The 72,089-nt window shown below is 42.8% G+C and overlaps 2 protein-coding genes across 2 annotated transcripts; one reads left to right on the top strand and one right to left on the bottom strand.

Moving 5' to 3' along the window:
* The first annotated feature begins 16,936 nt into the window (after positions 1-16,936).
* SMIM3 (small integral membrane protein 3) lies at positions 16,937-41,889 on the top strand. The gene is made up of 2 exons (XM_080920322.1): positions 16,937-17,127; positions 40,593-41,889. The coding sequence occupies exon 2, from the start codon at positions 40,600-40,602 to the stop codon at positions 40,780-40,782; it is 183 nt and encodes a 60-aa protein (XP_080776448.1). The 5' UTR covers positions 16,937-17,127; positions 40,593-40,599; the 3' UTR covers positions 40,783-41,889.
* Positions 41,890-62,935: 21,046 nt separating this feature from the next.
* On the bottom strand, positions 62,936-64,177 carry LOC308423404 (interferon-inducible GTPase 1-like; the record flags this gene model as incomplete). The annotated part of the gene is made up of 1 exon (XM_080920112.1): positions 62,936-64,177. One exon carries the CDS (start codon positions 64,175-64,177, stop codon positions 62,936-62,938), a length of 1,242 nt encoding a protein of 413 aa, XP_080776238.1.
* Positions 64,178-72,089: the final 7,912 nt, after the last annotated feature.

Below are 72,089 nucleotides of genomic sequence, written 5' to 3'. Positions count from 1 at the left end.
GGCCATCTCTATTCTGCGTATACATCAAAGCTGAGACGTGAAGCCACCAAATACCGCCCAGAGCCAGGTTCACGTTGTCTGCCACCATGTGCCTGTATTGTGTTTTAAGTGTCTGACATTAGAGCCCGTGAGGGGAGCAGAAAGAGAAAGAACCCTTCTATTAACATTGAGAGTGGAAATAGAGGAAATGGAAAACATAACAATGCCTCAATTCTCATGAAACTTCAAAGGTAGATACCAGCATTATTTCTATTTTAATTATTATTTATTATTTCTATTATAGAGCAGGAAACCTGGGCTTAGGGAAGCACAGCCAATCGTATCCCATTTTCTCTTGTATTTATTACAGAGCTTGCACACATTACCCCCCATGTGAAATGCCTTTAGCACATTTTCTAAGAAGGTAATAGCTTACTTTATAAAATGCTTTTTCAGTTATACAACATTTAATGTGTATAAATAATGCCACATTAATAGTATAAACCTAAAATTTATTAAATTACACTTATTCCTTTTCTAAGGTTGGAGGGATTTTATTCAGAAAGCAAAAGTGCAAAAGTACAGAGCGGATATGATGCTTAGTGGGCTACCTGAGCTAGAACGTTCAAAGGCTCTTTACTCTTCTTGTTTGGCAGGAAAACAGCGGTGCACTAGATTAGTTTCATAGATGACTTTTGCTCTTAGGAGAAAGTATATTATTCAAATAATTTGCAGGTTTTTTTTTTAACCTGTTAATAATGAATTCATTGGCCTCATGGATTATTATTATTATGACTTTTATTTTTGTTGTTTTTAGTGAGTTTAAATCCTCTTTCTGGATAGAGAGGTTGTTACGAAAAAGATAAAGAGAGTGGAGATATGTTCTATGGAGGTGAGGTGAGGTACGGGGTAAGGAGGTGCCTCTGGCGGGCTCATGTTGGGCATCCCTTCCCTCTGCCACAGGATGGTATAGAATAGAGCTTATTCAGGACATGGGTAGGGGTTAAGACGGTAGTAGAGGCGAAGAGAAAGAGAGAGCAAGAGAGTGAGGAAGGAGGAGGGGCAAGCTTCCCCCTTAATATTGCATGGCCTATTAATATTGCTATTGCCAGGTAACTGGGGGGCGGAGCATACTGGCTATTGCCAGGTAACTGGGGGCGGAGCATACTGGCTGTTGCCAGGTAACTAACTGTTGGATGGAGTTTAGACAGAATGCTAACAGACACATTCTCCCCTCTCTAGAAAACACTAGAGCTAGTGAGTGTTTCTAAGTTTGGTTCAGCATCACCAGAGGAATTGTCCGAGGGATCTAATATAGGAAATCTGGGTTTATTTATGTAGATTTTGAAAGAATAAGTTGAAATTTTTAGGCAGGAATTTAACTTTACAACAGGTTCCCTTGTGAATTCTACATGTATTACAGTTGAGAAGAACTGGGTTTTGATAATCACTTGGGTTCTTTTTGGTTTTTGGCTTGTTGTTGTTGTTGTTGTTGTTGTTTTTCCTGTCTTTGGGATTGACACTAGGCAGAAAGAGAGAGAGCCTTGTCTCTGCTGTCGTCTGGTTGCACTGTAAATAGAATGTCTAGCATTATGAGGTCATTGTGATATGGAAGAAGGAAAATCTCTCATGGCAGAGAATCAATAGACCTTGATAATTTCTTGATAGGTTCCCATCACAAGGGGTCTGGACCCTGTTCTTGTTAACTTCAGTACTATAGAGTTACAGCTTCCAGGTTGTGAAAGTTGGAATTAACTTCAGAGAACCGTGTTGCAGTGACAGCACCCGTGTCAGTCCCAGGTCATCACTCACCTTATTTTTAACTACAGAGCTGGTTTGTGAATACATTTTGGGAATACTTCTGGGAACCCATTTGGTCAGCCACAAAGTATGAGTTAACATTCTGTGGCAGAACTGAAGTAGGTAAGAGCCTGTGTGAGTGCACCCTCCTCTGCCCATTAGGATTCTTTGCCCTTTAGAGGGTCCTGGCAGGATGAGGTTCTCTGCACATAGTGAGAGCAGTCTGGTAATGTGGCTTCATAGGGCCTTTTCACTCTTCACTAAGGCCACACTTTAATGTTGGGTTCACCTTGAGCTTTGCCTTTTTAGGGTGAGCATAGGCTTAACACAGGGACCCAGAAGTAGCACTGCCAGATAGAGGAAGGCCTAACCACATTCAGATACTGTGTTGTGAAAAGCCAGTTCAATGTGCATTCTCACCCAGACCATAGGAAATGTAACATTCCCTATTGTTTTGCCAATGTAAAATTTCTAATCTCGGTCAATGGTTTTGCCACTCCCTGGCTATGCACTTTTGGAAAAAAAAATGCATTTGTAACTCCCAAGTCTTTTTTGAGGACACATAGATTGGGAAGAATGCTACTTGTCTTGGTGGGGGAAAAAGTTACCAATAAGTATAAAAGCATTTTGTGAACCATGAAGTGCTAGGCACATAAAAAAACATTTCCAAGATCCTATTGTGATTTCTTCTCAGAAAAGTACTTGGGAGATAGGCTTCGGCCCAGTGAGCTCCCAAGCAACTTCTGAGACCCCAGGAACTGTGCCAGCCATGGCTGGCCATTAGTCAAGGTGGCCTTTCCCACTTCGGGCTTCCTGTTTGAAAACCACACTAATCACAGGCTTTGCGTTGTAGAGTCAGTAGTCCCATCAGAACATCACAGCAAGCACATAGAAGGGAAAGTAAAAAGTCATGTCTCAACAGCTAGCAACCCCTGGCCCTTCTGGGAGTCACTTCCAGGAAATGTGGTGCCGTTGCCTAAACTCTGTTTCCCAAATGTAAACATGGCACGCTGCCTTCCTAGCAAACCTTCTCCATATCCTGAACAGAGACTATTTTCCCTCACAGCTTATGTTCCTCACATGCTTGCAACCTCTGAGTGCTACCAAATTTTTACTAGCACCTAACTGCCTTTGCCAAAGCCCTGGGTGCCTCCTTGGGGGGGCTCCTGCTTTCTTGATTTTACTTTCCAAATAGTTCTAACTTTCACCTCTCTTTGTTCTCTCAGTAACTGTCTTAATTCAGAGTGGTTTGTTTTCCTCTCGGGTTCACTGCTTCTTCTCAGCAGCCATCCCCATCTGTCCCCTGCCTTGAGCTACCTTGGGCTGGCATGGTGCTGCAGTGGGGAGGCGGAGACAGCTGGAAATCTTTGAGTGTGGTTAGTATTTCAGTGCCAGGCCCTGCCAGAACGAGATAGTAAGACCTTGCCTCAAAACAAAAACAAAATAAACATTGAGATAGGCTGGTCTTTCTAAAAACCACATTTCAATCCTATTTATTTATCGTTCTATATTGTTTGTTATCCCTTTTTGGCCTTTCTGGCACTTATAAGACAACCTCCCACCCCCAGACTCTTAGGGTAATGGATAAGCGCTTCAGGATCAGAGAGAGTCTGCCTCTTTGGCCCCATATCCACAAACCTCAGCCTGCTTTCAAGTCTATGTTACTCTAACTCTGACCCAGGAATATTCTTGGTCCTTTTATCCCTTTGTGACCCTGTAAGTGCAGTTTCCTCAGCCAGGAGCTTTTTATCTGTTTGTTAGTTCCAGGGTATTTTCCTCTATGAAAACTTCCCAAACACTAAAATAGAAAGGTTGCTCTCCCCTTTTCCTACAACTGTGACCTGTTAGAGCAACTTGCATGTGGCATATTTTTAAAACAAACATGACTCGATCCAGAGTAGTATACAGTAAACTGTATTTGATGACTTTTGCATCTGAACACATTATATGCACATGCTATTAAATTCACTAACATAGTCTGACAGGTATACACAAAACCCCACAAAGCAGAAGGCAGCTTAGCTTTTTTCCCCAGTGCTCTTCTGTTTGCCTATAGTGACTGGATGTTTCCATGTTGACAAGCTGAGTTTCCATAGCAGTTGCCAACACTGGAATTTCCTGAGTTTAGGTGGCAACTACCATGAGCCCTAGGCACTGGTGAAGCCCAGGCTCAGGTAAAGGAGCAGAGGGAGGAACAGACCCAGAAGACAACTGGCTTGGTGTCTGAAGCCCTGCAGGGCCAGCTTCCTCGGGCTGCACAGACCAAGGCACTGACCCTGAAGTTAGAGTTGGTAGGTGCCCTCTCTAGTCTTCTGGCATAGTAGGCCAGATATGACTAAGAATGAACATGAACTAACATGATTCTAATTCTCATTCCTGTGTTTTTCAGATGAAAAAAAATGTTCAGAGCAAAAGGACATTTCCATGGGTTAGTTTGTTTTTTAGATAGAGTTTCTCTCCTTGTAGTCTAGGCTGGCCTCAAACTTATGATCTTTTTTCTGGAGTGCTAATTTAGAGATGTGTGCCATACTTGTTTCCCATAGGTTTTCTTGTTACAGTTCATAGGTTTTCTTGTTACAGTTTCTGTTTTCTAATTCCAAAAGTACAACTTCTCAGTTCATAGCAATTAGCCAATTGATGTCTACAACAGAAGGAAAACCTAGTTCCTCTTTTTTTAAAAAGTGTATTTGCTTATTTAATGTATATAAGAACATAGTTGCTGTCTTCAGACACAGCAGAAGAGGGTATCAGATCCAATTACAGATGGTTGTGAACCACCATGTGGCTGCTGGGAATTAAACTTAGGATCCCTGGAAGAACAGTCAGTGCTCTTAACTGTTAAGCCATCTCTCCAGCCACCTTAGTTTCTCTTTTAACACTTAAAAAGAAAAAGTATTTTTTTTCTTGTTTGTTTTGCCATGGGAGTTTGCTAGGTGACCCCTGAGCACACGAGTTACACATTTCTAGAATGTTCTCTGTCTTCAGCAGGAGTTTCTCAAGCTCCTCCTCCTCCTTCATAAACTAACAGGACCCTAGTATCAATTCTGTAGGACCTGCGGATGCTTCCTCTGTGTTGTCAAGATGTCAGGGATGTGTGCTCAGCATCCTCTTTCAATAGTAGATACACAACATGACCTCAGGCTAAGTGTGGTGATTGCAATCTAACAGCTGTTTAAAGTTAGGGCAGGAACCTGGCTTTTCAGATGATGGCTCTCAAATGACAATCCCATGGACATACAGTCTCTGTTCTGCCAACTCTCTGAGCTCACTATGACTTTGGCTCAGAAAAAATTTCCTTTTATTTTTAAGCAGTTCTTTTCTATAGAAGATGGGGGGGGGGGAAGGAAGGAAGGAACCTCAAAAACTTTACATAAATGACAAGATAAGTTTCCTGAAAAGATTAGATTTGAGCAAAGATGGAGGACAGTAGAGGTTGAGATAAGTGGATAACAGGGAAAGGGTGAGTCAAGTCTCAGGGTCCCAGAGAAGCAATAAGCAGGAGGTCAGAGAACCATTACAGGGGAAATGGGGGAGAGCGCTGGGGAGTGCGGCACAGAAGAACTGATGACAGCATTTGTGGGATCTTGAAAAGCGTTTAAGATACTGTGTCTTTGCTTGCTTTCTGTCGCTATGATAAATTCCACGACGAAGAGCAACTTGGGGAGTAAAGGGTTGTCACAGTCCATCATCGAAGGAGGCCAGGATAGGAACTCAAACAGGGTAGGAGCCTGGAGCCAGGAACTGAAACAGAGAGCCTGTAATGCTGCTTGTGAGCTTGCTCTCTGTGGCTTGCTCATACTGCTTTTTTTAAAAAGATTTATTTATTCTATTTTAAAAATACAACCAAGCACTCACAAAAATGTATTTGTATACTTTTATGCAAAAATACTTAAAATTTGTACATTTATCTTTGTTTTTTTTAATAAAGTTGTTAAAAAAAAGATTTATTTATTCTATATAAGTACACTGTAGCTGTTTTCAGACACACCAGAAGAGGGCATCAAATCTCATTACAGGAGGTTGTGGACCCCCATGTGGCTTCTGGGATTTGAACTCAGGACCTCTGGAAGAACAGTCAGTGCTCTTGACCGCTGAGCCATGTCTCCAGCCCTCAGACTGCTTTGTTACATAAGCCAGGACCACCTGTCCAGGGATGGCACCATTCAGTGTGCTGAGTCCTCTCATATCAACCATCAATCAATAAATGTCCCACTGGCTTCCTACAGGCCAGTGTGCTGGAGGCATTATCTCAGTTAAGCTCCTTTCCTTAGATGGCTCTAGCTTGTGTCAAGCTGACACATTCTACCCAGGACAGTGTGTTTTCAAAAGGAGCAGAGACATCTACATTTTACAAGTGCCTGTCGATTTTAGAATAAAGACACAGAAAAGGAGAGAAGTAGGTTTAAAAAAAAAAAAGAGTTAGTTGATAGATTGCTTCAGTGGTCTAGGGAAGAGGTTAAAAGGATTGGTGTTGGCACAAGACCAAGTTCTCAAAACAAAGGAAATGTTCCAGTGGGGAAAAGGGCAGGGAATAATAGACAAAGACAGGAGCTAGAAGATGGGGGAGAAAGGGAGCCAGGGAGATGGGGAGGGTTATTTTCCTGAAGAGACTAAGGACAGACTTTAGACAGAGAGGAAATAGATGTGACGATAGGCAGATGGCAGTTTATAAAGGAAAAAATTAGATGTGTTGGCTAATTTTGATTGGACATGTTAATTAGGGCAGCCAAAAAAGGGCCTTTGATTTCTGGACTTTTATACTTTGATAGTTGCACCTTGGTGGTCAGCCTCAGGAGGAGGAGGTGGCCAAATAAGGGAATAGACCTTGGTGGTTAGCTTTAGGAATGTAATCTAATGGTTTTTGGCAAGGCAGAGGGAATGAGGGGAAGGGCAAGGCCTGGCAGAGCCATGGTTGCCATGTTCTGCCTGCTAGAGTCCCTCCAGAGGTGACAGCACCAGGGAGAGTTAGTGTGTCTGGTGTATTTTGAAGGTTGAACCTTGGGGTTTCTTGGGTTAGCTTTGTGGAGTGTGCATGTCACTTGAAGGGTGTAGTTTAGAACCATGCAGCAAGGCTCTGGTTAGGCCAGGGGATGATTTGTTTAGTGACTTGCCTGAATTCACTCACTGGGAGTTAATTTCCCCAGAAACCACTATTAATACTGTCTCTCTGTGAGAGGTCCAAATAAAAAGACCAGGAAAGGAAGAGAGTTTTCAGTGTGTAAGAGAATGTCTTAAAACTGATTTACTTGTTCAGTCGCAGGTTTACTTTGTTCTGATTCACAAAGTGTGATGGTTACCAGACAGGAAAACATATTTCACAAGAGGCCCCAGGAAAGAGCCAGTCACTTGCTAAACACATTAACCAGATCATCAGAGCTCCAACTTGAGCTGAAAATTTGCTGCTGCTGTGCGAGAACCCAGTCTGTTTGTAATGGTGCCAAAGGCTCTTCCAAATAAGCTTTGCTCCTTGCTGTGAGAACAAAATGAGTTCAGGCAAGTACACTGGGAAGAACATAGCACACTGTTAGTGCTCCTCTGCCTGCAGAGAAGGGTCTTCAGAGGGAGGAAGTGCTTTGTTGCATCTCCAGCTTACTTCTTGAACATCATGTTGACTTCTTTGGTTACTTTGGATGATTGGCTTTCCCAAGTATCTATTTTCCCATCTATTCGTTTGGGGGTTTCTTAGTGTTCATTTCTAGAAAGTATTTTTTTAAGGACTTTAAACTGCATGTCTGAGGAATTTTCTGCCCTTACAAGGAAGTTCAGCCTGATATTTGGTTACTGTTGAGCCAGTCTGTGAAACCAGTCTCTAAGCTTTCTCTGCTGGTCCATACTCTATGGTATTCATACCTGGTTACTCAGAGCATGTTACAGAAATGCTGAAATGACACTTCTAAATGTGATTATAAATAGTTAATTTGCAGGAAATTGGATGGTCTTAGAATGTTTAATATTAACTGAGATCACACAATCTTAGAAAGAAAACAACTATATGTTTTCTCCCAAGTATAGAATCTAGCCAATAATATAGTACATATATGCAAATATATATATATATATATATATGCAAACATTCATGGGGTATGGTGTAACAAGTTAACAAAAATAACTAAATATTAGGGGGTGCCGAAGGATTGATTCAATAATGAACATGTGTTATGAGAAAGGATAGAACTGTGTGTCTAGTTCTAACTCATAGATTCCCAAGATTTGATGATGGGCAAGTACATAAAAATATATTTGATGGTGAGAGTATCAGGTCTAAGTGAAGGTCCACATCTTCTGTTTCAAAAGGCTACTCTAACTGTGGATGTTCATTGAGTTCTGTAGTTTTCATATCAGGTTAATTTTGGTGTGCGATATATATTTTTAAATAATAAAGTTTGAAATAAGAAAAAATAAAGTTACTTTTGTGGCCTACCCTGTAATCCTAGTACTTGTGAGGCTGAGGCAGGTGAATTGCCTTGAGTTTCAGGCTAGTTTAGTCTATAGAAAATGAAAACAAACACCCAGCAGCAACAACTACAAAACCCAAAACATAAACATAACCTCCATCCCTGTCAGATGAGTTTTAATGACTAGCTAGCTAGTTGATGAAGCCTATTGTGGAAAGAAGCTGATGTCTTTGGCTGATAGCTAGCAAGTAAGCTAAAAATGGAGTTGGCAGCTCTACTCCAATATTGAGTTAATCCAAATGGACTGGTCAATCTCCTGGACAGGGAAACGCCCCATTTGGGAAGCTGTTTATTCTAAAGACTTAAGAACAGCAACAAGCCTACATGAAATATATATGGGGACAGTGGTTCCATTTGACTGCCTGGAGATGCTGAGCTAGACCTACCCAGGCGAGAACTTTCTCTAGGATGTTTTTTGACCCACTTGTAGCCAAGACAACTCCTCTCCCATCACTGCTGAAGCTTACTTCTGTCACCCCCTGCTTTTCCTGCTGTTCTTTGCCTCATGTCTTCCTCGACTACCCTTTCCGAGGTCAGTGTTCCTGTGATGTTCATTGAAAGAATTCAGACAAGACATATAGAGCGTAGTGTAGAGGAAAGGTGGGGTTTATTACAGGGTAAAAGCAAAACACTTTCAAAACACTTTGTTTTGGTCAGGGACCAAAAGGATCATTGTGTGAGCATACTCTCAAGTTGTAAGAGTGGACATTGGCCATTGTGCCTGTGTGCATTTTAAGTAGGCTTTTTTGCTATTTCTTAAGTCTCTGGAGTAGACAGTTTCCACACTGGGGCATTTCACTGCCCAGGTCATTGACAGGCCTGTTTTGATTAATTCTTAATAAAAGGATAATGTGTGTCTTCATTTTTCTTTTCAGAAAGCCTCCCTATAAATAGGAATGTTATGATCTTTTGGGCAGTTCAAGATGGAATCCTTCCCTAATGACTGTCAAGCCTCTACTATCTAACTAGCTACCTAACAGAAGTGGTAATTTGAGAAAAGCTTGTTGTGTTCAAAAGTGTGTCTGAGTGTGTGTGTGTGTGTGTGTGTGTGTGTGTGTGTGTGTGTCTGCCCGTGAATCTAAAGGGACATGATGGTACTCCGTGGCTGGTAAAACCATGATGCTTGCTGAAGCCTGAGACCAGAAGTGTCAGCCTTTTCCGCTAGGAACTTCAGGGATGATGGGGAGGCCGAGGTAGAATGAAATCTCTCCCCTGCTGGAGCTTCTCTGTGAGCTGAGCCTGACAGAACCCTGACATCAGGGAGATATATGGTCTGAAGCAGAATACAAGAGTCTTAAGACAAGAGTTAGGGTAGTTGAGGGGTTCAGGGCATGCCAGTAGAAAGTGTTCCTGGAGGGTGGGGGATCTGATTATCAGTCTGTGGCCTGTGTCCACAGAGATGCTCTGGGAAACAATATACCATGCTTCTCAGAAATTATTCTTCCAATTATAATTGATAGGACGTTGAGGAGATTTATACCTTTGATGACTTGTTCCTGGAGAAATTGTTAATTACTGGGTACTTTGACAGACTGCTTTTCTATGGCTCTGGGAAAACCCACAGACACAAGGGTTCTGGCAACTGGAAGTCTGTGAGGCACTGCAAGGGCACTGATAGGCTTCTCTGGGGTTGTAGAGTACACAGAGGTATTTTGTCTTCAGAGAAAGGGACACAGATACAGCTTAGGTGTGTACGTTAAGGAAACAAGTGAAATTGGTAACTGTATGTTCACATCAGGCTTCACAATAATTGTTGGTCTTCACTCCCATGTCAACTTCCTCTGCCTTCTCCCACAGCGAGGATTTGAACGGTCAGAGATGCATTGTACTTGTTTGGTGTTCATTCTGTGTTTTTCTGCTGTGCATTAGCCAGGGTGGGAAAGAGCCTGTGTCTCAGAGTATAAAGCCAAGGCACAGAGAGGACTACAGGCTTAGTAGAAGCCAATGGGGCACAGGACATTTAAGACCATTAAGCTCTGAAAGGCAGGCCTGTAATCCTAGCTACTTGGGAAGGTAAGGCAGGAAATCTCCATGTTCAAAATCTGCCTGGACCACTCAGTGAGACTGTGTATAAAATAAAAATGTCAAAGAGGGTTGTAGCTCGATTGTAGAGGACTTGTTTAGCATGTGGAAGGCTCTGGGTTCGACTCCCATTGCTGCAAACAAACCAGCATCAAGCACTGTCCATTCTAATCTGGGTGATCCTGGACAAGTTAAATTAAGAAACAAAAATTATTTTATTATATTTGTTCAGTCTCTCAGTTGTAGGATTATGGGCATGAGTCACCATGCTTAGCCAAAAACTGTTCTTAAAGTCAGGAGGGTGGCACAGGCCTTTAATCTCAGCAGAAGCAGGTGAATCTCTGTGAGTTCAAGACTTACATGATGAGGACATTCAGAGGTACATAGTGAGACCCTGTCTTAAAAAGCAAACAAATAAGTAAAAAGTATCTTTAAAAGAAAAAAAAAACTCCAACAAATAATGCTACTTGTTCAGGATTCTGGAATATACTGAAGAGCAGTTGAGACACTCAGCCTCATAGACTGAACAACTACTGATGGTAGACAGCTATTATCGAACCAGCTAGACCACAGTAAGTCCTTATAGTAAATTCCATGTATTTACATATCATTCATATATTCTATACTACACACACACACACACACACACACACACACACACACACACACACACACACATATTCTTTAGTTCTGTTCCTCCATAGAATCCTGGTTCAGGGATTTTTATGGAGGGCATTTTTTTTGCTTTAAATTATCAATTTAGTCTCTTTATTTGGGTTTTATTCTTTTTTGTTTGTTTCTTCTTTGGTTAGTGTCTTAGTCATTGTTTTATTGCTGTGAAGAGACACCATGACTATGTCATCTTTCTCTGTTTCTGTCTCTCTGTCTCTCTTTTTGGTTTTTGAAGACAGGGTCTCTCCTGCCTCTGCTTCCCAAATGCTGAGATTAAAAGAATGCTCCAGTACCACCCAACCATGTCAACTCTTAAAAAAGGAAAGCATTTAATTGGGGCTTGCTTTCAGTGTCAGAGGTTTAGTTCATTATCATCACAGAGGGGAGCACGGCAGGGCTCAGACAGACAGGGCTCTGGAGAATTTGCTGAGAGCTCTTCAGCTGGATCTGCAGGCAGCAGGAAGAGAAAGAAACACTGGTCTAGCTTGGGTTTTTAAAACTTCAAAGTCCCCCCTACCCCACCCCAGTGACACATTTCCACCAACAAGGCCACACCTTCTAATCTTTCTCAAGTAGTTCCACTCCCTGATGACTGAATTAAAAAATATGAGCAAGGGCATTCTTATTCAAACTACCATGGTAGGCTTGGATAATTACTGTTCTTCTAGGGATTTTTTAGGAATGTCCACTTATCTAAGTTGGAAGAAAATAATTAATTTAAGTAGTTTTCCCTTTTCATTTCTGAAAGGTCCATAAGAAGGTTTCATCTTCCACTTCTGACTCTTGTTTCATAAGCACATTTAGCAACTTGAGTCCTTTTTCTTGTTTGGTGCCAGCAAAGGCTAGTTGATTTTCTTTTACAGGAGTGTTTTCTGGGCTCTGGAGATAGCTCAGTTAGTAACCTGCTATCTAAACGTGTGTGATGTTCTGTGTTCAGTCCTTAGCACTGCATGTAATAAATGTGTCTGGGTGGCCAGAGAGATGGCTCAGCCATTCAGAGCACTTGTTGCTTTTGTAGATGACCTGGGATTCAATTACCATCATCCAGATGGTGGTTCACAACCACTGCTAACGTCAGTCCCAGAGAATATGACCTTTTCTTTTGGCTTCCAGGGGCCCCAGGCATACATATACACAGGCAGGACACTCACACACACAAAAATAAATAAATGAGCTAGTTTTTCTTTAAGGAAATGGGACTAGAGAAAAAACAAAGCAAGAAAGGAAGGAAGGAAGGAAGAAAGAAAGAAAGAAAACTAAGTAAAGAAAAAAAGAAAGAAAACTAAGTAATAATAAAAAAAATTTAAAGTATTTCAGCAAGGGAAAAAGTTGTATTTGCTTCTGTAAAAGGGTGTGATGTAGCCATGCCAAATCATGCAGGTAAGCACACCCAGCAGGGGTTCTGCTGTGCTCTTTTTATAGCACAGAGGGGCGCTGGCCCTCACTTTGCATGGCCAGAGCTCAGTATCACATTCTTATACAACTGGCTGATTTAAAGACATGCATTTGATAAATAGAACACACATTTTTAGCAGAAAGTGAAACTCTGAACACATTTTTAAGTTTAAAAAGTGTAACTCTGGAAACATTTGAATTTCAGCTAAGTAGCTTCTTCAGAAACATATTTAGAATGGAGTGTATTCTTATTTGACACTTTGACAGCGAAGTTTACAGTTTTCACATGTGTAAGCACAGGGTGATGCTGCAACTCTGCAGAACCAGGGCATGCCACGAGGCCTGGCTTTTTTTTGTTTATTTTCCACGTGGGTTCTGAGGATCAGACTGACATGTCAGCGTGTCAACCACTTTATCACTTGGGGCACCTCTTCACACCCAGTTTATGCAGTGCTGGAGATGGAACCCAGGACTCTGCAAACTAGGAAAGCACTCTACCAACAGCTCTTGAAACTTTTTTGATGTCTGTCCTAATACCAGGAAATCAAAGTGAAGAAATTGATCTCTGTTAAGTCTTCTATTCTGTCTCTAAAATGAGTGCATTCCTCATTTCTCTGGGTTCTCACCATTTGCTAAAACTGCTTTGCTCTTCAGCAAATGGACTTCCCAACTGTCCTGCTGGGACTTTGTATAAGCCTGAGACTAGACACTGGAGTTATTTCCCTGGAGGACTTTGTATTTGTAGCCTTCCTTCCACACTAGAAGTACAATTCTTACTCCTTAGTGAATAAATAACACCCAACAAATGACATTTATTCAGGTATACAAGTCTGAGGAGGCTTTAATTATAAAATAAATTTGCCCACTATATCCTGATAAAAAGAATAGAATCTCATTATTTTATTTTATTTTTTATTTATTCAGCAATATATTTAGGGAAGGCCTCAGTAAACACATTTATTCCTCAATTCTGGGGTATCATTTAGTGATTAAGGTCATTAAAAATATCCATTTTCAGGTGGCACCCTCCAATCTGCCCTGCCCTGCCCACTCTCCTAACACAGTAGGAGCTGCCCTGCTGCCTCTGTGGTTGATGTGTTTGGGCCAAGGTTGAATACACTCCCAAGAAGGTTCTGGAATATTGGCTGTCTGTGGAAGGTTTGGCCATACAGGGAACATTTTCCACCAAAGAAACTTTGGTGTGTTGGTTAGGTACTGTCAATTGGGCACAAACCTAGACATAACTTAGAAGAGGGGATTTTAATTGAGAAAATGCCTCCATCAGATTGGCCTGTAGGCAAGTCTGGGAGGGATACTATTGTCCTAGTTAATAACTGATATGGGAGAGCCAAGCTCATTATAGGAGGTGCCCCTTTGGACCAGCGTTCCTGGGTGTATAACAAAGCAAACTCAGAAAGCCATGAAGAGAAGCTAGTTCACAGCATTCCCCCATGTCTTCTCCTCCTGCCTCCAGGTTTCTGCCCTGGCTTTTCTGAATGATGGACTCTGATTGGGACTTGTAAACCAAATAAACACTTTCCTCCTCAAGTTGGTTTTGGTCATGGTGTTTACCATAGCAACAGAAAAGTAATTAAGACACTATGTGAGTCGGTTCAGGGGGACCTGTCCAGAAGCCCTCCAGATAACTGCTGGTATCCAGAGTAGTGAAGGAAAGAAAGAGAATTTTTTTTTTTTTTACTTTTTTAATGGGATATTCTCTGCATTTACATTTCAGATGTTATCCCCTTCCCCCAACCCTATCCCTCCTCCCATTGCCTCTATGAGTATTCTCCCTCTCCCAACCACCCCTTCCTACCTTAGCACATTGGCAAAACAACCTTTGCTGGACCAAAGGCCTCTCCTCCCATGTGTATGCATATGTGTGTATATATGTATGCCTGTGTGTATATGTGTGTTTGCTCCATACCTGTGGGTGTATGTGTACATGTGCTATGCTTGTTGAACAAATTTTGGATTCTTGCTTCCTAAATGGCTTGGGCTGGTGGAAGACACCCAGTGGCCTGCCAGGCATGTGACCCATCTGCAGCAGTAGCTACTAAGATGTGCAAGTATGTGGTGGAGAGATGGGAGAGAAAGAGAATCAGAATGATTTGCACACTATGAAGAGAAGTGGCACTGGAGACTCAAGGGTGGAGAGGACCAGCCTGATGTGAGTAGCCTTTCCTGCCACTTGAGATGATGTTGAAGTCCTGGCCCCATGCTGCCACTAAGGGCCATGTCTTTGTGTCTAACGTGGCCCATATTATCACCAAAGGCTGTGCGGATGTCCCTGGTCTGGGCAGCTTCCTGGAACTTATAGTTGATGTCCAAGAGCTGCACAGAGCTGGCCCCACCTCTCACCAGCTGCAGCACTCAAGAGTGGGCCCTGTACCTCACCTGGGCAGCACCGTAGAGCTGGGTCTGGTGGTGAGGCTTGGTTAGCCAGCCTGAAAGTCTGAGCTCAGGAGAGCTGGCCCTGCCCTTTGCCAGCTGGAGCATTAGATGAGCTAGCTGGGGCAGTGCTGGAGTGCTTACCCTGGGGGACTGACCTCACTGTCCCTCACATCCAGGTTTTGAGTTGGCCCATCCCAACCACTACTCCATCTATGCACTGCTGGAGCACACGAAGGGACTGGTCCTACAGATCCAGAGCTGTAGGATCTTATAACACTCATAGGCTATCTGAGAGTCCCAGAGGATCCAGTATAGATAATTCAGCAGAAGCCAGAGGTCTCAAAGCAGACCAACAGCTCATTGCAGTAAATTTTGCAAATGTGTGGACAAAAGGGTACGCTGTGGGACACAGTGTGACACACCACAGCTTCCACAAGATATTTTTTAATGTTTTGTTTACATTTTTATTTTTGTTTTTTGTTTTTTTGTGTGGGGGGTGAGATTACAAGGACCAAGGGTAAATACCCAGATAAGGGGAGATTGAGTGAGATTGGGGTACATGATGTGAAACAAGGAATCAAAAGTTAAGAAAAGAGAAGGAGATGCGAAACCACAAAGAACATAAAACAGGACAATGTGGCAGACTGCTGGGCGGTATACTTACTCCACTGTGGATGTACACATTGTGGAGGTCACATTTAGTCCATTTCCCAGGTCAGAAGATACATGCAAAGGGTTATGCCTAGAATATAATTAATGAAGAGTTTTAAATAGATATAGAATGAATCTTTATTCATAACTATCAGACAGGATGGGTAGTTCCCATTTTACTGCTTTATAATTGAAGAAAGCAAGACGTTTATGATTCTTTAGCTAATGAGCAGCACTCTGCTAAATGAAAAAGACACCAGATTGCTGACTCCAGTCCTGGGTCTTGCATCATCTCAAGAGCAAAGCCTTTAGTCAGGGCTGGACACATTCAGTTGCTAGTTGTCCACCTAAAGGACCCCCGCCCCCTCCAGCATCCTGTTTTGTAATAAAGGAACAGTCTATACTATGATTCCCCCTAACACTTAGAATTGGATTGTACTTGTTCTGAGGAGCACACACCTTCTCTGCTGATCAAAAATGATGACTCTTAGAATTTTCCTCCACTCACTTTCCATGTTAATCCTTTGTTCTCATGGCTCTGGGTCTGAGGCTTCTGGTAATGACATGTCATTTCTGCTGACCTCATCTCTGAGTCAGAGGAAACCGGGTGTGTGTGGGGAGGCAAAAGTCAAGGCTGATACCAGATCAAAAGCCAGCTTGGGCAAGTGATTGTGGTTCTAATATGCGTTAGAAAAAAAGAAGAAACTCCAGTTTTCAAGGCGCGGGTAGCCTCTGCCAGTGTGCCCCACCCTCCCCAAGGGTAAGACGGAAGGACTTGCTATAGAATTAGAAGATGAATGGAAATCTGATGCAGTTTGCTCCTTTAGCCCAAGGCAGAGGCAGTCGGGTTTCTGGAAGGCAGCTTGGTCTACATGATGAGTTCTAGGACAACCAAGGCTCTATACAAAGACCCTGTTTCAAAAATAAATAAAAGGAATGGATAAAAAGTTCTCTTTCACCCCGTAGACCATCGAGGACCCTGAAGAGTTAGTACTGTATTGTGCGGGGGGGGGGGGGGGGGGGGAAGTGGGTCATTAACAGAGGGAGTGGCAAGCCTCTCACCTAATGGGGTGTTGATCACCTTGGACTTTTCATGCTATCACAAAATAAACAGTGCGTGGAGGTGTGTTACGGCAAGTCGCCAACTAGCTTCGCACTGAGGCATTTTACTGTCTTCACAAGAGGGGTTAGTGCTACTATCCCAGCTTAACAGAACAGAGACAAACAAAGGGTCTCATTAAATACTTTACATTCAGGACTCTGTATCGCCTGCATCCAAACTACTGTTAAGGAAAGGATCTTGGGACCTAATGTAGGCAAGCCCCTCTGTTTACCACACAGAGGGCGGAAGTCCCCTCGGAGAAACGGAGTTTAAGGCTACAGGCTGAGTGTAAAGCTAGGTGATGAGCGGGTGCTGTACAATTCTTTGTCTCTCCAAGTTCCTTCCTTTACAGCAATCCTGGGGGAGGATGGGAGGAGCCGAGAAGGCTTTGCGCTGAGGCTGGGGGCTCAGTCTTTCCGGGGCGGTCCCCAGCGGCGGTGCATTCCAGAGTCGTCCGTGCGTGGCGTGCGAGGTGCTGAGCACGCATCCCAGCCGCTCCTGCGCGCTCCCGGGCTGGGAGCCCAAGCACGTTCTCGGCGCTAACGGGGCTGAGGTTCCAGAGCTGGGGTCGCTTGAGGATTCCTTGCGATCCTAGGGACCCAGAAAAACACCGATTGCTGCTTGTAATCCTGACTGGAGATCAGGGCCGGATCTGGGGTGAGTGAGACCGAAAGGTGTCTTACGGGGCTCCAGCTGAGCAGAGCTCTCCGGGATTCTCGACTTGCCCTCCGGTTGCCCTCACTCGGGTGCCCTCTCCTGCCTTTGCTACTTTTAAGTTTCTTTTCCTCACCTCGATCCCTTACCTCCGATCTCAGCCCGAAGTTCTAGCCATTTTCTGCCCCACAGTCTTGAGCCTCTTAGCAGGCTGTGGCTTGGGTGGGTGAGCCCCGGCCCACTCGGAGATTGGTTTCTCTTGGGTTTGCCCGGCTTCTGCCTTCCCGTTGACTCTGCCTCTCCTAGCTCCCGGGCCAGGTACGTCTGAGCACAGCGCAGGGTTTGGTTAGCACCAGAAACAACAGGTCATCAAAGTCTGGGATATCTGGACTCGGTAGTTTGTTCTTAGGACGCTGGGTTCTACCCTAGGTAACTAGTAACTAGAGGCATCTAGTTACTTTATCATCGCCTCAGTGGACTGTTTAGTCACTGTTGGAATGGGGAGAGCATCCTCTTCAGTTTTGAACCAAATGAAAACTTTGAAAAAGTGTTTTGAAGAGGGGCCTTTCTTCTAGGCTCCCTTCTCCGGGTTATCTGGTCTGTTAGAAATTAGTTTCTGCGTTACTGGTTCCCGTGCACCACTCAGCCTCTCTCCAATTCCTTGAGTGTAGGGACAGCCCATCTGTTCTCATCTCTGAGGCACGCCCAGGACCTGGCATAAGGCCGGTTAGATAGAAGGCACTACAGACAGTTCACCGCGTAAAGGATGGAAGGTGTGAACCATCCAACTCTGTGCAAATATTGGGGAGTTTTCTGATAGAACCGGAATGGGCTTTTACGCAACCCTGTTTGCTGTTTTTCGTGACTAGCAGCATCCTGTGGCTGTCAGTTCTCTGGTCTGTGGGCAGATCGTAAAATACTTACTGTTCAAAGCCTGGGGCTGCTCCTTCACCTCTGAGAGGTTCCCAAAGTATCTGCTGTGATCTGCAGCTAAGTGGGTAAACAGCCTGCCTGCCTAGGGTGGGATGGAAGGAATGGTTTTCTGAGGGACCAGGAGATTTCAGAGTTATGACTGAGACAGTTCCCTTCTCTGTATTCAGTCTTTCTCATCTGTAAAATGAGGAACTTGGGTAGGATCGATGCCTATTTGTGTGTGGTAACCAACCACAGCATGTGTTCTTTAGGTTGTGTAAGACACTGCTGTCTGCATGCAACGAGAAAGCATGTGGTGAGAACTGAAAAAGCCACAGTGTTTCTCTGTTCTAACCATACTGGGGTTGTGAGTCACTGTAGGGCAACATGTCATGCTGTATGGAGTCTCTAAAGCTGACCTCTCAGGACCTCAGAACTTTGGGTTTGTTGCACAAAAAAAGTCGGGGTTTCCCCCTCCTTCCCTAGAAGGGAGAGAACACCACGTAAAGGGGTCAGAGATACAAAGGACATGAACCAAAGTACATTCTGTCTGGGTCAGAGGCTGGACCCCAGTGGATGGCCGTAAGGGGCTTTCCCAGCTGTGCTCTGTTTTCATCTTAAAATCTGTTCCTTCAGTATGGATTAAAACATACATATGAAGTGAATGTCTCCAAGGAAACAAGGTTTTTGTTTGTTTGTTTTGTTTTACTTGTTCTTACACTGGTTTTACTTCAAGTTCAATATAAAGATAGATACCAGTAAACTCCCCACCCCCATGCTTTATGGGAGGGTGGTTTTGTGAATAAGAACAGGCCCCTTATGTTTTCAAAAATCTGTACATGTATCTCTGTTTTTTTAAAAATAAAGTTGTAAGAAAAAAAAAGAAGCTCACAATAAAATAATAATAATAAAAAAAGAATGGCCCCCCTTAGGCTCATACTCATATATTTGAATGCTTAGTCACTAGGGAGTGGAACTGTTTGCAAAGGGTTAGAAGGATTAGGAGGCATGGCCTTATTAGAGTGGGTGTGGCCATGTTAGAGGAAGTGTCTCACTTGGGGCGGGCTTTAAGATGTCTAAAGGACATGCCTGGTGTGCCTGTCTCTGCCTGCTGCCTACAGAACAGGATGGAAAGCTCTCAGCTAACACTTCAGCAGCATGCCTGTCTGTTTCCCACCATACTGACTGTGGACTAGCCCTCTGAAACGGTAAGCCAGCCCCCAGTTAAAGGCTTTTTTGGATAAGAGTTGCCTTGGTCATGATGCCTCAGTATATAACAGTAACTAAGACAAAGTGTAAATGCTGGCGTTACTGTACCCTGTGGTGCCCCAGTCCCCTCATCTGGGCAAACATTCTGAATGATGGAATAATAATCCTACTCCAATAATCACAGAAGCCTAAACCAAGAATCCAATGTCGATTGGTTTAGGCTTCTGTGATCCAGGCATAATTCTCAGCTTTTACATATATTCTTTCATTTAGTCTTTACTATGATCCTATTAAGGAAGGACTATTATTAAATGGAAGATTCTTTCCATTTAATAGGTCAGCAAACTGAACTCTGGAGAAAATAAGTCATCCATAGTCACATAGGAAGTGGCCTAGAGCTGTATGATACTGATCTGATACCAGACAGTCTGGCTTCAGCATCTGGCCTTCAAACTTCTCTAAATCCTGTAGAAACTGGGATCAACTCTTGCATTAGCTGCAAGATGGCATGGGAGAAGTTAAGTGAGAATTCATTGGCACGTATACTTGTGGATCACTAAGGACTTTCGACCCCTTAAAGTTCTTTCTGGAGGTAGAAGGTGAACCTCAAGAAAGACCAGGATATTCAAGGCTAAATGCAAAGTAGCCAGGAGGAGAAACAGATTAGAATCAGAACTGCCTGAATATTAGGTAAAGGCAAGCCTGATTTAAAATGTATACTTACAATTTTGGCTATATATAGATATAGCTTCATTATCCATTGACTTGGATTCTGATTGGCTGACTGGATATGACCAAGGAAAGGGAGCAGCAGAGGGAGGAGGAGAAAGAAAGAAAGAAAACTGTATTTCCTGAACTGTTTTGAATCAATAATGACCGGTGTCTGCATGTGTTGCTATTCCTGACCCCTGCCCCAGGCAGACATTGCTAATCGACCTCATCACCTCAGAGCTCCCAATCCTTAACTTCTTTCTTGGTTTCCTAGACCTCATTTCGTGGCTCTAAGGTTTGGTCATGGAAATAACCAGTGGCAAAACAAGAGCCCTGTCTGTCTGTTACCATTAAGATAGCACAGGGCTTTTGAAATCATTACCTTTTTTTCTTTTAATCTTTTTTTTTTAATGTAAAAAGTGATGAACTTTTTATATTGGGTTACAGAAGGCTGTTTTCATGCAAGTGTGTTCTATGGTATTGGAAGAACTTCTCCCCCATGCCCACTCCTCTCTGTATCCCTCTCTCCTCCCATCTGTTTTCTTTGTTCTCTTAGGCAGTTTAGTTTCTACTTCTGTGCTGTGAGTACACATACAATTTATAGTCTTGTATCTACACATGAAAAGAAAAAAAGAAAGTGTGCTATTTTTATCTTTAAAATATTTTGTTTTTATTCATCTGTGTGTGTGTACACATGAATGTGGGCGCCTTGGAGCTGGAGTTACAGGTGGTTTTGAGCTGCCTGATGAGGGTGCTGGGAACTGAACTCATGTAAGAGCAGCAAGTTCATTTGCTGAGTTGTATCTCCAGCCCCTGGTATTAATTGTCCTGAGATTGGAGTAATTCACTTAATATGATTACCTCCAGTTGCATCCGTACTCTATTCTTTATTTCACTCTTTTCTGCCTTGTTATTAATGTTCTTCAACCACAGAGCATCCTGGAGCAGGGGATGGGGCGGAGCTGTGTGTAGAGCATCCTAGGGATGGGGCGGAGCTGTGTGTAGAGCATCCTAAGGGATGGGGCGGAGCTGTGTGTAGAGCTTCCTGGGGATGGGGCGGAGCTGTGCCAGTGGTCGAATTGCACTGCCAATTTCCGAGAGCAGGCCAGACCCTCAGAATTTATCTTCTCCTTTGTTACTAGGTTTTGACTGATATCAAAACTGAGGTACAATCAGACAGAGGAATTTACTTAGGATCTAATCGTGCACCATTAATCATTTGCCATATTAAGGCTGGGGAGAGAGCTCAAAGGGAAGCATTCCTCATGCAGGAATGAGGGTTTGAGTTCGATCCCTCTAGAGTCCGTGTGGAAAAGGCTGTCAGGGTGGCACGTCCTTCCAATTTCAGCACTGGGGAGGTGGAGACAGGTGGATCCTTGAGATTTGCTGGCATGTCTACACATTTGTGTGCACAGTTACAAACCTGTGTACATACATACAATGTGAAAAACAAAATAGAAAACAGGGCTGGCCAGTGGTTCAGCTGGTAAAGGCACTTGCCATGCATGCCTGACGACCTGAGTTTGATTCTAAGAGCCCACTGTGGAAGGAGAGGACAGAGTCCCCAAAGCTGCCTCTGATCCACACGTGTGCTATACTGTGGCATGCACAGTCCCTCCCTCCTCTGAGAAATAAAAAGTGTAAAGAATAAGTAAACAGCAACAACAACAACAACAAAACCCAACCAAACAAACCAAAACCCCAAGTCCTTCATGAGACTTAAACCCGGCAGCTTTGGACACTATTCAGTGATCAATAGGTCAGACACCATTGGGTCGTTGTTCCGGAGGCTCCAGGGTATAAACTTTTCCTTCCTTGAGTCGTTGGCAGAATTCACTTCCTTTGGTTGTGGGCCCAAGGTCACCATTTTCTTTTGAGCTGCAAGCAGAGGGCCAGTCCCTGCTCCTGACAGCACTGCAGCCTTTGGCTATCAGCAGCCTTTCTCTTTATTCAAACCAGCTAAGAATCTGTAAGTCTCTGCTCACCCCGTGGTTCTCACCCTGTGGGTCGTGACTCTTTGGGGGGTTGATCGACCCTTTCACATGGGGCTGCAGAGATCCTGCATACCGGATGCTTACATTAAAAATCTTAACAGTAGCAAAATTACAGTTATGAAGTAGCAATAAAAATAATTTTATTCTTGGGGGGTCTCCACAACATGAGGAACTGTATAAAAGGGCTGAAGCATTAGGAAAATTGAGAACCATGGCTTTCCTAACCTTCCACTTGACTTTTAAAAGCTCCTGTGATACATTGGGCCCACCTGGATATTCTAGGGTGCTCTCCCATATCAATGACCTTCAGATGGTCCACATTGCAAACTCTCTTGCCTTTGTTTTCACGGCCCTACCCTGTGAGTCATGACTCCTTTTCAAGGAGACCAAGACATCGAGATCTTTTGGGGGCCATTTATCTGCATACTGTACATGTGAAACATTCTTTGGGAGACTGACTAGTTTAATATTACACAGCGAGGCAGGGGCTTAGCATCCCCATTCTGCTCTGCTTCTGTCACAGGCCCTGCATGCGTGCAGAGTCCCCGTTGTCAGCGGGCACACAGCAGTACACAAGTCACTGGCAAGTAATGACGGATGGTCCCGCCTTAAAGAGGATGCTGTGGATTTGGTCCGTGTTTTCTCTTCAGCTGGCTTGCTCTCGGTTTCTGAAACTGACTGCCGGTCAAATGCAGTCTACATTCAGTCTCAAAGGGTTTTCTGGCTGCTTTTCTGATGTCTGAAATAAATATCCTGTGTTTTTCCACTTTCTAGCCACAGAGGAGCAGAAACCCAAGCCATGAGCAGGTCTGTAGTCCATTAGGAATTTTGGACAAGTCAGGTCAGTCTGGATGAGACAGGAACAGAGTGCCCCTTCAGGATCTTGGAACATTAGAGAAAGGTTTCTGATTTGATTCATGTTACACTTTTGGTATTTTGTGTGCCCCATTCCTTCCTTTGGCTCACTTATTTGGAACGAATTCCCCCGGTGAAATGATTATGCCAGGCTGGCAGGGGTTTGAGGCTGACTAGTACACAACGGGGAGGGAGCTGCCATTTCCAAGACTTACTAGGTGGCTGGGACGTCCTCATGCAGGACATGGCATGGGGAACTCCTCTTTCCCCAGCCTCCCTATCCTTTTCTGAGAGTAGAGAAAGGCTCACATTGTGGGCACCATCTGTCTGTGCCTCTCTACTGCTGTAAATGGAGTTAAACTAGAATCTATGCCCATCAGCCCAAGCTTGTTGACAAGAGGAAATTATAAAGGACTTGATTCAAAAAGACCAGCCAGTCCCCTTTTAGGTACTGGGTGGACTGGGAGAAAAAGGAGCCCCCATAATCCTTGAAAGTACAGCCCAGAAAGTGATGAAATCAGAGGCTGAAGTTTATTTTGGAGATATGGTCCAACTTGGATGGCTGTTGAGATTTCGGCAGGAGTCAGGTTTGTTTTTGGATCTCTTCTGCTAATTAAGTTCCATGGATTGGGCCCAAATGTGACATACCTAGTTTCCCATTTGATTCTCTCTTCAGTCTTACATTATTGATCCTGTGACGTGTTGGGCGCTGTGGCAGATGTTGAGGATGTGGCAATAGACAAAACACAGGGCTTTCATTCTCGTGAGCTTTTGTTTGAGGAGGTCAACTCGATAAGGCTTTAGCCTGTTAGGTATAAAAGCCAATAAAAGGGAGTCAACCAGAGCTGAAACATATATGCAGGAGTGTGGATCAACTGGTAGAGAGCTTGTCTACCATACACGAACCCCGGGTTTAATCTCCAGTACCTCATAAACTAGGAATAGTATGGAACATGCCTGTAATCCTAGCACTCAGGAGGTGGAGGCAGAAGGATGACCTTGGAAAAGGCCAGTGAGTTTGAGACCAGGCTACTCCAGACCCTGTCCCATATAAACAAAATAGAGCTGCTGGGATGTTTCATCTGTTAAAGAAGCTTGTTGGGCAAGGCTTTCAGTCTGAGTTCGATTCCTGGGACCCGTGGAAGGTGGAAGGTGGAAGGAGAGAACAGACGCCACAACTTTGTCCATCGATCTCTATGTGATCACCGTGGGACATGTGCCCCATTATTGTGTGTTTGTATGTGTGCACCCACACCACCCAACCAACTCACCTACCTACTCTCCAAAAATTATGCGAGGAAAATAAAATTAAGAGGAGAAATAAAAAATAATATAAATGATGAGATTTTAGAATGGCTGGTGTATATCAGTGGTATTTTAATAGTGTGGGGAAAACATTGGGACATTTCAGTAATTTGAACCAGCATTTGATACCCTAAGAAGAGATCAAGAGAGAAATGCAAGGAAGATACGGTGGTGGGTCCCAGACATGTGGTGCTCTAGGCTGAGGGTGGTGATGATAATCCTTCTTCATAGCCAGTTTGTCTTCTCTTGTTAAGACACTGCATCCTTCCTCGACACTTTCAACAGCTCTTTCTGAGGTTTAGAGCCCCTGAGAGAGGTCCTGTAAGAGGCACGGTGCTGGCGAATCCTTGTGGTGTTCCCTGGTTCACTTTCTGTTGTTGTTGTTGTTGTTGTTTCTTTTGGAACAGGGTCTGTACATGGCCCTGGCTGTCCTGGGACTCAGATCCACCTGCCCCTACTTCCAAAGTGCAGGGATGAGAGGCCTAGACCACTATGCCTAGCCATCATTCATTTTTTGAAAGATATCTGGAGCTACACATCTTCAGCTACTTGCAGTCCCAGTGACGCAGAGCTGTCTCCTCTCTGCCCCACTGTGCAGAACTCTGGCAGAGGGGATGAGGACCACACCTTCAGGATGCCACCTGCCTCTATCTGCCTTTTTCTTGCTGTGGGGTAATTAAGCTTGCCTGCTAACAGGAAGTAATTTCTTTTATTGCCTCCTTCCTCAGCAAGGTTCTTGGTGGTAAAACCAGTTGGATAACCACCGGCAACCTCTCAAAAGCTAACTCTTTCCTTTAGTTCAGAGTGAAGGGTCATAGAAGGTCTGCTTGGGACAGACCACGAAAAGCTATCAAACTCATCACTGTGGTTACCTCCTCTGGACTCAGATCAGTTTTAGACCACCATTGCTCCTAGCTAGTGTTAGGGCTTCTGACCTCTTTGTAAAGAGTCTCCTGCCCCACCCTGCTTTCTGGGTTCATTTGGTTCAGTTCTGTGTAGCCCTAAGTGCTTGCTTGTCCACTTTCTGTTACCACCACACCCGAGATAATCGGCTTGTAAAAAGAAAAGAACGGGTTTTGGCTCGTAGTTCTGGAGTTCTACACCTCGGTCAGCTCTCCAAGACAAGGCATGTGACAGTGTAGTGGGGGGCCAAGCTGCTCGCTTCATAGCAGGTGGGAGACATTTTGTTAGCCTTCCTTCTAGGCTCTGCAGTTACCTGGCTGTAGCCTGTTATACCTGGAGCTTACTTTAAAAGGGGCTGTTCACCCCCTCCTCATTCTCTTACTCTCTAACTCTCTTACTCTCTACCTCTTCTCTCCCTGACCCCTTTCTCCTCCCCGTCCAAGTGTTCCTGGCCACACACCCGTTTCTCTCTTCCTCTCTCTCCTCCTTAACTCTCCTCCCCATGCCCAAATAAACTCTGTTCCATACTACAGGTGTGGTATGGCTGGTACCTCAGTATTTCAGGGGGAGGGGTGCCTCAGCATGGGCCCAAAGAGGCACCTCCTTCCACCCCACCATACTGCGCTCTACCAAACATATCCTGGCTCTTTCTTTTTTATAAAACACAACATATTTTAAGAAAGGGAGGAGAGAAGGGGTCTGGGCACTCTGTCCCCTCAGGAACACTTTCAACGATCAGAAGTCCTCTCACTGGGTCCCACCTTTAAGAGTTTAATGTTTCCATCAATTTTGCACAGCACCTGGGCATTTTAGGTTCAACGGCAGTGGAATTTTACGTTGGCTGGATGGCTTGTCTTCCACAAGGCCACAATGAGGGCGTTAGTGTTGTGGCATACTCTTTCTGCAAGTGGAGCTGATGCCGAAAGGGCAAAAGCTATCTGATTTATCCATGTGTCTAGTCCTACTCCTTGGTCTCTAATATTAGTCACAGTGTCATCACTAGCTGTCCAAGTAGGTTGACTATAACTGTTTCATACTTGGACCAGAGAAATAGGCCAGCTTATTAACTCTGCTGGTTGATGTAAAAAAAAAAAAAAAAAAAAAAAAAAAAAAAAAGATTACTTTGGATAGTCATCTGTCTTAGTTGGCTTTATCGTGACATAACAAAATATTCAAGGCTGCTTTGGTTGACAAAAGTTTATTTGCGTCACTGTTCCTAGGGGTTTGAGGTCCCAGCTGCTTGTGGCACCATCTTGTCATCCTTGGTCATAAAGTAGAAGTTCTTTGCAAGTCTGGGGTGCTAACAGAGTTTAGCTGAAGGAGGGGAGGGTGTTTGCTCAGGTTAATGGTTTTCATGGACAGGAATTTCCAGTCATTGGTAAGAATTAACATTTGTAGAGCGCTTACTCTGGGAGAACAGTGTTATGTGCTGTGTGCGGTTATCTCAGATAAATTCTCTTAATCCCAAGGCAGATTACTTTCCCTCCATATTTGGTTTTGTTTTCAGCTGAGTAAACAGGAGATGAGGAAGTTCAATTAGCTTACTTAAGGTTGCTTAGCCAGAAAGTGCTGGGCCCACATTTCAACACAAGCTGCCTGGCCTCAGAGTCTGGGTTTTTAGCATGCCTCTGCAGTGTTAGAGTGGAGCAAAGGGTCCTGCATTTCCTTTGGCTTTTAAAGTACTCCCTGCACTTGGGAGAGTTCAAAGTGTTTATTCAGTGTCTACAGAGTGGAGGGGATGCTGTGTGTCAGAGAAGCTATGTTAGGCCGGAGCTGAAACCCAGGCAAGTTGTCTGCGCTTCTCCTAGTGCTTCGTTTGTGCTCACTGGTCTCCCCTTTCTCCCTGCGCCCTTGGAAGAATCTCTCCCTCTAAGCAAGATTCTCTAGTCTTCCTCTCTTCTCTGTTCTTATTCTCAATTAAGAGTAAGAAACTTTAGTAATTTGTATTTGGGCCCTAAGCCAAAGGGCTGGGCCCAGTATGGGACTACAAACACAAGGGGTTCTGACCCAGCATTTCTTTTGTTTTGTTTGTGATATATACATGTTTGATGCTAGTAAGCCACCTTCCTTCCTGTTTGTGGCATTGCTGGGGCTTTGTGCCTTAGGCAGCTTGCCTTAGCCAACTTCCAGGTGCTTTTTCATTGATGAAAAGTGAGGTTAAGAAACTTGATGAATGTGCCAGGTAACTGTGGGGTGGAGTTTAGGGAAAATGCTAACACCACCTCTAGGCAAAGAACTACAGGCAAATATTGACTGTTGGGAGTAGGAGAATTTGCCTCTCTTAGGGATGAGTGAGTCCCTTATGACTTGTCCAAGGCAGAGTGGTCAGCCTTGAAACCAACAATAAAAAAAGACTCAATATGTTGCATTTATGTACATTTGTGTGTGTGTATGTGTGTGTGTGTGTGTCTGTATATACATATACAGACACACACATACACGCATATATGTATGTAACAATGATAATTAGAGTTATAACAATGATAATAAAAGAAAAAGGCTATCAGCTTGAAAGTGGGGGACATGGGAGAGATTCAAGGGAGTGTAGCTGGAATGGGCTGTGTGGAAGAAAACAAGGGGGAAAGTAATGTAATTCTATTTAGTTAAATATGTTTAAACAAAACAGAACAAAACCAAAGAGAACTGTGCAGGTTGTGTGTCATGCACCCTTAATCTGAGTACTCAGGAGGCAGAGAGGCTGACAGATCTCTGAGTTTTGAGGCCAGCCTGGTAAAACAAAGTAATTTGGCTCTCTGTCCTTGTTTATCTCAGGTTGTTCAGCCACCACAGTCTCCAGCAGCCTCTCTCTGCCTTTGAGGTTCCCCAACTCTCATTTTAAAAAAGATGGCAGAGGGCCAGGTAACACACCATAGTCCTAGCACTCTGGAGCCAGAGGCAGACAGATCTACAGAGTGAGTTCCAGGACAGCCAGGGCGACACAGGGAAACCCTGTCTCAAAACAACAACAACAAAACAAACGAAAACCAAAAATACCCCCCCCCCAAAAAAAAAAAAAAAAAAAACGAAACAAACCTGGATGAGAAAGAGAGAGCGAGTAAGCACAGTGGAATTCAAAACACACTATTGGAAACTGGGAGGCTGGAGTCTCAGTTCCCACTAACTTGTTTGTAACTGAGGCAAGTCATTTCCCTTATTTTTAAGTTGTCTACTTTTATTTTTGATGATTTATTTATTTTGATTTTATGTGCCTTAGTGCTTTGCTTGCATGTATGTATGTGTGAGGGTCTTGGGTCCCCTGGAGCTGGAGTTATAGGCAGTTATGAGCTGCCATGTAGGTGCTGGAAATTGAACTCAGGTTCCCTGAAAGAGCCACCCATGCTCTTAAAACTGAGCCATCATTCCAGCCCCCCACCCCCTTTTCAGACAGTCTCTCTGTGTGGTCCTGGCTGTCTTGGAACTCACTGTGTAGACCCCACTGGCCATGGAGTTCTGTGTACAACTGCCCACTGAATGCTGGAATTAAAGGCCTGTGTGGTCATACCTGGGGGTTTTGTTGTTGATTTTGTTTTTTGTTTTGTTTTGAGCCTGTGCTTTACTGTTGTAGCTCTGGTTATCCTGGAACTGGTACTTGCCATACAGACCAGGCAGGCTTGGACTTTTGGTAATCTTTCTGCTTCTGCTCCTGCATACTGGGCTTACAGCATGAGCCGCCAGGGTTGGCACCCTTCATTTCTTTGGCCATCATTCACCCTGTGTGAAATGGATGGTAGGTTACATGTTTTACACTGTGTGCTTTCTAAAGTCTGCATACATATCTAGAACCCATTCATTTAATTTCTAGAGAACAATCAGGCAGATGTGGTATTATCATATTGGTTTTCTATTGATTTATAACAGATTACCACAAACTTGGTGTTGAAAAGTAACAAGTTTATTATCTCAGATTTAATAGGTCAGGACTCCAGGCTGTCTTAGGTGACCTTGTGCTATAGAAATTCATAGTGCTTGCCTTACCACAGAGTAGTCCTGAATCTTCTTACAGTCTTTCTACTCTCTTTGTGCTCTTTCCCGAGCTTAAGTGTAGGGGGTGCACTGTATGTTGATCAGTGGAGGCTGGGGGCACTGTGGTCACCCAGTCTCTTCCTTTTAGCCAGCTGTGGGTCTCTGTCACACTCTCCTTTTGCAGAAGGTAGCTTCTTTGATGAGGGTGCGAGTCAGACTTATATCTGTATATAAGGATTAGTATTTAGAATACAGGCAGACATTACACTGGATTAGGAAAATGGCAGAGTTTTTGGTCAGGGGAATCTAGTAGACTTCAAGAACAGTATAGGCTACGGCCATTGCCCTTGATTTATCTCCCAGAACTTGAAGATAAGATCCTGTTACTGAAGATACCACATGCTTTGGACACAGGACTTGGAGGAATTGATTTGTAACTGCCCTGAAAGTCTTTTCCTGAGGACTAGCTCTCATAGGACCTAAAGGTGCTACGCAAGCTGTCAAGAAAGAAAAGCAGTTAATAATCCTACCGAGCTATAAATTCCACAAACCGCAACAATGGCCGGCATGGCACAGTATCTCCAAGGGGAGGTGAGTGCAGGAGAGATGACTCAGCAGTCAAGCACTCCTGATGCTCTTCTAGAGGACCCGAGTTTTGCTTCCAGAACCTCCAAGATCTGATACTCTTTTCTGGTTGCTGTGGGTAGCTGGCATGCTTGTGGTACTCATACATACATGTAAAATTAAATGAATATTTAAAAAAAAGATACTCCCAGAGATGTAATAGTGGTTACTTTTATCTTGGGGGTAACCAATGGTTTCTAACTGGACTTAAGAACCACTTAATAGGGAAGAATTCATGCTTGGTACTGTAAACTTAGCCAGCTGTCCGTGCTGGAGAGGTCACGAACCCTAGAGGAGAGCCTCCTCCTGCCCATTTTTCTAAACCTTCTTTTTAAAGGGCTTCCTATTGACTGTGTTAGGCTCACCAGGATATCTTATTAACCCTGAGTTCTCAAGAGCCTTACTTAAATGAGAATGAATAACCTTCTAGGTTTATCTATTTATTGTCTTCATTAGCTTTATTTGCATCTGGGACTAAAGCCAAAGGGTTGAAATGACAAGGACAGAATTGCACACATCAGTGATGCTGATGGAGCCTTAGATCTCACTGCTGCATAATTGGGATACTATTAGCAGATAGAATTCATGGAGAGCAACTTAGGATTCTCTATGGGACGATTACCTTGTAACAACATCTTATTTATAGCTGTATATGTTGTATCATCTTGTATTCTAATGTAATTATTCAGTTATTTTTCCTCTCCCCCTTCCTGCCTTTCCCCCTTTCTTCTTCCCTCTTCCTTCCAATCTCCTCCCCTTTCTCTGTGTGCTCAGGATGAAACCTAGGCTCCATGCATGGTGTCTGAGCTAATATAGAAAGTCATTAACTTAAGACATCTGCGTTCACAGTTATTTAAACATTCCTTTGTTTTATCATTGGTTGAGAGAACTAGCTGTGTTTCAGCTTCCCATTCTATGAATTTACCCTTATGCGATTTGCCACCCTGATTTTTGCCTGGGAAAGGGAAAAATGAAGTTCTTTCTGCCTCCTCCCACCCCTCCAATATACCTTTATTGTTTTTTTTCAATGGCTACTCTGAAGATGACATTTATCTTTGATTAAGCCACGTCTAACACAGTTTTTCTTTTTTCTTTTCTTTCTGAGACAGTGTCGGAAAAATCAAAGTGCATTACTTTGGTTTCTTTTGCTGTTCATCATTGCTGTTGAATATTTTATTTCTTTATCTTTGTCTGGAAATATCCTGCTCCACCATAATTCTTAGGAGTTTTTTTCTTACCTATTTAAAGACTCAATCTGTTTTTAAGTGTTGTTGTTTCTGTGACAAAGTTGGCAGTCAGTCAGTTGTTTTTCATTTAAAGAAAGCTTTTTAAAGTTTTTCATCAGATTCTTTATAATGCTCATTTTACTTTATGGGATCTCTAGGGCTTTGCTGTATGAGCTGACACATTACGTTGGAGAGAATTCTGTACAGTTGAGTGGATCATAAGTCCAACTAGTCACTGTTGGTTACCCCCAAGATAAAAGTGCCACTATTGCACCTTTGGGGTATCCCATAACGAAAATTAACTCTCGTTTGAAGGGATCTAATGGCATCTTCTGGCCTGCACAGACACCAGGTACAAACATGGCACATAGATACATGTACAGGATGAATACCAAAAGCATATTTTTAAATGCTATCTCTGAGATAACTCAGTTGCCCACTGTGTCTCTTTAACCTCCAAGAAGCACGGAGAAGGGAGGTTTCCCTTCAAACTTCTCAAACATACAATCATAAAACGTGTACTTATGTAACAAATTGTATTTGTTTTAAAAATACTGTGGCAAGTTTATATAGTGTTTGTATTTGCTTAGGGGATGCAAACATTAAGTTTTAACTAGCCTTGGCCCATACATTAACAAACGCTTCACAAAATCCTACACTGGATATATTTGTTTCCTGTGGTAGAAACCAGAGAAGTTAACCAGGCAGGGATCTTAATGCTCAGAAGTATGAAGAGGGGACTTTGCTAAGACACCTAAAAGTTTTACTGTTAACCTTTCTCTGGTCCTTCCCCAGAGGGACCTACGGAACTGTACACTGGGGGAAAGGAAACAATCTGGGGTCTACTGAATCCTGGTTCAGAATAAACAGTGATTCCAGGAGACCCCAGAAACATTGTGGCCTTCCAGTTAAAGTAGGGGCTCTGGAGGTCAGATGATTGAGTTTTGGCTGATGTCTGACTCACATCCAATGGGTCCCCAGACTCATCCTGCAGTTGTTTCCCTGGTTCCAGAGTGTGCAATTAGGATAAATACACTTGGACATTAGCAGAGTCCCCACATTGGTCTCCATTTCTGTCCTCTGCACTATACTAAAGCCACTTCCAGAATCCATACAGCCCAGTGAAGCAGCCAGTGCAGTGGGACCCACTGTACAAGCTGGCCTAGGTCAGTCTCAGTGCTCTCTTCCCAATGCAGGCTCTTACTGTTCCTGGCCAAAAGCCTTCTCTGATGTACAGCCTAAAACTATCAAGAGTTCCAGTTCTGACGAGCAAACAGCTTTTTCTAAACATGACTAGAAAGCCAGGGGAAATTCAACTCAGAAGCATTTAAAATGAACAAAAAATAAGGAGTTTCCAGGAGACCAGCTGGGAAGGAACAGAGATCAATGGAGGTGAGCTTGGCATTAGGGCTCACATTTTCCCTCATGAAAAGTGGAGAAGTGCTTCTGTCAGAGTGGGAGAGAAAGGGAGCCGGGAGCCAGAGCCCAGCCAAGACTGCCTAGAGCCTTAGGACTGGAACTGGAGCCCTTGGAAGTCCAGCAGGCCTCCCAGAAATCATGGCCTCTGTGAATTAACATAGTTCCTAAAATAAAATTCCTGTTAATCTGCATTTCAAGCATCTCCACATAACTGGCCCAAACAAATGCATCTTCTTGGGGGTAAGAGCATCAAACACGGTAAGCTTAAATGTCCAGGGTAAAATGAAAATGGCCAGAAAGGCAAAAGAGACAGCAGAGCAAGAACACAGCTACCACACATCAGAAAATAAACAGCCACCTCCGGCATGGCGGCGTGCCTGTGAGCCAGCACTTGGGAGACAAAGGCTGGTATTCAAGACTGGTTTTGCCTGCCTGCACTCCAGGACAGTGTGTGCTCCATGGAACTCACTAACAATACTCACTACTATGTTTTTAACAATTCAAGATTGTAAGTTTGCCAGGGAACATGAAAGAGAAAGAGCATATTAAATTTTCTTATAGAACCAAATCCAAACACTGGAACCACCGTGTTAGGAGTGAAAATCCAGTGTACAGGCTTACACACTGAACATAGGTGCAGAGGTGACTGTGCCCACACCAGTTCAGCCCTTCTCTGTTCTTACCTAGGTGTACTGGGAATATGTTTAAATGCAAAGTGTCCAAATTCGATGGTTGCTAAAAAAAAAGAGAAACTTATTCCACTGTCTATTGTGTGTGTAGCTTGTTGCAGATAGGAGCCCAAGGTTGAAAACAGGTGCATTGTTGGAGGGGTGCTTGTGCACTGTAAGTGTGGGTAGGGGTCTCTCAATACCAGGTGCCTTATCAGAAGAGGGGTGTTGTGCAGTCCCAATCAGCATTGCTCCCAGGCTTGCTTGTTTCACCCACTTCCGGGTTTATGAAACATTGTATCCAAGGCTGACTTTGCATTTCTAATCCTCCAGCCTCTGTCTTTGGAGTGCTGGCATGGCAGGTGTATGCAGCTATGCCTGGCAGTTAATGCCATTTCTCCAGTGCACAGCTCTGGAATGCATGTTGAAGTTTATCGTTCATTCGTGAGGCAAATCAAGTTTGCTAGTTCAAAATGACAACATTTTGTTGAGACTGACTGCTGTTTACTGCATGTAGTCATAGAAACTTCATTTTTTTTTTTTTATTAATTGTAGGATTAAATTTGTGACGTAAATGGCTTGGGCCAAATTCCAAAGAGAACCATTAATCAGAAATTACAAACTGTTTGTCTGTGAATTAGGTGATAAGGAAATTGATCTATTGCTATTCATTAGATGTGCCAAGATACACATTTTATGTAGTCATAAAGAACCGGTGCACCCAGATGTTAAAGTGAGGTCAGACAGAAGCCAGCTACAGAGGCCGAGGGCCTGCTTTTCTTCAAGTTTTTCTAGCATGCAGTTAAGGATGGTGAATGTGACTTGTTTAGTTCTTTTCCAGGGGACAAACATTTTCTTTCATTGTATTTCAAGCCCGTTACCTGGGGAGAAACAGCCTGCTGAAGGACCCCATGCTCAAGGACAGAGAAGACTAAGATGCACCCTAATCCCTGCCCATGTGGTACCTGACCGTCTTCCCACAGGGGCTCAGGAAGGGGCAGACTTTTTATTAGAAGGGAAAAACTTCAATTTTAGATCATGTAAATTTTGTGTTTTGTGTTAGCATCACTCTTAATTTATATTGTGCCTATTCAGGAAATGGGAACCTTTGGTGTTTAGGTCTCAAGGCTATTGATTCAACCCTGAGGCAGAGGGAGGCAGATGGAGGTGGATGGAGGCGGAAGGACAGGAACTCAACTTGCCCATCCTTTCTTCTGTCTTTGAGGAGAGCATTTTCTCTGATCTGTTTCCACCTCCAGTTTTCTTTTTTGTTCTGTTTCTTTGTTTTTGTTTGGAGATAGTATTTCAAGCAATCCAGGCCGGCTTTTTAACTCATTTGTTGCTTAGGATGACCTGGAACTTCTGACCGTCCCATCTCTCCACCTCCTTAGTCTTTGGTTACAGGTGGTCTCCTCTGTGCCCAGTTTATTCAGTGCTGGGATCAAATAGGGCTTTGTTCATGTAAGATAAGCACCTCAGCTGAGCTTTGTCCCCAGCCCACACTTTGGATTTTAAGAACAGTTTCATTTGCGCTGGGGAGATGGTTCATCGGTGCCTGCCACAAAAGTGTGAGGGTCTGGGCTCAATCCCTAGCACCCAGGTAAAAAATGTTGGGTGTGGCATTGCATGCTTTTAATCCCAGAGCCAGGAGATGGTTACAGGAGGAGCTGGGAGCTTGGTGGCCAGACAGTCTAGGCAAAATTGTGAGCTCCAGTTTTAGTGAACTTGTTTAAAAAAAAATGTGGGACAGATAGAAGAGGGCATAGGACATGGCCTCTTGCCTCTACATGCACAAGTGATGGCTCAGGCACACTGCCCCACATACACATGTATGTGTGTCATGTACTTGCACACACATAAAACCTGTAATTTCATTTATGCCAGAGCAGTACTGGTATGGTCTTGGATCCAGGTTGTTAAAAAATGCTTATTTATATATCTTGCTTAGTTTTGTAGGAGCAGCAGTATGGTTAAAGTATTTGTTGGACTGAGTGTATAGTACCAGGCATGGATTCTGTTCCATGGAATAGGCTTTAATACTTCCTACCAAAGGGGTAGGAGGGGAACTGCTGAAGACCTCCTACTTCACACCCTCTGTGGAACATGACCTGCTCCAGCTTTCATATTCCATGATTTTCTGCTTTACTGTAAGTGACAGGTTTTGCTTATGAAGTTAGTCAGGGAAGTTGTATTCCTGGCATTCGTATTCCTGGCATGTGAAGTTCCAGAGACTGTTTGATGTTAATGGGCTTACTGGAAGACTTGTGTGGGGTTCCTCTAGCCTAAAGCAGGCTAGCTGTTGATGCAATCAGGAGACCACAGAATGATTTCTTCCACCCCCATGAGTCTTGAACAGACAGTGTACGTCTCTTGTGACTCAGGCTTCTGTGACTCCATCTCTACGGCTGAGTCAAGTACCCTGTATCCTTTCTCTTCTCGCCAGGCCCCAGCCTGACAGTCCTGGTGCTGGGCCCCTTGCCAGAGGCTGCCTCATCAAATCTGAGCATTCTGGCTCCAGTGCACCCAGGCACCGGTTCTCAAGTCCTAGTGCTAGACAAGGCCTGAGATCCTGGAGCTTGTTGAGTCCAGGTCCTCCCAATCCTGGCTGTGTTTTCAGGTCAGCTGGGTGACAGGCCATTCTCGACTCTCAGAAAGCAGTGGTTTTGTTGATGCACCCCAAGGTCATTCTTACTGTCTGTAGTATATACAACATTTGGCAACTCCTGATCTAGTCCCGTATCTTAATTTTATTTAAAAGTCATGCGTATAGTTATCCTTTACCAACCATAAAGAATTTCCCCTCCAATTCTATTTTTCCTCTCTTCAGTCAAGATAAAGAGATTACAATACATGCTCATGTTCAGAAAATTCAAATGGCCTAACAGCACATAGAAACAACAAACAAAAGCATCTTGCATTGCTGGTAAACTCCACCAAAAGGTGACCACTGTTAACCCTTTCTTTGGATGGATGACACAAGTATTCTCCATGTCCTTACTTTCCTTACTACTCAATTTACAAAATCTAAGCAGACAAACACTCATACACATATAATAAAAATGCAGATCTTAAAAGATATTTTTGGAGTTTACCAATGTCAGATTATTTCCTTCCTCTTCCTCTTAACTCCCCACCCCCCACCTTTCTCCTTCTTCCTCTTTTTCCCATCCCCTCCCCAGTGTCTGTGTGTAACTTAAGCTGGCCTCAAACTTGGGTTCCTCTTTTGTCAGTCTCACTTTCAAGAGCTCCACTTCAAAACACTGTAGCTGGATTAACTTTCTGCCTTCTGGATGTCTTGAAATGGAGATTAGATTAACACAGGAATCCTCGGAGGACACCCGCAACCTGTATCTAAACCATAACATATGGATATTCCTCATTCAATCTTATTATTAGTGGACACTATAGAGTTGTATCCATTGCTATGGCAGATAATGCAGAAGCATGCCTGTACGTCTATGTTGGGTACTGCACTGGTCCTGGGCATGATGGGTAATACCTTAAAGTGTCAACAGGGACCACTGAATTAGAAGCGTTAGGAATAGAAAGCTAGTGGTTAGGGAAGGAAAATTCCAGTGGGGGTGGTCTTTCCACTCTGCCTCACCCCCTGGCTCCCTTCTTGCCTAACCATTAACACTTCACTCCCAGCATTCCTTCTTCCATACTCCCAGCATGCCTCCTTCCGCTTTTACATCACGTGTTCTATTACTCTCACCCTTAAAGCCCCTTTTTACCCCTTCCACAGGTTCCTTTCTAGTTTTCTGCATATACTTACTTCAATACACATGCAAATGTATAAAAATTGGAAGCTAGGATCTGCATATTGAGAGAATGTATACTGAGAGAATACAATGTCTTTCTGAGCCTTGGTTAACCCACTTAGTATATTATTGTCTGGTTTTGCATATATTCCTGCACATACCATAATTTTGCTTTTTTTAAACATTGTGTGCAATTCCAATATGTATATGTACTATGAAACTATTAACCACTTATCAGATAATGGACATTTAGGTTGGTTTCATTTCTTTGCTATTATTCGTGGCACAGCAATAAACATGGATGACGTGAAAAAATCTCTGTGGTTGGATACAGAATTCTTTGTATATATGCCCTGGAGTGGTAGAGCTGGGTCATATGGTAGGTTTTTATTTTTATTTTTTTTTAAAGACAGTCTCTCATTGTGTATTTCTGTATACTTATTTATTTATTTACTATAGAGGCCTCCAGGCTGATTTCCATGGTGATCACACAAGTTTAGACTCCCACCAACAGTGAGGACTCTCCCACACATCTTCATCTTCCCAGCATTTATCCCCACTCCCAGCTCTACCCCCCCATGAAAGCTGTTCTAACTGGGATGAGAAGGAATCCCAAAGTAGAGATAGTTGTCTTTCCCTGATGTGTATGGATATTTACCTCTTAAAAATATTTATTGGCCATCAGTTTTCCCTTTAAGAATTCTGTCCAGTCCCACAGGCCATTTCTGACTTGAGTTCTTTATGTATTCTAGATATTAACTCTTTCTCAAATTTATGGCTGGCCAGGGTTTTTCCCCTTTCTGTAGGCTGTCTCTCTACTCAGTTCCTGCTGCTGAAGTCCCATGAGGTCTCGGTTGTCAATTGTTGCCCTCCCTTCCTTATCATTAACATGTTTTGACAGAAATAGTATGCTCAGAATGTCTCAGACATTTAACTTACTACGTTGCCTTTGGAAATAGTATTTCATGCAGCCGTTTCTGATGGTTGTCTTGATAGCGTTAGTACTGAACAAAAATTAATGTAGACTAGGAGAAGAAGATGACATTGTGTAGTCATATCCAAAAGTTGAAAAAGTCTCACAGGGGCTAGAGAGATGGCTCAGCAGTTGATAGCACACACTGAACTTCCAGAGGACCAGAGTTTGATTCCCTGAACCAGCGCCCAGGGTGATTCCACACCTCTGGCGTCTGAGGACACCCACCCTCATAGGCACACACCCATACCCATGCGCAGTGCTCGACAGGTCCGTGCATAACTTGTTAGGGCAGAAGTACTTACTAGATTGTTTGAGCCTAACTACTTAGTACATGAAACTGCAAGATACTTATTTGGCCTGTAGTACTTTGGAGATAGCTCAGTGGTTAAGGGCACTGACTGCTCTTCTAGAGGCCCTGAGTTCAAATCCCAGTAACCACATGGTGGCTCACAACCATCTATAATGAGATCTGATGCCCTCTTCTGGTGTGTCTAAAAACAGCGACAGTGTACTTATATGTAATAAATAAATCTTAAAAAACTAACTTCCAAGACACTAAGAACATTGTGAACCAAGTCTGAGAACAACTGATTTGTATCCCTATCTATCTGAATTTAGTTGTTTTTAGCAGGGTCTTGCTAATGTAGCCCAGGCTGGCCTCAAACTTCTGATCTTTTCTGCCTCATCTTCTCAAGGTATTATAGGGATGCTGAATTTTGTTTAAAAGCTGAAAAAGATACCAAATGGACATTGGTTTAAGCAGAATCTAGATATTATTGGCTCATATATTTGGCATGTCTAGGGTTGCAGATGCCATCACACATGGCAGGGTTCAGTTGCTTACTATCAAGTCATATCAGAAGATAACTACCAAGGCTCTACCTGTGTTTAATTCTAAGACAGATGCTCTACCTGTGAACAAAGCAGCCCCATCCTTTCCAGATAGATACACAGCCTTTCAGTATAGCCACCCTGGCCTTCTACATAAAATTACTGGAGAAGAATTTGGTGAACCAGTCTGGGTCACTCGCATATCCCCAAATGTGGCTATGGAGATTTGCTATGCCACCCCTAAGTCAAATCTCCATTCCTGTGTTTAGGTGGATGTCCCAATAATTCACAGGAGTAAGTATGTAGGCAGACTTTCTTTGGACAAGAGGGAGTTGTCTTATCAGGAGAGCTGAGGAGTTGCCTCATTTTAGAGCGCTTATCACAAACAAAAGAACCCGAGTCCAATCCCCTGCGTGTCAGCTGGGTGTGCGGTTCATGCTTGTAATTCCAGAGCCAGGGAGACAGAGGCAGGCAGATCCCTGGAGCTTGCTAACTGGCCTGCCAAGCTGAGTCTGCAAGCTCTAGGTCCCAGTGAGAGACCGTGACCGAGAAACCACATTGTGTCCTGGTGGCTGGAGCTGAGTGGGGCTGGTCAGAATGATTTCAGATGTGCATTTGGCCATCTGTACCACAGTGCTGGGCGTGCCACCTTTCTTGCTTGTGTTTTTCTGTTACCACTTGTGTTACTGCTTGTGTTTCTTTGTGTGCCACATAATACTACTTATACCACATAATGCCACGTAATACTTCATCTTAGCATGTCATCAATCTCAGAAACAGGAATGAAAGTGTTGCTTTTTTCTGCCTCAGGGATCCAGAACACAGCACACTATGTTGCGTTCAGAAGGAGGTTGCAAGGGGCCCATCACAATATACAAATCCCAGTGTCATCTGGAATTTTCCAAACCCCTTGTCTTCCTTAACCCTGTGAACAAGAAGATGCCTTTAATAGGGCACATTATAGGGGTTTTCTTTTCTACCCCAAGAGAGTATGTGTGTAATCCTGCAGAGACTTGATGTGCCCGGGTGTGTGTGGGTGGGAGGGTAGGGATAACTCTCAGAGGAGAAGGGGAGGGAATCAGGGGGAAAAACTCCATGAAGGGGGGACCAGGAAGGGAGCAGCGATCAGGATGTAAAATGAATAAATAAATAAATCAATGAAAAAAAACCCACCCCAGATCAAGATAGATAATGCCAAAAGAATGACATTCAGGTTTGTCCCATGTCCTCTACACATAGAACATACATGTTTAAATATTTTAAAATATTTTAAAATATTTATTTACATTTATGAGAACACTGTAGCTGTCTTCAGACACACCAGAAGAGAGGATCAGATATCATTGTAGATGGCTGTGAGCCACCATGTGGCTGGGAATTGAACTTAGGACCCCTGGAAGAGCGATCAGTGCTCTTAACCGCTGAGCCATCTCTCCAGCCCAGAACATACATGTTCATGTGCATTTGTCCACTTAGGCTCCCTGCTCCCTCCCCCCAAAACAAAGATAAGCAAAGACTAAAAGCTGAATTGTATAGAGGAGTGGAGCAGACTGGTAGTTTAAATAGTAATGAAAGTTCTATCCATCTGGATTTATTTCCTAGGCCAAACTAATGACATCTACATGGCGTTGATTTGCATTGTGAAACGGGAGCAACTGAAGATAAAGGCCAAGAAAGAAAAAATGAAATTATTGGAATCCCTCTTCCCTGGGGTGGTGGTCGATGTGGGGGTCGATGAGTTAGTGGACATAAAGTGCTTTGCATAAGAGACAGGAGAGGTGGCTCTGGGGTTGAGAGCACTTGCTGCTCTTGCAGAGGACACAGCACACAGGTCAGGCGGCCCATAACCAATTATAACTCCAGCTACCGGGGACCTGACAGCCCCTTTTGGTCTCTGCAGACACACTAACATGTGAACACAGGTGTGTGCCCTCGTGTGCACCCACACGTAATAAAAATAAGTATTAAAAGTGTTTTGCATATGCTTGGTAACAGGACACCTCAACATATGATGCCATTATCAACCGCTAAGGATCCCAGCAAGTCTGATTCCCTGGAAGGAGGCAGGGAGAGGGTACACAAAACTGACTTTCCTTTCCGGTCCATTCCAGGGTCAACATGGATGCTATCAGCCAATCCCCTGTGGATGCCCTGCTTCCCAAGCACATCCTGGATATCTGGGCCATTGTCCTCATCATCCTGGCTACTGTTGTCATCATGACCTCCTTGTTCCTGTGCCCGGCCACTGCGGTCATCATCTATCGAATGCGGACTCATCCAGTTCTCAATGGGGCTGTCTGAGACCCCCGAAAGGGGATGGCGTGTGAGAAGGGCGGGGGTCTCGTCCCTAGCCTGTTCCCAGAAAGACAGTGGAGAGACCCAGGAGCTGGATTTGTCCTTTAGTTTTGATTCTGCTGTTAGCCAACAGTGTAGGTGTTTTGAGTTGTGGGTCATGACCCCTGCCTTCCTACCTCACAGGGTTGTGAGAACCACGTGACAGTGGAGGTAAAAGCTGTGTGAGAACAGCGAAGCCACACAGATATTGTGCGATGAGCTCTGAAGAACCAAAGGCCCCTGAAGTTGCTGATGGTAAAGGAGGTGAAGGAGCCTGGGAAAGAGGAACTTTGGCCAGCGCCCCTTAGCTGAACCAATCAAAATGGTCCACCCATCCTCAGACTTTTTTTTTTTTAAATGACACTCCTTCCATTTTTCTCAGTTTAGGAGAAAGCTAGTATGGCATGGGGAGAGAGATAAGCATAGGTTTCAGAAATGTCTCTGCCAATCCTGCTCCTGAGTGAGACCTTTGCCATTATGTTCTGGTGTCAAGAAGGTCCACTTTCTGCACTGAGCCTCACATCTCTGTTAGCGCTGACTCTCAGCCATGTTGGAAACGCAGGGCTGCTGAGTTTTCTACCCAGCATTTCAGCTCCTTTGTGTACCTCACAGTAGAGGGTTTCCCTCAGTGTGAGCTTTTGTTGCCTTTAGCATCAGTCTTTTGTTACTAATCTTTTGTGGCACTGGAGATGAACCTTTGGCTTCCTTCATGCTGGGAAAGGATTCTACCCCTGAACTCCAGCTCCAGTCCCCTGAGCTCAAGCTCCAGCCCTTCTGGCTCCCACATCTGTCTGAAGTACTTATTTTCTTAAGAGGTTTCCCAGGACTTTTGAACCTGACCTAAAACAACGATGGTTATTTTAGATGCAATGATTTTTATTTATATAGAAATATTTCTAGACTATTAAAGCTCACCCTTTGACACCGGACTCAGGGTCATCTTGGGATTTATTGTTTTGTAAGAAGCATAAATATTAGGATAGTATTACATCAAACGAGGCTTTGATCTCCGTCCTTGTATGCATCCAGTTTCCAATAAATGTCACACCGAGTGTGTCTGAAGCTTTTCTTTGAAGAACACCTACTGAATTTTGAATTTAAATAAAAAGATTCAACTCAACTGTGTTTTTTTGCTTTGTTTTGTTTTCTAGCTCTGGTATCCTCCATTCAGGGCTTCATTCATGCTAGGCAACCGCTATACCACAGGGCTGGGCCCTTCCCTTGGACTGCAATTGGCAGTCTTTGGTTTTTTAGCAGGTTTCTGTGGTTGGAGTTAGGGTTTGGAAGATGTGAAACATGACTTATGTGCTGCTGTAGTTGACGGGATCAGCCTGTACAGTGACACGCTAAGTCTAGAGCCTGGAGATGCTCAGTAGGAGTGTACGCAGAAGAGAAGGAAGAGGGGGGAGCATGGAGACTGAAAGGCTCATGCAGTATGTGGGGAGGATACAGTCACACGGACTAAAGACTGAGCAGGCTTTTAGGAAGCTAAAGCCGAGAACAGGAAAACTGTCCTAAGGATAGTACTGTCGGAAAGGGGCAAAAGTAAAAGGAGGGGTTCTATCGAGATTACCATAAAGGACACATCTTGGTCTGTTTGGCTGGATTTCGGGTTCTGTTATACAACTGTCATCAAAGTACCTGACCAAGGAGGAGGGATTTCTTTTGGTCCAGAGTTTCAGTTCATCATCAGGGAAAGCACAGAGGGGTCGGTTCCAGACTTTGTAGAGGGCCATGAGGGATAGCCGCTCTCATGGCTTCGATGAGGAAGAGGACAGGGATGGAAACACAAACAGGCTACAGAGTACTACTAACACTCGAAGGCACTCTTTCTGTTCATAGAATCGCCTCTCTTTTCCTGATTCAGAGCCGCCGATCTGTTCTCTGCCAGTGTGTGCTTGTCTTCTGTGGGATGCTAAGGAAATGAAACCTGAAGTGTGTCTGTGTGCCTTCGAGGATGGTTTCTTTGAGAGCATATGCTTCCCGATGCACTCTTATTCTGGGTGTGCACATAGTTCTGTTCCTTTACGGGCTGTGCCACATCCTGCCCATCTATTGATGGATGAACATTTGAATTGATCTCAAACTCTTTTTCTTCATTAAGTCACCATGACCGTTACAAGTGCAGAGCTTTAAGATAGTGTGTGGTATTGTATGTGTGTGGTGCATGCATGTGAGTGTGCTTGCCCTTTTTGAACACTCAGAGGGCAGAAAGGGACTTGGTGCAATTGTCATTCTCCACCTTATTGCCCAAGACAGCATCTCTTAGTGATCTGCTTCCCATTTTAGACAGGCTGGCTGGCCATCCGTCTGTCACTTTCTCCAACCCTCAACACGGGGCTGAGGCACACACTTGAGATTTGAACTCAGGCACAGAATGCTCTTACCCACTGAGCTGCCTCTTCAGCCCATTGTATAGATTTTTATATGAATATAACCTTTTAAAAACATTTATTTGTGCATGTATGTATGCACATATGCATATATGTATGTGTATGGATGACATTATACATACAGGCAAAGGGGAGAGGACAACCTGCTGGAATGAGTTCTCTCCTTACCATGTGGCTCCCAGAGATACAACTCAGACCATCAAGTTTGGCAGCAAGCACCTTTGCCGTCTGAGCCCCCCCAAGGAATGCTGCTTAATGTAGAAATTATATATTTACCCGAGCTCGACTAGCTATTCCTGAGGGGAGCATTTCTGCTTTCACAAGGCAAGGTTATACTTGCTAAGTGTCTTAAATCACATTTGGAATCCTTCCCTATTCTAGTAGGTGTGAACTTTTAATTTAAATTCCCCTAATGTTGACTGTCTTGTCGAGTGCTCATCTGACACTGGCGTTTCCTTCTTCTTCTTCTTCTTTTTTTTTTTTTTTAAGATTTATTGATTTATTTTATGTTTATGAGTACACTGTAGCTGTCTTTAGACACACCAGAAGCGGGCATCAGATCCCATTACAGATGGTTATGAGCCACCATGTGGTTGCTGGGAGTTGAACTCAGGACCCCTGGAAGAGCAGTCAGTGCTCTTAGCCATTAAGCCATCTCTCCAGCCCCCAACATTTTTTTTATTTAAAAGCCAGTTTTGTAAGGTCTATTAATTTTTCTTTTTTTTCTGCGATGTTCTGATTGCCCTTGTTTTTTCCATCATGTGAATGGCAGTTCTGAGTGGTGATTTGGAAGTTTTGGTTATGATGCACCTATGGAGAACATTAATTTCTTTTTGATCTGGTTAGTTAGCCATGGTTCCTTTCTGCCTGATCCAACATTACAATTTCCCAAGCTGCAGCTGTGCTAGTTGGGGGGGTGGGGGTGGGGGTTCACGCTTGCTCCATCTAGTGGACAGCATACACCAATGCAGCTAGCGGCCCGCACAAGTTTCAAATGCATAGGTGGAAAAGCTTGCTGTTCCTAGACGACTTTCTGAATTGCTTCCTTCAGTTTCCTTTTCATAGCTGGACCCCCAAACACCTTATTTTGCCATGTCTCCTCTTTCTTAAGGGTTAAACATCCCAACTAGTTACCAGGCATTGGGACACAGAGAGGGAAAAGCCAGGATACTGGAGACTCACACTCTCAGCATCACAGTTCTCCTGGAAGGAAGGAACAAATGCTGCTTGCTCCCATGGCTTAGGTATCATGGGTTGGGGCGGAGAAAGAATGAAAGCTACTTTCTCTGTTGACCTCAGAGGCACTTTCTGTCATGGTTTTTGGAGCAAAATAAAGGGTTTCTGATAGAACATTGTCAGCAAACCTCAGGCATTTAGGCCATCTTTGATTGAGTTCAGAGTAATAACAGATTGGACAAAAGAAAAATGTGTGATGCCCAGACTGATAACAGACTGGAGGAGAAACAAAGGAAATGTATTAAACAGTGGTGCTCTGCTGTCTCTCCTTTTGTTTCCTTCCTTCCTTCCTTCCTCCATCCCTTCCTTCCTTCCTTCCTTCCTTCCTTCCTCCATCCCTTCCTTCCTTCCTTCCTTCCTTCCTTCCTCCATTCCTTCCTTCCTTCCTCCATTCCTTCCTTCCTTCCTTTCTTTTTTTCTTTCTTTCCTTTCTACTTTCCTTCCTTCCTTCTTCTTTCCCTTTTTCTTCTTTAGGGTACTGGTAGAAAGGGCTAATTGGTCACAGACTCAAGTGAGCAGGAAGGGCTGATTGGCTATAGCAATTATAGCCTGATTATCGTGTGTGCTGGAGCTCTGATTAAGGTCCCATTTCAGACAAGGCCACCTGTGTTCAGGGATATTCACTGGGCGGAGGCAGAGACAGGGAAGCCCTGCTAAGAAAGGGAGTCCTCATTTTGCTTCCAACTCAAAGAGCCATCCTGTCAGGGGATACTGCTACCTTAATAGCAAGGTTCTCCAACAATCAATAATTTAAAGCCTTTGTGGGTTTTGACCTTCAAACCACCACAGCCACAATGTTCATTGCATAAACGGCAAACTGCCTTTCCAAGTCCATTTTTACCCACACTATTGTTGCAAAGTTCCCTTAACATTTGTTCCACTTCCTTCCTAATCTTATGAACACAGTCCCCCTAGACTCCATTACTCTTTTTAGTTTACCTTCTGACCGCCACAGAGGTCTCAGCAGCCTGTCATGAGCCTGCTATGATGGCTGGGTGACAAGGTCATGGTGTCAGTTACAGACAGCTGTGGCTGCTCGCCAGTTAATATCTTGGGGAATGATGTCTAGATTATCCAAGGCACAGGAAGCTCTTGGTCTGAGGAGTTATTTTCTAAAGTATACACAGAATAGTAACTCATTCATGTCCCAAATACCTCAACAAAAAGAACACGAACAAATCCATGAAGTCAAACAAGAGTGGCAGCGGACACATAACCTCCAATGTAGTGACATAGAAAAAGGAGTTGTCACTCCTTTAAAAAAGTATTAATCCCACAGCAGTGGCATTTAGTGGGAGTAAGTCAAGTGAAATCCCACACAGGATCGCAAAGTGAGTATTATAAATATGCTCAAAGACACAAACAACTGAATGGGATAAGGAAGGAAATGGATGATTTGAATAGGAATTTAACAGGAAGATAGAACTAATTGAAGAAAAACCAACCTAAATTCTTGAAATGAAAACAAACAAAGTCAGACAACTGTGTAAAGGCTCACCATTAGAAAGGACCAAGAAAAGGTGCAGGAACTGGAACAATTCCAAATCAAAGATAAAATAATAAGGTAGCAGTGGGAATTCCTAGATGTATGGGGAGCTCAAAGACACCAAATTTATGGATTAAAAGTATGAAAGAAGGAGAAAAATGTGTTCTAAAAAGCACAGAAAACATTTAAAAGTGAATCATAACAGAACATTTCCCAGAGTTAGGAAAAGAGAAGCCAGTTCAGATACAGGAGTCACTTAGGACCCACACAAGGACAGACAAGGCCAGAAAAGAACTTTTCTCATCTTAAGTGAAACACTAAATGCAAAGAATAAAGGAAGTATGTTGAAAGTTACAAGAACCATCAAGTTGCATATATATCAGGTCATCAGAATAACACAGATTGCTCATTGAAGCTCAAGTCTAAGGGCTTAGGATGAAGTATTCCAAGTTTTGAGTAATAACAATATCAAGCTAGAATACTATACCTAGCAAAGGTAGCTGTTATTACTGAGGGGGAAATAAGAATTTTACATGATGAAAATAGAAACAAAAGAAGAAGTTTTGACTACCGGGGAGGCTCTACGGAAGATACCTGAAGGAGTTCTATGGATTGAAGAGAAATAACAATTCCAGCATGTGGCAGACAAGAGGAAAGAACAAAACTAAGCAAATAAGGCCAATAATCAACAAATAGGAGCTCATGAAGTTAGAAAGCTTTTGTATATCAAAGGCAATTAATTGTCAGTTAAAGAAGAAATACCCTGTAGAATTGGAGAAATTTTTTGCCAAGTATAAATCTGGCACAAGACTAGCTAATAATATACAAAGAATTCAGAAATATAAATGCTGTGTGTCTTAGGGTTTTACCACTGTGAACAGACACCACGACCAAGGCAACTCTTATAAGGACAACATTTAATTGGGGCTGGCTTACAGGTTCACAGGTTCAGTTCATTATCATCAAAGCAAAAGTGTGGCAGTGCCCAGACAGGCATGGTGTAGGGAGAACTTAGAGTTCTACTACATCTTGTTCTGAAGGCAAAAGTTTTCATAGTGTTGGATGGTGCTATGTAGGCCACTGGGAGAGAAAAAACATCAATGGTATTCCTACAGACAAGTCTGCATAATTTAATACTGACACTCCAAGCAAGATGCACCTATTGGTACAATTATGGTACAGAGGTTATGGTGACAACCAACTTCTTTTGGGTTGACTTTGAGGCCTATTCCACAGAAAGAAATTCACCCTAGTACTGTATACCTGGTTGAGTGTCTGTGGCCCAGGGTAACACAGGCCTTGAAGGGAACCTACCACTGTTTGGGTAAATGACAAACTGCTTTCTGAATTTATATTTATACCCATAGATTAATTCTGCCTCCAGCCTTGCCTGGAGGAGTTTCCCACTGAGCTGGTCAGCCATTAGTGCTGAGACTCATGCCTGGTTAAAGTGCTGTGAATCAGTGTTGCTTTAGAACTCACCTACACATGAGATATCCATCTCAACGCCTTTCCTCAGCATGCAGGGAACATCTCAGGGGAGAAGCAGACTAGGAGAGCTGGAGTTTGGGGAGTAATGTCAAACCTGTCTTGGAACATGACATGGCTACTGCAGCCATGATCTCACTGCAGATCAGGTAACCTGCACAAGATCAGTGACTCTTTCAGCAGACACCACTAACCACCAATAGGACTCAGCAGGTTATTAACAGTAAAGAAAGGGCTGAGAGATGGCTCAGTGGTTAGGAGCACTGACTGCTCTTCCAGAGGTCCCGCCTTTAATTCCCAGCAACCATGTGGTGGCTCACAATCATCTGTAATGAGATCTGATGCCCTCTTCTGGTGAAATCAGCTATAGTGTACTTATATAATAATAATAATAATAATAATAATAATAATAATAATAATAATAATAATAACAATAACAATAATAGTAATAATAATAAAAAACAGTAAAAGGAGGAGGACATGTTGGTGGTGCTTGGGGGAAGCATAAAGAGGAATTGTGGGTGCACTTGATCTAGATATACTGTTTATATGTATGGAATTGTCAAAGAATAAATATCTCCTCTATTACATATTTAGTTCAGGGCTGCCGAGCTGGCTCAGTGAGTAAATACACTTGCTGCCAAGCCTGACTTGACTTCACCCATCAGATTCATGGTGAAAATAAGGAACTGATTCCCACCAATTGTTGATGAACACTGTGGCAGTATACACCTCCCATCGTAACCAACCAAACAATCAGATAAGTGTTATAAAAGATCCGGTGAAGTATTTGTGTTGAATGCTTAAATAACACATGAATGTGATAAGGGAAATAAAAAGTGGGAGAAACAAAGTCAAAGACATGAAAGAACAGAGGAGAAAGCAGAGACCTTATACAGGGGAAGGGAGAAGAGCAAGAACCCAGGGAAAAAACTAAAAACCTTCTAACTGTGGTAAAATTTACAACTCAATCATATAAATATAAGGTGAATAAAATAAAAACACACTAATTTAAAGAACAATTATTTATTTTATTTTATACACACGAGTGTTTTGCCTGCATGTGTTCTTATGTATATATCATTATATGCAGTGCTTGCAGAGGCCACAAGAAGGCATCGGATATTCCTGGAACTAGGGTTAGAGATGGTTGTAAACAGACGTGGATTCTGGGAAACAACCCCAGGGCTCTGGAAGAGCAGCTTTCAACATGCTTATTTAAGATTTAAGCAGGGATCAGAGTGGGTGCTAAGCAGAGAAAAAGATGTACAGTGGAGGCATTCCAAACTAAAAATATGTGAAAAACTCTATTGAAACCTGTTTTTAAAAGATGATGTCCCGGGTTTCGGCACCAATGTTAGAAAAAGGATCAAGTGAGTGTGGTGGGGGAGGGGGATATGGCCCATGGAGGTGCTTCGAGGCCTGGGGGAAAGGGAGATGCCTCTGGGGGGCCCAGGTTGAAAATCCCTTTCCCCTGGGGGACCAGTCACATGACAGAATAGTACAGAATAGAGTTTATTCAGGTAATGGGGGGCATTAAGAGGGTAGGAGAGACAGAGAGCAAGAGAGTAAAAAGAGTAAAAGAGAGAGAGGAATAGAAAAGTAGAGGAGTAGAGGCGAGCCATGAGCTCATGGAGAGAGGGGAGAAGGGAAAGAGAGAGGAGGGGTAGGGGGGGAGAGTAAGAGGGCAAGAGAGCAAGAGAGTAAGAGAGAGAGGAGGGGGCAAGCAGCCCCTTTTATAGTGTCAGGTAACTGGGGCAAAGCATACCTGGTTTTGCCAGGTAACTGAAGAGTGGGGTATATGTGGCTGTTGCTAGGTAACTGAGGGGTGGAGTTTACAGAATCCCAACATTTCCCCTTTTTGGTTTAATTAAAAAAGAAAAATTAGAGGTGATAGTGTAACAGGAATAGGGTCGTTGTGACTTCTGTCTGCTTCATGCGTGTTTTGGGGCAACATTTCTAGAGAGTCTAGAAAAGTGGGGGTAGGGATGTTTGTCCAGTCTTAGAGTTGGCTGTTCTCTTGGTGTCCAGGGTCTGTGGAACCATCTGAGGATAGGTCAGAAGGAACAGGTCCAGTAGAAGCGTCTGTGTCTGCGAGAGAAGGCTGAAGCATCTGTAGGTTGCTTCTCAGGAGCTGTTCTAGATGTAATGAGCACCTGGACTTGACAAGATGCTGGAACACACATATGTATACATTGTAGGTAGGGATTAAGTACATTTGGAAGAAAGAAAAATTTTGCGGGAGTGATCCTAATGCTGCCATTCCTCCCCTTCTCTTATCATAAAAGGTAGGAATAGGGGAGGGGGGAGGCTGATGGTGAAAGGGGAATATGGGCACCAAGTCTCATTGGCTACTTCCTGTCGTCTTGGGGTACCATAGGGGTGTAGCTGACTTTCACCCTCAGGGTCCACCTGGCCAACATTCTCATCAGGCTCCTCTATGGACAGTGGCTTGTAATCCTGTAACAGGAACTGATTAATAGTTTGGTTAGATTTTTTTTTTTTTTTTGTATCAGTGGTTGAAGGAATGTAGAAACAAGTTTGATAATGTTTGGAGCAAATAGTCAAATGATGAGATAGGAGGGGTCAGGCTGGGGAACCTCTTTCTATTTATCAGACCCTTGGCAGTATGTATAGTTTCAGAGGTTTGAAATTTTGTAGGAGACATTTTACTGGGGAGCCCAGTGATACATTCTGAGACATTGGGTTGCCCATTGGGAAAGGGTGGGGGGAGGGGCTACTGAGTTATCTCAAACTGGTATCCCAGTGGATGATAAACTGGGTAGAGAAAATTCCGCCTATGCCCAGAGGTCTGAGTTGTCACTTGTACTCCTGGTGGCTGTGTCAGGTCCCAGACCTGACTGAGAATACCTTCCCCAGGCCTGGAATTAGGTGAGAAAACTGGTGCAAGAGCCCTGAGGGCGATGGTGGTTGAGAGGCATTCCTGAGGAGGTCTTCCCAATGGTCAATTCTGTGTTGGACTTTTGGTTGCGGAGAACTAACCCTCCTTGCCACAAAGGCTGGCCATCCTTGTTTGGGAAATTGGGGGTTCTTTTTGCCAACTGGTGGCAGGAGCTGTTGTCATGAAAAGTAAAAAAAAAAAAAAAATCTTTAGATGTACATTTAAATCTCACATTTGAAATCTAGAGAAATCCTACCCTTTAGAATAGGTAGTGAGCTTTAGGCAGAAGTACTTATCTAGGTGGAATCTTATTTAGTTCCATGAGGGGTAGATATGACTGGGTTTCCTATAGCTTATAGGTTTATAAAGGGGATAACATGAGTTAACAACATAAACATTTTTTAAGATGAGCTTTTGTGGAGCAGGAGGAACAAGAATTATATATTTGGATCATATAGTGGAAAAGAAAAGTTTAGCAAGAAGAGGAAACTTGAAGCATCAATGAAACCCAAGTTTGGGTAAGAAACTAACCAGTCATATCTTTAAAAGCTTATATATGAGCAAGTTGTTAGAAAAAAGAAGTCTGATTTTTTTTTTAAGTTGTCAGGCTGCAGTTACCTTAGCTGTCAATATAGTCAGAAATCTGGCTCAGAATAATGATAATAAAAAAACCCTTTAATCTAGCAGGCATATAAATTAAAAAATGACAGAGTCAACCAGCCAATAGTTTCCCTAGATCTCTATTGTCCTCATAGCAACTTGGATGCATCGGTCTGGCTTTCGAGCCCAGAAGACACAGGGCTTTTTCTGTGGAGTAGGTACTTAGCAGGAGAAATGACTCACCTTGCTTTAGACAAATCATTTGACTCAGGCACATATCCAGTTTTGTTTGCTCTGTTTCTCAGTGGTTATCACACCACACACTAGAAAGCCTTTTGACGCTGCTTTCATATCTTCTGAGACCTTGTGGGGTCCAACCGTCAACGGCTTTGGGAGATTCTTCCAGTCATAACTTAAATATTGATGATTAACAGATTTCTGACAAGATTGAGGGCTTTATCGGTTAGAGCACAGTAAAACTCAATTGGCAGTACTAAAAAAAATCATAAAGACATAATAAGATTGAAAGTAGTAAAGAGGAATAAAACTTTGTGTTGTGTTTGAGACAGGTGCTAGTGCACATAGGTGGGAGAATGCAGTTGATGTCCAAGACCAGCTCGGGCAAACAACAGCTTCCCCAGGGCCAGATGGAGGATTGAAAGAAAAAAGATATGGTTAGTTAAAGTTGCAACATGACTTCGGCTGACTTGAGGCCAAAGCGAAGCCTTGTTTATTTTTTTCCTGTTTTTAGACCACTTTAATTACACGCAGGAAGATAACATCAGTTCTGAATCAAAGAACAAGCAAGTTAACAATCAAAGATCCGGTAATTGTCTCTTTGGAGACCAGGTATGAAGATCAGGGACAAATGGTGATCAAAGAGACGGCAGCTGCCTACATTGCTGAATCTGCCCTGTCCTGAGATACATCTCTAAGGGTTCGCACCAGAACTTCAAATGCAAATGTTCTTCCCTGGGCTTCAATCCTAAGTGTTTTGACCTGAACTTTCAGATACCAAGGCACTTAGTTAGGGCCTTTCTTGAGCATAGTGCTAAAAGCCAGGTTCCTGCCTGGGCCAACTTCAGTGTCCTGGTAAAATGAGATTACTCTGCCATCAACTGTCCAGAGGTGCCAAAAAAATGCTCTCCACACAGGTCCTCCTGTCAGCCGGAGGTTCTGGACTAGCAGTTCTGGCCATGGGCTGGTGATGCCCTGCCCCTCGGTGGGCTGGGGAAGTACCTGTGCTACTGGTACCATTTTCTGCCGTGGTGGGGGACCATGTGCTTGGACTATGCCTCTGCCTCTTAGACACCTGCCTGCCTCTGTTGGCTCAGGGCTGCAAGCTCTGGATTCCTGCTGAGAGCCAGGCTCTGCCTCGACCCTCGACCCTCGACCCTCGGTGGTGGGGAAAGTGGTGGGGCCCAAACAACCAAAGCTGCCACTAGGATGCCAGGGAGTCTAAACAAAACCATGATCAAAGGCAGTAGCTGGAGCTAGAAGCAGACAGAATGAATTTGGGAAATGAGTCCGGGATGGAGAGAGCACACGTGAGATCGGAACAGTCAGTTGCAGCAAAACAGAGTCTCAAGCAGGAGGCTAGGGATAGGGCCAGACGTGCTCTTCCTGGTAAACCAGCACTGTGGGGCAAAATGCGGGCTACAGTTAGGCTACAGATGTGGGAGAACCAGCCTCAGAAACAGAGCACCCTAGTGGAACCCAGGGGTGGGCCAGACTCATTCTCCACATAGCAAACTAGGCAACAGGCAGTGGAACAGGAACCTATACTCCGGATCGCTAGCAAGGGAGTGCAGTTTATTGTTTTCTGTTTACTGTAAATTAAACCAAAGCATCTCAGGAAATAGGGGCAGACAGCGGTGAAGACAGGCCCATGGGGTGAGGGTAGGGATAACTGCTTCTATCAGCAATGGGGCAACATTTGGAGGCGGTGCTCCAGAACAAGAGGGTGGTTTATCCAGGCGCGGCCTGGCATCAGTAAAAGGAGAGAAAAGAAATCTCACCTAAGAACAAAAGTCCTAGAATGAGGGTCAGTTAATAACAACTGTCCTCAGGGGTAGCTCCAAGCTCAGGAAGGTTTTTCTTGGACCAAGTGGACGCTGACTCTGACCAGTGTGGGGAGGGAGCTTACTAGTTCTCCGAAGTTTAGGCTAGTGGGTATCGGGATTTGAACCTGAAGAGTTTCTCAATCTGAGTCACGGCACCAATGAAATGAAAAAGAGATATGAGAAAACCGAATCTCCTCACACGGGGCACCAATGTTGTTAAAAGATGATGTCCCAGGTTTCAGCACCAATGTTAGAAAAGGGATGAAGAGGGTGTGTGTGTGGCAGGGGATATGGCCCATGGAAGTACAGCGAGGGAGATGCCTCTGGGAGGGATGTGGGGATTCCCTACCCCCCCAGGGACCATCCACACGATGGTATAGTATAGAATAGTTTATTCAGGTCATGGGGGAATTAAGAGGGTAGTAGAGGCAGAGAGAGAGAGAGGAATAGAGCAGTAGAGGAGTAGAGGTTAGCCATGAGCTCATGGAGAAAGGGGGGGAAGGGAAAGAGAGAGGAGGGGTAAGGGGGGGGAGAGTAAGAGGGCAAGAGAGCAAGAGAGTAAGAGAGAGAGGAGGGCAAGAGAAAGCAAGAGAGATTGGAGGGGGCAAGCAGCCTCTTTTATAGTGTCAGGTAACTTGCTCAGAACATACCTGGCTATTACCAGGTAACTGAGGGGTGTGGTATCCCTGGCTGTTGCTAGGTAACTTAGGGGTGGGGTTTACAGAATCCCAACAAAACCTATTACTTGTAAAACCTCTATGGAAACCCACTACTTGTAATGCAATTAAAAACATAACTAAAAAAAGCAAAAGTTTGAACATAGATCCTGTGCATCTGGGTACAATGAAATCTTGACTCCTACACAGGTGGTTGCCATTGCTTGGTTTGGTTCACCAGAAGTAGATTGCAAGACCCCATGTGTGAGCCATTTCACTAGCCTCTGTTGGTTATTGTGGACTGTGTGAAGATTATCCTTTTATTATTGAAATGCCGACTTCTCTGCCCCCATATTTGGTTGTAGTCTGGGCATGGCATTGTGATGCATGTTCTAAAAATCCCCTGTCTCAATGTTGTGCAAACATCTCTCCCATTTATTCTCTGATTTGTCAATAAAAGATGATCAGCATGGGAGCTAATAGTCTGGACTTACACTTCCAGCAAGGGGAGGGGTAGAGAGATGAAAAGTAAGAGTCACCATATGAAAAGGGTCTGGGAGATACCATGAGAAGCCCCCTGGAATAGAGAGAGCCAAATCAATATTTAAATGCAAGTATCTGGGGGAATTTTGGTTGGGAAGTAGACAGACCAGTTAGAGAAGTAAAATAGATAAACAACTGCTCAGATATTGTATCATAAAGCTTATCAAATACATTTTATAGTCTCTGTCTCATTTATTTGGGAGCTAGCCAGTATAAAGAGAAAACTATCACTTATAAAATTGCATTAATAAGCATCCAAATCTTTTTTTACCATGTAAGATTTAAAAAAGATGTTTTCATGTAAATATGTAATTTCCTGTGCATAAAATATTTTCTATGTGTGTGTGTGTGTGTGTGTTTGTGTGTGTGTGCATTCACTCATATATGCAAGTGTTCAGCCCATCAGTTAATGTCAGATGTGCTCCTTTATTGGTTTTTATCTTATTGCTTTGACAGGGTTTATCAAGAAGCACCCACATCCGGAGACTAACATAGCCTGTAAATCCAGCTGCAGGGGATCTGATACCTCTGGACTGTGGACCCCCCCCACATGACACATGTCACTTAAACACACATGTACATTCTTAAAAATTAAAATACTTCTTAAAGTAACAAATGAGGACCCTTAAAATTAAAACCCTAATTAAAATACAAGTAAATGCACCATCAAAAGTGTAAGCATGAAAAAAAAAAATAGAAACAGGGGACAATAGAGAAAACACTCACTGTCTTCTTCAATTGCTCTTCCATCTTATTTTTGAGCAGGGTCTATCCTTGATCCTGAAGCTCTCTGACTCAGTTATCTGGGCTCACCAGCAAGCTCTAGGGATCTCCCACTCTCCAGGCTCCCAGTACTGGGTGTCAGGCATGTGTCATAGTGCCTGGAGTTTTCTGTGGGTGCTGCAGATCCCTACTGAGGTCCTCATGCACTTACTGATGGTGCCCTCCTAGCTCTTGTAATACAGTTCTATCTGATGCATTAAGCTGGGCATTAGATTATTGGGTTCTTATAGTTCAATCACCTTTCTAACCCTTATTCCACCCTAATCACTTCCACCTCTCTAAGAATAGAATGAAAGAAAGTTAGAGGGAAAAGGGGGTGTAGATTTCTACAGGTTACTTCCTGCTGATTAGTATTGAGTTTTTTGGGACTAGTTCAATATTCATTGTCAGACCATCTAGCAATCCAGCATCCAGCAATAGCAAACACAGCAGCGGGAACCATCAGGGACCGACAGCAGTGGGAACAGCAACAAGGGGAGCAGCAGCTGCCAGAGGCCCTCTCGGGGGCTCTTTTATTCATACCCTCTCCAGAGTCCATAGAATGAAATCATCCGAAGCAGGCAAAGATCACACTCCTGCTAGTGCAGGCCAGTCACAGTCACCTGCTGGGAAGCACTATCCTATATCACACCTGGGAATAAACCAAAAACACATTCACATAACTTAAATGTTTTTCTTTTTAAAGAAACCAAAATCCTCACTATGTGTTGCCTTGGGTTAGGTAACCCCTGTCTCATGGAGGAGGGGTAGTTCTATTACTCTGTACACCCTCAGTGTCCTAGGCTCATTCCAAGTCCCCACATCCCACAGCTCCGTGAGTTGGTGGTGAGAGTCTCTTTTATTGTTTGTCTAGAAGTCCCAATTTGAGTGATTCAGTGGTTGAGTGATCCTTGATTATGGTGGTGTCTGCCCTGGACTTTCATTAAGGTCTCCAGCTGCCCGATGAGTCATGAAATCTCCCTTCCTCTGCATTAAAGGTTGGGCCTCAGGGCTCTTTTTGTATTATTTTGACTCTGTCTTCTTCCTCCTTGTTCTCCAGTTCTTCCAGTGGGTTCCAAGTTTTAGGAATCTAGGAAGAGCTCTTCAGCACAGATCTAAGTTGTACTCTGCTCCCTGCATTCTGCCAGCGGCGTGAGCCAGGAAGACAACACCTCTGTTTCATCATTTATCGGCTTGCACTGTGAGCTCAGAGGCAGATGAAGGACAGAATCTACATGTCCAAGGCTAACATGGAGACCCTTTCTCTGTTGGCCTCTATCTCAGTCAGAGAGGCAAGTTCTCATAACTGAACCCAGAGCTTGGCAGTAAAGCTGCTATTGTTAGCCAGTTTAGCCAGCTTGCACTGAGGAACTCTGGGCTTCCATTCAGACTGCTGGAGTTGACCACAACCCCTCAGCATATACTTGGGTTACAGGGATCTGAACTCCAGTGCTCATGTCTGCCCAGAAGGCACTTTACCCACTGAGCTATGTCACCAGTCTTCCCTTTCTTCTTGAGAGTGAGAGAATGCTTCAGTCGGGCTAAACAACAGCTAGGTACTCTCTCTCTCTCTCTCTCTCTCTCTCTCTCTCTCTCTCTCTCGTACATATGTATGTATGTATGTTCATATGTGTGCGTTCTATGTGTGTATGCTTATATTTCTGCTTGCATGTGTAAAGTCTGGGGTTTGATGTTGGCTGTCTTCCTTGATCATTCACCAACTTGTTTTATGGGAGAGATTCTCAATGACTTTTGAGTTCATCCATTGTCCAGACTAGGTGGTCTGTGATTTCTTGGGATCCTCCCTTCTCTCATTCCCCATGCTGCCATTACAGGTACATGACAATTCCACTCAGCTTTCTTCATGGGTCTTATCTGAAGTCTTCATGCTAGTGTTCAGCAGAGTTGACCACTGAGCCATTTCCCCAGCCCCTCAACTACTCACATCTTTTTTTTTTTTTTTAGAGATTTATTTATTATATATAAGTACACTGTCGCTGTCTTCAGACACACCAGAAGTGGTCATCAGATGGTTGTGAGCCACCATGTAGTTGCTGGGAATTGAACTCAGGACATTTGGAAGATCAGTCAGTGCTCTTAACCACTGAGCCATCTCTCCAGGCCAACTACTCACATCTTAGTCACAGCCATTAATCACTTGCACCTTCAGGGAGCCCACAAGTTATTAACACATGACAGAGCTTAATAGAATTATTTTTTTCCTTTTTTTGGTCCTTCTGAATTGCATTTTTCCCTAATATGAATCATGATATTTTCTCATTTAAAGAATTTATTTACTTTTGTTTTACATTTTCCCATGTCTGTCTCTGTGTGTATGTGTTAGAGTGTACACTTCCCATAGTTTGGGATCTAGAGGACAGAGGACAACTTGTGAGAGTTTATTTTCAGCTTCTACCATGTGAGCTCAGGGGATTGAACTCAGATCCTCAGGTTTAGCAGGCAGCACCTTTAGCCCTGAGCTATACTCTCCCCAGCTCTACAATACCCTTTCTTATTGAACTTTTAGTATATGTTAAGTCCTTTATATGATCATCAATATGACAGTATAACCCATAATCATGTCCTCGGCATTACTGTATTTCCTGTGACTGTTCTTGCAATAACATGGGTTATTAGCCAGAGCTATCCTATTGACCCTGAAGTCAAAGCAATCCAGGGAGGCTCCATAAAAATCCCATTCCATACAGGGAACCTTCAATAGGTGCACACTGTACATGCTACATACAGCACAACCTTTGACGTTAATTATCACACCTATGGAGCTGCTGGTGTCAGAACTCAGCCACCCTCTTACCTTGGGCTGTCTTCTCATCTCAGGACGTTGTCCTTCGTGACTGATTCCTTTCCTTGATGCTCTCCTCCACTAACCATCTGGCTATTAATTTTATCACCTTTCTGTAGATTCTATTTCAGTTAGGCAGGATTCAGGAAAGAACACAAGCTGTTCTCAACTCTTTGATAGTCCCTCCCCACCTCTTTCTCCTCTAGCACCTAGGTGTGTGATGCAGACTCCAGAGTTATAGGCATCTGCAAGGACTTCCCAAGGAAGATGAACACAGCAGACAAGAAGGCTATGGCACAGCCAGCATCACAAAAGGAAGCCTGCCTAGACGACAGCTGTCACCATACAGTGACACCTCACGTGCATCACAGATGCAGAGAAGTTCCTCAGCACTCATGCTTTGTAGTAAAGAAAAGCACAGAGAACATGATTCGTGGTGCACAGATTTGTACAGCCTGCTCCAGCAGAAGGAGCAAGCAGACTGACCTTTTCTCCACAATCTCCTCAGTGTCCTTGGTGATGTTAGGAATTAAATATTTGACCCTGAACTAGGAAGGGATTTGAGGCTGAGATATTACAAACCTCCTACACACTGCAGAGATATTTTGTTACCTGACATCCATCGCAACCATTTTAAGGACATGAATAAGGGACAAAAAAATCTAGTGGATATATTTTACCAAATTCATCATTCAGATGGTTTCTTTAGAGTCCCTCATCTTGAATGATGAGAGCAGAAATCATCCACAAGCCAGTTCTGCCAACCTCGCATTAATTCCCGCTAGCTTCCAAGCTGAGGATCCCCATCATCTGGGCATTGTCTTAAACATCTTGATACTTATTAGCTCTTTAGAGAAAAGTCATGGCAGGGGAAGGTAGTTAGAGCTGAGTGCTTCTGCCCAATTATTGGAAACTCCTGTGTCCCCTAGAATCACATACTATAGTTCAGCTGCAGGTTCCACAGGCTCTTTAGAGAAACCCACTTCTGTTCCCTCTGAGGAAAGTTGTAGGTGCAAGGTCAGGACTTCTCTAAGCTTCTGCCTTCTCCTCCTCTCTAGGTGTGTAGTAGCCAATCATAGAAGAATATGGATAAGATTGTTTTTAGGAAGCACCTGCATTTCCAAGAAGCTGAAAGTGAGATATCAAAATACATATGGTCTTTTAGCCTATTAACCTTTCTTCTTCTTTTTTTTATGGGCAGGAAACCTAGACAGTCATAAAGTGATGAAGCATGTCGGACATAAGACACGTGAAGTGGAACAGAGAGGAGTGTACTAAGTTGGCTACAACACAGCCTTGAAAGATAACTTTCCTGATGCCTGATTCTATAAATGCAGCCTGAACTAAAGTCACACAATACATTTTCAGGGCTCATGTACAGATGTTAACCAGAGTTAGTATTACCCCAAGCACAACCCACCTCCTCCCTCTGACTACAACCTTATTTCCTCACAAGATTCACGTACCTTGCGATTCCTGACTTTCCGTGTCCTGCTGGGATTTAGTCTGACTTCGTTTAGACAGGTCTTACATGTGCGCTCTCAGTCATTGTTCATATGTGGAGCTGACCTGCTGTGTTCATAAGACACTGTTTCTTTCCTTGTGGTGATCCACCAACTCTGGCTCTTACAGTCTCCCCCACCTTCCACAACCACTCCCGTTGTTTTTGAGGTTCAAGTGTTTATGTTACATCAAAGGCTAGAAATTCCCCTCTGTCTCATTCTCTGCCTCAAGGCCAAGTGGGTGTCTGTGTCGATTATCATCTCCTGAAAATATTAGTGTCCATGGTGAAAATTGAGTGATGCATTAATCTTAGATGACAATCTTGCTACAGAGTCAATTAATGAGGGCAAAGTGTGGAGTTGGAGATTGGTCACTCTCAAGGCCGTTGTGGCAACCTCTGTAAGCCAAATAAACCTGTGCAAAGAAAACACACTCAATTCATATGTGTACATGCTGCATGTCTAGATTGGGCCGGTCTACTATTGCACTACTCTATTCCCCAAATATGAGATCCCTTATAGCTTGTGATTTCTCAAGACCACCAGCTTCACGTCCATCTTTCTTCCATTTCCTCTTCCCCTGTCGACCTGCTCTCTCTCCTCTCTCTTCCTCTCAAACTTTTTAGCCCCGCCTTCCCTTCCTTCTCATTCAATGATAGGCTGGGTATGCCTTGCTGCATAATGACATCATCCTCCAGAAGACTTCTGAAAGACTCTAGCTTGCTTCACTGGGGCAGGCCCTTCTTGTGGCCATAAAACAACTGTCGGAACTCTTTAAATTCTTTGGGGCCAGCAGAAAGGAGAAGAGTACAAGGGAAAATTTGTACATGCATTTCAGTATTTTTTCACACGCACACACACACACACACACACACACACAGACACACACACACACACGCACACACACATATACATGTACACCTTAGGTGGATGGAGCAAAGCTCTAACCAGTTTTATGTATATACATATACAGGATTTTCATGGATGGATGGAGCAAAGTTTCAGTGAACAGGCTCCAACAAACTACAAACAAACACATATTTGTTTATACACATAATACATATTGGTTTGAGGAGCACAAACTAATGAATTAACTTCAACAAGTTTATTTTTTCTTAGTCATTTTATACCATCTAAGACAGAATTCTTTATGTAAGAAAGATTACCACAAAGCCATGATTACATATTCTTTCAAATCAATTACCACTACAACATAGTATTCAAAAACAGATAAAATCATCACATAAAAGGAAATTTTAACAGGATTATTGATTATGCATTCTTATCTTGAAAATCATACCTAACTATACATTTCACATCTATCTTTTCTTCATAAGTTCAATATAACCCCAAAGCCATACTTCTGATGACATTCATAAACAAAGTTAAGCAAGCCAGTCCATAGCAGCAAGGTTTCCTATGCTTAACTGACAACAATTTGTATTTACCAAGAAATTGATCATCGTCTTTCCTTCATATTATTTCTGAAATCTCATTCATGTTAACTGGCTAATCATCTGTTTTTTTGTTCTTATATTCATAAAAATTGTTATTCATAACCTTGCTTTTCATGATGTACACAAAAACCTGTGCCTTTGGCCCCATCCTTGGATCACAATATCCAGGAACTCAGACCCAGCCTATGATAAAATGTTTTCCTCCATCATTAACTTGTCCCAAGTTATCTTTCTCTCTAGTACAATTATGTACTTGCAAGTCATGAAAACTCACTGTACTCCTTTCTAACTTATGCAGTCTTTATTTACTGTTCTGCAAAGAAAGGGCACATTCTAATCTTGGATTTTTTTTATACTTCATTATATCTTTTTGATAGAAAACTTAAACCATGTCTTTACACTTTCTATCAAGTACTCTAACTTCCTTATACTATTTAAATCAAACCAGAAATTTTGTAAAATCATTAGTTAATCTCAAAATGTCATCTCATAAAAGTTCTTCATGTTAATCTGAGGAAATTTCCCAGTAGTGTGGTTTATCACCAGGAAGGAATCACACCATGCTATATGTAGTGAGGGCCACCCTATGTCTAATCACACTGTTCTTGAGCTATATGAGAAATATAGCAATGACAATCATGAGAAGGCAGTTCAGTAGCAAGTAGCAATCCTGAAATCAAGCTTCTTGAGTTGTGCCTGTCCAGGGAATACACCCATAGCAGCTGAACTAAATGGTGGGTTGTCTTCAGGAAGGTCACTGTCCACAGCAGCTCTTCCTTCATGGCATCTGTCACTTGGCTCTCCTGGAACTTGCTGCTTAGATTGACAGAGCTTAAGCCCAGAGATCTGAATGGCCCAGTTACCTGAAGACTGGGATTAAAAGCTGGATTTAAGCTTGTTTTTCATTACTTTTTATAAAATGAAAAATTTTCTGGGTAAGATCTTTACCTGGAGTTACCAGTCCTTTAATTCCATTTAGTATCTTTAATCTTTTTATTTTGTAGAACACAGGATATAGCTACTGTTCTCTTTCTAGTGCCTTTACTCTTTGAACTATACATTTTTTCCTTTCTAAGTTTGTACTAGTTCACAAATTGCAAAAAGAATGAACCACAGGACAGTGTCTATGTTTGGCTGTTTTGAGATTTCCTTTGTGAATACAATTAATCTAAATCTTTTCACTTTAGACTTAGGCTGAGGACAAGGGAAAAGCAGCCACATACTTCACCAAAATAACACAAGGATGCAACATACTAAAATACTTCTTCTCTGAAAAATCTTAATCTAGGACTCAAATATTAGATCATTGTAAGCAACACTGTCTTCCATAATCTTACTACTATGGCCCATCAAATCGCTTTTAGAGCCTTCTACTTATTATTCTAAAACAAAGTCTCGAAGTCCAATTTCCTCCAAATGAAAACGTTTTCAGACCTATCACAGCAATACCTACTCTTGTTATCAGTTTCTCTCTTTGGTTTTCCATTGCTGTGAAGAGACATCATGACCAACACACCATGGGGCTGGCTCACCATTTAGAGGTTTATTCATTTTCATCATGGTGGGAAGCATGTTAGTGTGCAGGCAGCTGTGGGTCTGACTGAGCTGAGAGGTCTACATCTTGATTTTCAGGCATCAGAAATAGACTGTGTAAAAAACTGGATACAGGTTGACCATCTATGAGACCTCAAATACACCTGCTTGCCCCAAACTTCAACACCTTTTGTAACAAAGCAAAACCTTCTAAGAGTGAATCTCTATATGGGTCAAGAATTCAAACAAATGAGTCTGTGGGGTTGTACATATTTAAACTACCATGCCAAGTGTTTTATGTACCATGCACAGACATCCCAGCTTCCTGAATCTTTGTTAATATGTTTTGATTAGGAAAATAGCTACCAAACAAGTATTGTAACTTTCTGTATATGCGTTATCATTTTTGGTGGTATGGTTTTGTGTGTGATGTGTGTAAGTGTGCATGTGTGTATGTATTCAAATATGTATGTGTATTTGAAAGAGAAAATATGATAGAAATCAAAGAATTGAAGAAGGATTGGGTATTCTTAATTTCTGACATATTAAGTCAAATTGTCTTTATTCTCATATTATCCTATGGTAGTAGTGGATGGGTTGTAAATAGAAGATATCAGAGGGGAAATTTTTGTAGTGACTTCCTGGTATTGATCACTATAATGTCAGGGTCAGAAGCTGTGGATAACTTGAGTCGAACTAGTTTTTTGAACATGTCCATTGAAGGAGAACTTTGGCATCTTCAGCCACTGTGTCAAGAAAAAGAAGATGTAAATAAAAGGTTTTCCTGAAGTAAAGACCTGTTGCCAGGAGCCCACCATTAGCAAATGCAAATGTCTCTATATATTTCAAAAGTTTTTCTCCTAATGTTTCCTCTCTGTTACTCTTCAACAAATGAGGAGACTTAATTATTTCTTTCAGATGTCCAACAGGAACTTGGCAATCCTTAGCCATAAGTTTCAGGGATTCATCATCTACTCCAAAGGTTTTTCGGTATTCGTTTAAACTCTTCTTCAGTTTCTCCACATCATCTTTGAGGATGCCCACTACAGGAAAAGTAGCCAAAAGTCCAGCACCAAAGGCTTTTAGCCAGATAAACTGCCGTGTCGCCTTATGCTTTCTGTTAATGACCGCCTCTGTAATGTTAGGCAGGGAAAGCATAAAATTGTGGCGCTTTTGAGCAGGGAGAGCCTTAATCAGGGTTTCCAATAGGACTGGAAAATCATAGTCAGATAAATTATAGCTAGAGATCAAGAAAATCTCTTGAACAGCCATGTTATTCTCACCAAATTTATTCAGAGAATAGCGTCGGATCTTCTCCAGGGTCTTTTCTCTGTCAAAAGTACGTGGTTTGGATACCTTTTCATTTTGTAAATCAAGGTCCACCTTGGTTCTCACAAAGTAGAAATTCTTGTCCATACTTCTGATTGCTTTGGCGAGGTCTAGTTCGAGTTTTGTAAAACGTGTGGCAGAAAGAATAATGAAGAAATCATATTCCTTGAATTTCACTTGTTCCAGATAAGACTTTGGTGGAAATTTCAGAGTTCCTATACCAGGCAGGTCCCATAAGGTCAATGTTTTTATTGTGGGATGTTGGTAAGGAGTTCTCTTCATAGTTGTCTCTACTACCCCCACTTCTGCTGCACCTTCCTCTTCAGGTCTAATCCCCCTCAGGGCATTGATGAAGCTGGATTTCCCTGCTCCAGACTCTCCTGTCACAGCAATATTGATTGGGGCATCCTCAATGTTTTTCAATGCATCACCAATTATAGAGCTTACCCCTAGCATGTTTCCATTGCTCAGATGTAACTCTATTAACTGGATGGTTTTCTGATCAATGATTTTGGTTTCTGTTTTACTGTTTTTAAAATATGCATTGAAGCTGGACACCAAATCTGCATTGTCTTCATTCTTAGATGTACCAGAGAAGAGCTGACCCATGTTGGTGATTAAAGAGTCTCTGAAAGAAGAAGGGGAGAGTAAGTTGCAAGAGATTGAAGATTTTTTTTTTATGCTCAGCAATGTGTTTTTTTTTTCCTATGATGTAACCTTAGTTACCTTCTTATTGAGTATTCCCTATATATGCCTGTCTTGTCATCCCCGTTTGTCTTCCTTCTCTCTCTTCCTCTCCCTTCTTCTCCCTCCTCTCTCTCCTTCTCACTCTCTCCCTCTCTCTCTCCTCTCCTCTCATTTCCTTTCCTCTCCTCTCCTCTCCTCTCCTTCCTTCCTTCCTTTTTTTTAAATCAAAAGAGCAACTAGACTGTCCTTTGTGATGGTAAAACCTCATTTGAGGAATTACTGTCGTCTTACTTGACTGAACGCATGTCTATGTGACATTTTTTTGTTTGAGTGAGGATAATGTGGAAGGTTCCAGCCCACTGTGGGTAGTAACTACCCTGGGTAGGCAGTCCTAGGTAATTAAAAAAAGCATGATCAATCCAAGGGAGCAAGCCATCAAGCATCATTCTCTTATTGTTTCTACTTCTGTTCTTACTTGAATTTCTACCCTGACTTTACTTTGTGAATGATGCCCCATGATCACAATGTGTAAATCTGCAAACGGTTTCCTTTTCCAAATGATTTTGGTTACAGTGTTCATCATGGCAATAAAAATGAAACTAGAACCAATCTCTACTAGTTCTTAGTCTAACCTTTACTTTTGAAAAAATTAGAACTAAGCATATTAAGGGAAAATAATATAAAGATCTGCATGTGTCCCAAAGCCAGCATCAACAACTATACAAACAAGAGCAACTGTGTTACATCTAACCCAAATGGAGTATTTTATATGAAGTCAAATGTCTTTTCCATGTGTGTGCACTTCCTTCAGTATGTGCCTTCAAATGTGTGGGTACTTAATTAGCATCTTTATATTCTTCAAACTAAAAACCAAATGAATTTGAATGACAATTTACATCAGTGTTTAATCAATGCCAAATATCTAATGATCACATAAATCTATTTTGTCAGTTTTAATTTTGCTCTCTAAATATTTTATTGAGCCCAACAATTTTTATTTCACTCAGTACCTGTTAATTTAGCCACATTTATTTTCATTCTGTCTTTTTCATGAACTGAGGTCATCTCAACGAGAAATATAATTGAAAACAAGATTTATTTATTTCATATATGTGGGTGCACTGTCACTGTCTTCAGACACACCAGAAGTGGGCATTGGATCCCATTCCAGATGGTTGTGGGCCAGCACGTAGTTGGTGGGAGTTGAACTCAGTACCTTTGGCCGAGCAGCCAGTGCTCTTAACTACTGATCCATTTCTCCAGCTCCTTTAATTGTTATTGATTAATTAATTCAGCTACTTTACATCCCTACCACAGTTTATTTTTCTCCCTCTTCTTCTGATGGCCTTCCTCCCTTTCCATTCTCCCTTTCCTTCTTCCCTCTCCATTTTTCTAAAGTAGAGGGGAGCATTCCCCTTGATATCAACCAGCTCTGGGATATCAAGTTGCAGCAAGACTATATGCTGTTTTGTCCTTTTGATAGTGTCCTTTGACTTATAGAAGCTTTCCAGTTTTATAAGGTCCCATTTATGGATTGTTGATCTTCAAGTATAAGCCACTGGTGTTCTGTTCAGGAAGTTTTCCCTTTGCCAAAATGTCAAGGCTCTTCCCTACTTTCTCTTTTATTGGATTAACATATCTGTTTTTTAAAAATTATTTTATTGGATACTCCCTGTATTAACGTGTCAAATGTTATCCCCTTTCCACCCTTTTTATTATTATTTTATTGGAAACTCACTGTATTAACATTTCAAAAGCATATCTGCTTTTATGTGGAGGTCATTTATACACTTGGACTTGAAGTTCTTACAAGGAGATAAGATGGATCAATTTGCATTCCTTTCAAATACAGACCAACAGTCGAACCAGCACCATTTGTTGAAAATGGTAACCCACAGATTGGGAATGAATTTAGGAAATCACACATCAGATAGAGGGCTAATATCCAAAATAAACAATGAACCAAAGAAGTTAGACTCTATAGAATCAAATAGCCCAATTGAAAAGTGGAGTACAGAGCTAAACAGATAATTCTTATTTGAGGAACCTAGAATGGCTTAGGAAGAATTAAGGGAATTTTCTACATCTTTAGTTATCAGGAAAATGCAAATTAAAATGACCCTGAGATTCTACCTCACACCAATTAGAATGGTTAAGATAAAAAACTCAGGTGATAGCACATGCTAGCAAAAATGTAAAGAAAGAGGAACATTTCTCTATTGATGGTGGGACTGAAAGGAGGTAAAACCACTTTGGTAATCAATCTGGCTGTTTTTGAGAAAATTGGAAATAGTTCTACTTGAAGACCTAGCTATACCATTACTGGGCATACACCCAAAAAATGTTCCAAAATATTTCCAAAAACAAGAGCATACTCCACTATGTTTGTTTATAGCACCCTTATTTATAATTTCCAGAAGCTTGAGGTCCCTCAACAGAAAAACAGGTACAGAAAATGTGGTACATTTACACAATGGAGTACTACTTTGCCTTTAAAAACAGTGACTTCATGAAATTCTTAGGCACATGTTTGGAACTACAGAATATCATCCTGAGTGAGGTAACCCAGTCACCAAAGTACACACATAGTATGTACTCACTGATAAACCCAAAATCTCACAATGCTCATGATTTATCCCACAGACCATTCGGTGCTTAGGAGAAAGACCAGGGTTGGATGCTTCAGTTAGGTCTTTAGTGGACAATAGAATCATTGCAAGATGTGCAGGGAGAGGAGTACCTGGTAGGAAGAAAGGAGGGGGAGGGTATAAGGGGCCAGTATCAGGTACTTCAGGGGTTGGGAGAGAGGTACAGAGGTTCAGGAAATCAACTAAAAATATATAGAGTGTGTGTTTGTGTATGTGTGAGTATGTGTGTGTATCTGTGTGTGTTTGTGTGTGTGTGTGTGTTTGCCTGTGTAAGTGGGGCTAGCTCATAGAGTGTGCCAGACACCAGGGAAATGAGAGGTTCCTAGGACCCATTGGGTATGTGTCTAGTTGAAATATGCAGTGAAGGGGAAGCGATAGAACATGAAGAGGCCCACTCTAGCCGATAGGCATGGTCCCTGGTCCAGTGATGCGGACACCAATCCACCTCAAAATTTTTAACCCAGACATTTTCATGTCCATAGGAAGAAAAGGGACATAAAATAGAGTAGCGAATGAAAGATCCCCGAAGTGGGGAAGCCACTCACTCTAGTACTGGGAGAACGTGAACCCAAGAACTCACAGAGATCTTATCTGGCTGCATTCAGGTAAGAGGTTTATTGGGGGGAAGAGAGGAGACCAGAGCTCTGGGGACTACACATGTCTCAAACAGGAGATAGAGGAGTTGACCCCCAACTTAATTAGGGGAACATATTAATAGGGAAAAGTACATAAGCAGTTAGCAACAGGCACAGAGCAATTTTATTGGTTTATTTGAATTGGCACACTCTGTCTGCTTTTGGACACGATTTAACTCTAGGCTACTCTATTTTGGGGCACATTGACCTTGTATTTGTTTTTCTCAGAACTGCAGACCCATACCTTATCAAGTCTAGATGGTCTGGGTTTGGGCCATTTCTTTGAACATGTGACTTTGTTTTTAGCCTTGAAGCATATTTCTCCTCAAGGCAGGGTCAGTGGTGCTGACCTAAAATTTTTTTTTTAAATGACTTTATTTTACAAAACAAAGATAAATGTACAGATTTTAAACATTTTTTTGCTTAAAATTATACATTTTTGTCAGTACTGTTTTTTCAGATATTAAAATAATTTTTACATAAAACTCTGTGAATATATTTTTTAGTCAGTACTTTTTTTTCCCCAAGGGCTTGAGATTATGCATTGAAAACCTACTAGTTACAATGAGCGTAAAGTACATGCAAAACAAAAGGTAACATGGAAATAGTCAAAGTCTTCTTGTTTTGTAAATATATATATATATTTTTGTTTTCTTTATTTCTTGGACTTCATACAGTCTGCGAGTTGTTTTTGGGGGGAGTGCAAGCCTCTGGGGTTAGCATCCCAATATCAGTGACTGCATATTATGTCTGTTCTTTTGTGACTGGGTTATCTCACTCAGGATGATATTCTCTAGATGCAGCCATTTTCTTAAGAATTTGGTTAAGTCATTGTTTCTGGTGGCTGAGTAGTATTCCATTGTGTAAATGATCCACAATTTTTGTATCCATTCATCTTCTGAAGGACATCTGGGTTCTTTCCAGCTTCTGGCTATTATAAATAGAGCTGCTATGAACATTGTGGTGCATATATCTTTGTTGTGTATTAAAGTGTCTCTGGGGTATATGCCCAGAAGTGGAATAGCTGGGTCTTCAGGTAGTACTATATCCAATTTTCTGAGGTATCGCCAGACTGATTTCCAGAGTGGTTGTATCAGTTTGCAACCCCACCAACAGTGGAGAAGTGTTCCTCTTTCTCTGCAGCCTCGCCAGCATCTGCTGTCATCTGAGTTTTGGATCTTGGCCAATCAGACTGGTGTGAGGTGGAATCTCAGTGTTGTTTTGATTTGCATTTCTCTGATGGCTAAGGATGTCGAGCACTTCCTCAGATGTTTCTTGGCCATTCGGTGTTCCTCAACTGAGAACGTTTTGTTTAGCTCTGTACCCCATTTTTTAATAGGGTTATTTGATTCTCTGGTGTCTAGCTTTTTGAGTTCCTTGTATACCTTGGATATTAGGCCTCTATCTGATGTGGTGTTGGTAAAGATCTTTTCCCATTCTGTTGGTTGCCTTTTTGTTTTCTTGACAATTTCCTTAGTCTTACAGAAACTTTGCAATCTCATTAAGTCCCATTTGTTAATCTTTGACCTTAGAGCTTGAGCCATTGGTGTTTTGTTCAGGAGATTTTCTCCTGTGCCTATGTGTTCTAAGGTTTTCCCTACTTTCTCATCTAATAATTTCAGTGTATCTGGTTTAATGTGGAGATCTTTGATCCACTTACACTTGAGTTTTGTACAAGGAGATAAGAAAGGGTCTATTTTCATTCTTTTGCATGTTGAGTGCCAGTTGGACCAGCACCATTTGTTGAATAGGCTGTCCTTTTTCCATTGAATGTTTACGGCTTATTTGTCAAAAATCAGGTGACCATATATGTGAGGGCTCATTTCTGGATCTTCTATTCTATTCCATTGATCCACATGCCTATTTCTGTACCAGTACCATGCAGTTTTCAGCACAATTGCCTTGTAATATAGCTTGAGTTCAGGAATAGTGATTCCCGCAGATGTTTTTTTGTTGTTGAGGATGGATTTCGCTATTCTACTGACCTAAAATTTTAACACTTTCAAGACCAAAGGAAGTGCCATTCAGGACTGCCCCACATGGGGATTCATCATATCTGCAGACACAAAACCTTACACTGTTGCTGAGGTCATAGGCACTGGCTGACAGGATCCTGAAATGGCTGCTCCTGGGGAGGTTCTGCCAGCATCTGACCAATGCAGATGTGGATGCTCTGAGCCAACCATCAGACTCAGCTCAGGGACCCCATGGGGACACTGGCAAAGAACTGGAGGAGCCTCAGAGAATTACAACCCTATAGAAAGAACATTACCAACCTGCTGCACCACCCAGTGCTCCCAGATACTAGGCCACCAACTATGGAGCCTAAAGAAAAGGATCCATGACTCAGATCATATGTAGCAGAGGATGGACTTGCCTGACAGCAATAGGAGAGGAAACCTTTGACCTGTGGGTGTTTGAAGCACAGTGTAAGGGGAAGATGGAGCGGTGGGGCTGGAGAGGATGGTGGGTTGGGGAGCACACTCAGGAAGGCAAAGGGGAGGGTGAAGAGGGCAGAAGTAAAATGGGGTTTGTTGAGGGGTAACAGGAATGTGGAATTTCTTTTGGGATATAAACAAATAGAATAATTAATAAAAAAATCCGAAAAATAACTGTTTTTCAATAAACAAACAAACAAGCCAAATGACTATGTATCCTCTCCTATTGAGGCTAGAGGAGACCATGAAGTAGGAGGAAAGGGTCAAAAAGTCAGAGTCAGGCTGTGCTCCTGCTCTTAGGAGTCCTACATGGATACTAAAGTACACAAGTGTAAGGAATAAATTTGCAATAATATAAACCTTCTTTCTTTCTACATTCCATCTTAGCATCCACTATTTCAATACAATGTTTCAGTGTCCCCAAGTGACCAGTTAGATTCACTATTTTATTTAAATTTTTCAATCTTATGAAAGAAGTCTAGCCTGCCTGTCAACAGGAAGTGCAGGTGGGAGGATGTCCACAGAGCCCAGTGTATGATGGGGAAGGTCCTGCAGATCTGAAGCTAGTGGATCTCCATGACACAGGAAACAACAGGATATCCCAGAGGAGTCTCAGTCAGAACTCCACATTGATGGAGCCACAGAAGACAGAGACCTCAAGCTAGACTAATGACTCAGAGCAAGTAAGTGTGTGTTTAAAGATGTGTGGACCAAAAAGAAAACTATGTGACACACTGTGACACAGCACAGCACCCATGAATAAGATTATTGTTTGTTTTGTTTCTTAAATTTAAAAATTTTTACCTTTTATTTTCTTTGGGCAGGGCATTGTAAGTTAAGAAAAATGGGCCACTCACTCAAAGACAGATATCACAGATTTTATTTACCTGAAGTATGTAACTTAATCAAAATCAGCAGGACAGGAAATAGAATGTTGGTTACAGAGAGTGGCTATGGGCAGAAAGGAGGAATTTTAAAATCAGTTTAGAGTTTCTGTTTTTCATTATGTGATTAAGTATAGCATTACTGAAATTTAACATAATAATGTAAAATGGTGACTTCTGTGTTACACTCCTTTGGCACAATTTAAAAATTATAAAATTCAAATAAAAATTGGAAAAATGCAATTTGTTATAAGTCAGTTGTTAGAGGACATTCCCAGCATGAAAGAGGCCTAGGGCTTAATCCCCAGCACCTCATTAAATGCATGTAGCTGTGGATCCCAATAATACAGGTCATAAGAAAGAAGTGGTAAGAGGGTAGGGGTTCCGAGGAGATATAGCAAGCTATAGGCTAGCCTGGGCTACTTGAGACTCTGTCTGAAAGGAATGCCAACTCCAGTGAACTTGTTGTCAGGCCTAAAAAGCTGAGTTGGATTGTTGGGTAATTAGCTCAGAACTTGTATGTCTGCCCTTTATTCTCCACAAACCTGCCTACAAGACCTCTCATGGCAGCACAATGGACCTGCCATCCCTTAAGGACACAGCCACCCTCTGCTGTACCCTGGGACCTGCTCTTTCTGTCTCACCCATATCAAGTCAGTAAGGGACTTAAGTTCTATTTCCAAATCCATTAACAGTGGTATGGATCCAACATTATCCCTGCTGGACCTCCTCAGTCCCAGCTTTAATCATGTCCTCGGCATTACTGTATATTCTGAGACTGTTCTTGCAATAACATGGATTATCAAACAACCAGAGTAATCCTATTGACCATGGAGTCAAAGCAATCCAGGGAGGTTTCCACTGTACATGCTACATACAGCACAACCTTTGAGGTTAATTATTACCCTCATGGAGCTGCTGGTGCCAGAACTCCAGCCATCTCTTATCTTGCGGAGTCTTTTCATCTCAGGACTCTGTCCTTTCCTTTCCTTGATGTTTTCCCCCAGTAGTCCCATGGCTGTTGCTTTAATTACCTTTGAGTATGTTGTGCACCAATCAGGCAGTTTCTAACCTTTATATCCCCATTGAGATTTATATCCCAATTAGGATGTTCCTTCTTTTAGAATTCCTCATTCATTCATTATGCTTCTGTTTCTCCACAGCACTCACTGAACCGCCATATGACATGTTTTTGTTTGTGTTCCTTAGTCTATCTTCCCTCAGTATAT

This window comes from Micromys minutus (assembly GCF_963924665.1).
Source record: "Micromys minutus genome assembly, chromosome: 8".
NCBI lineage: Eukaryota > Metazoa > Chordata > Mammalia > Rodentia > Muridae > Micromys > Micromys minutus.
The sequence above is the reverse complement of the archived record's forward strand: the minus strand, read 5'-3'. Positions and strand labels throughout refer to the sequence as shown.

What these genes read in the sequence shown, in the direction of transcription:
- SMIM3 (XM_080920322.1), top strand. Translation starts at nt 40,600, where the DNA reads ATGGATGCTATCAGCCAATCCCCTGTGGATGCCCTGCTTCCCAAGCAC.